General features: G+C 39.7%; 4 protein-coding genes across 4 annotated transcripts; 1 reads left to right on the forward strand and 3 right to left on the reverse strand.

Annotated features, from left to right (window-relative positions):
* Positions 1-13055: 13055 nt before the first annotated feature.
* krt98 (keratin 98) lies at positions 13056-18306 on the forward strand. Its single transcript, XM_030772055.1, has 7 exons — positions 13056-13394; positions 13668-13750; positions 14034-14190; positions 15404-15565; positions 15916-16041; positions 17301-17518; positions 18189-18306. Exons 1-7 carry the CDS (start codon positions 13056-13058, stop codon positions 18304-18306), a joined length of 1203 nt encoding a protein of 400 aa, XP_030627915.1.
* Positions 18307-19865: 1559 nt separating this feature from the next.
* Positions 19866-22901, reverse strand: LOC115810727 (keratin, type I cytoskeletal 50 kDa-like). Its single transcript, XM_030772725.1, has 6 exons — positions 22533-22901; positions 21930-22012; positions 21545-21701; positions 20977-21138; positions 20633-20758; positions 19866-20090 (listed from the first exon to the last, which is right to left on the reverse strand). Exons 1-6 carry the CDS (start codon positions 22896-22898, stop codon positions 19866-19868), a joined length of 1119 nt encoding a protein of 372 aa, XP_030628585.1. The 5' UTR covers positions 22899-22901.
* Positions 22902-29462: 6561 nt separating this feature from the next.
* Positions 29463-34257, reverse strand: krt99 (keratin 99). Its single transcript, XM_030772056.1, has 9 exons — positions 33997-34257; positions 33622-33750; positions 32981-33063; positions 32703-32859; positions 32047-32208; positions 30746-30871; positions 30358-30578; positions 29794-29858; positions 29463-29572 (listed from the first exon to the last, which is right to left on the reverse strand). Exons 1-9 carry the CDS (start codon positions 34255-34257, stop codon positions 29463-29465), a joined length of 1314 nt encoding a protein of 437 aa, XP_030627916.1.
* Positions 34258-41691: 7434 nt separating this feature from the next.
* On the reverse strand, positions 41692-51222 carry hap1 (huntingtin associated protein 1). Its single transcript, XM_030770809.1, has 14 exons — positions 51090-51222; positions 47821-47897; positions 47559-47675; positions 47215-47312; positions 47003-47111; positions 46694-46772; positions 46424-46554; positions 46128-46202; positions 45696-45910; positions 45264-45467; positions 44797-45134; positions 44496-44690; positions 44048-44147; positions 41692-42235 (listed from the first exon to the last, which is right to left on the reverse strand). Exons 1-14 carry the CDS (start codon positions 51220-51222, stop codon positions 41851-41853), a joined length of 2256 nt encoding a protein of 751 aa, XP_030626669.1. The 3' UTR covers positions 41692-41850.
* Positions 51223-52563: the final 1341 nt, after the last annotated feature.

The raw sequence follows: 52563 nt of genomic DNA on the forward strand, positions 1-52563 counted from the left end.
CAACTATTGATTCAACTTATCAGTGAATTCCAAAGTCTAACGGAGTTAAAGTTCTTGCATATTGAGAGTTAACAAACCGTATCTCGCTGCACCATTGTGCAGACATAACAGAAGTTCATGCTCTATTGGAATTCAAAAACTCTGAGCTTTTGACCATGAAAAGGGTGACCATGCTCCCTTCTTTAGTTTATCAAACCGACACCTTTCCAGAGTTCTTTCGCTTTTCTAGCCTTTAAGTATTATAGTTCCTACTCATTAAAATATTGCTTAGAGCAATTCAAAAGCATCATTCATTCTGTTATGTTATTTGCGCTTTCAATCACCTCGTATATTTCTAAGTGGTTGTCAAGCATGTCAAAGGTGGCCGTTCCGTTTGATTGTTTGAGCTGTATTATACATATGTGACCTGTGTTTCTCTGAGAGGAGTGGGGAGGTTCGCAGCATGAGTGTTTGTTATTTTTTGGCAAAGCGAGCAAACGGTGTTCCTCCAGGGAGGGTGAATGAGGTCAGAGTTGGCTCTCGACCAGCTTCACACCCTCCACAACCACAGCGTGTGTGTATCTAGATAACTCACATTTGGGGAGGTAAATGGAGAAAGGGGAGAGGTGGAAAGGATGACACAGAGAGAGAGAGAGAGACAGGGTGAGAGAAAGAGAGACAGGGAGAGAAAGAGAGAGATTATGGGCAAACATAATACTAAGCTCCTTGGAGTGAACATGGAGAGGAAAGAAAAAAAAGAAAACGTTAGATTAATAATGAACAGGCGGAAAGACAGAAGTACAGGACCCAAAGTATGGAATCTCTTAAATATTAATGGTTTTCATAAAAGAGATGAAAAAAAATCTAATTTTAGGCTATGCCTAATGATCCATTACTCCAATTCACATTGACAAGTTTTAAACAAGCTCACTACACAAACACAATAGATCAGTTCTGACATGCTTAATGTCTGAGACTAGAAACATTGTGGTTTCTTATCTGTGCATGGGCAAACTTTCTAAAAAAAAAAAATTTACCATGTGCTGCTGACTCGATGAGACATGTATGGTGTGCCATACAGACATGTTCTGTTGAATTTGACCTCTTAGGTAAGGTCAGGACCAGGGCACATTGAGCACATGTTTATCAAGGCTGTGTCTGTCGCTGACTGAAAAAGATTGATTTCTGCATATGTTTTGGACACTTACATGTGACACAATTCTTATTTTGCAATCTAAAACCAACTGCAAAAATTATGTCTAAATACTGATTCCTTAGGGATCTCTGATTCTACCCTCCTGACAGAATGAGTTCAATAGCAAAGTGTCCTCAGCTAGACTCAGTTACATATGTCGTTATGTAATTGGTCCAGATGAGAACAATATGGTCTGATTCACTGTGGGAGGTATGGGCAAGGCTCATTTTGATCAGATGTATTTGAAATCCACTTTATTAAGATTTCATCAAGCAATGTAGATTGAAAAATGGAAAAAATATAGATTTTCAGTGTAATTCCCTTTCATACTTTTAGAAAAAAATCTTCCACTAAACCTGCACTTTTTGCTGCATATAAAACTCAAGTGAAGAGCTGATGAATCCAAATAAATCTTGCAGAGTTTCTATGGGACATAAGAGGTGATTTGACCGTGTGATGTCTCTCAAAATTTTGTTAGCTGAGATTTGTGCATGACTCATAAAAAAAACAGCACTCCACCCCTCTCCACAGTCTGTCTCCACAGTGTGAAGGTGTATTAACACCAGAGATGTAAAATGTGATCAGGGTGCATGTGTGGTGGACAGCAGCTACACTGTGGAGGTTGTTTTGTCCAATAGGATTTCACATCCTGAGCATGAGCATGTATCAACTGGGTCTGGACTGAGGTTAAAAAAAAGAAAAAAAAGAGTTGCTATGGAGTCAGTAATTACAGTGCAGCATTTGCAGATCACACCCATATTAAAGGCTCTAAATCATCATTTTATTTTAATATAGTGGTCCTTGATTAAAAGGAATTACTTACGTTTTGACATCTGTAAGCAATGAGTGAAGATTTTGTTTTGTAGGCACTGACCTGAACTGAATCAAAGTTTTGTTGTCATAGATGAGAAACTTCTTCATCACTGGTTGGGACAACACATGAAAAGGTATATAAAGACACACATACATCTTCTTTCAAATGAAAAAAATTCACCCGGGAAAGCAAGTAATTCACATTATAGGTGGTGGAGAGTAGACCAAATGTACCAGTAGTGCACACCCTCCACCTTATTCTGTATAGTGTTTGGCTAGAACCAAATTATTGAGGACAATGCAAAATCAGCATTGCCACCGGTATCATAAACTGTAATCCATTCCCTACGCACTGGAAAAGAGATATAATGGCTTCTAATTATAAAGAATCTAAATGGGTATTTTAAGGTCAGTAATTACAGTGATGCCTTTTATAAATCATATCCAATTTAAACCCTTAAAAGGGTTTTTGCTTCACCACTTTGTTTTAATACACTGGAACTTGATTCCAAGTATTTGTTTACTTTATTGTGTCTGAAAGTGATGAGTAATAAAACTTACAGTTAACAAGGAGTTGTCTCAATAAGAAGGTGTGAACTGGGTGAAGTGTAGGATGAGTGATTACTGCAGTCATTGAGAATTTGACTTTGTGTTCGGAGTATTTGATTGTCTTTATCTTCTCAGATATATTCTGTTCAGTTTTGTGAAGAGCACTCACTTGTTTATCTTTCACAAAGGTTTTTTTTTTTATTATTATATCATCCAACTTTTTTATATCCTTCATAGATAAATTACCCTTCAAAACATAAAGGTGTTTTGTATCCACCTTAAGAGATATAAGTCCTCAGGAGCTCCTGGTGTCTCTTCACCATCTTGTCAGGGAACCCTGTATCCTGATGGAATCATCAAGGTTCAGTCATCAGTAAGAGTAAAGGTGCCCCACAGAAGTGTCCAGAACTCAAAACTGGTGTAATCCATTTGTGTTTCCCACAAGTGTTAAGAGATACATAATGCTTATTTCTGTGACAGAAAACTTGCATCATTATTATGCATAGTTAGACATTAAATATTAATGCATTAACACAACTGCTCCATATTTCAGTTCAAAGTCCCAAATTCATTTCACACATCTTGTCTGAAAACAGGCCCATTCTCATAAGCCTTCTGTTGCAACAGAAGGAAAACCATAATGCTTGTACATAAGGGATGACGCTGATCTCTGATGATGGAAGAGTCCTGCAGAGCTACCAGTTCCAAAGCAAATATCACGATGATGAGAAAGCATCCCGAGAAACAAAAAACAAGCAAAACAAATACAGAAATTCAAAAGTAAACCTGTCTCATAGCACACAGTGTGCTCTGGCCCTTCTTCTGTTTTCCAAATCTCGTTCACCTGGCTCTTAATAACCATATCTGTGAAATGACTACACGTCTACATGTCATACTGTCTGAATGTCATACTGTCTTACCAGTCTACGCTCAAGCATGTCTATGTTACTATTCTTTAATGTGTCAACAAACAAGTGCCATGGTAGCAAGGAGCTGGTGGATGTTTTTTGCTGGGTGTGTCTTCCTCCTTTTGATAGGCTATCTAGTACTATTGTTCAGGTCAGGATGTGTCAGACTCTTGCCTGTGGCAGTGCTGTTAACTTAAAATGAGGCATCAGACGCACTTTTCAGCTTGCGGTCTCTCATAAGTGTCTGTTCCCATGCTGTCAGATAAATTGATGAGTGACACCTTGGCGCTGCCATCTTGTTACCTCATATTTCGAAACCAACAGGTATCAGGTATGCTACTGGTAAGAGGAGTTATTGTTTTTAAGTATCCCTGTGTTCAACAGTAATACATCACCAGCATTGCACACACAAGAAAATGTGAAAATAGTGAAACAGGCTTATTGAGTTTTTTGCTGTCATTCAGTGATATATTTGTTTCAGATGATATCAGTACTTGAGTTTGTGGAAACAAAAAGCCAACTGTGTGATCAACATCATTTTAGTCATTTCATTTGTCCATTAAAGAGTCTTGAGGAATAATGTATACAGAGACAAGGTGCTCATTACTATGGGGACACGTTCCTAGAGGATATTCACAATAAAATCTTGGCCTGAGTTTTCTGCACTGCAAACACTGTTGAACTCAGTTTGCTTAAATAGCATGATTACATGAATTTCCTTAAACCACTTGAGATTGAAAACCAAGTTATTTGAATACTCTCTGCTCTTTAGTTTTGAGTGAGTAGGCCTACAACAAGTATCATTGTTGTTACTTTCTGAATTAAGTTGCAAAAAATCAAAAATTTGTGAGAAAGGGACATAAAGCCAGAGAGATAGCTATTCTACATTACACTTCACTTTTAAACTTGGCTCACCTTACCAAATAACAAGTGACATGGGTTGAGAAGAGACATGGGTTAGAAGTCAAGCATAGACTTTTACTAACTAATGAAATAATGTATAATGAATGTCTTTAACGATGAAAAGTGCAGTGAAAGTACTGAAGGAATACACTTGTAAATTCCCATCTCTGTTTTCACTCTGTTTCTGCTTCACCTACCCCTGTCTGTTCCATTTTCACTTCACATACTTTAGCTTTTGCACACTTTTAATCAAGCCTCACACAGTGGACATAAACAACATTCTCATTGCTCAAGAGGGCCCAACATCTGGAACCAGCTGTTCTTCTTGCACTGGCTCTCTCAAATGAACTAGCAGCGAGGGGGAGGCATTGGGAGAGATTACCAGCACCATGACTGCAATGGCTGCCTACACTGACTACAGTCGCTCACCCAAGCCTGATCATGTCCTTATTCAGGTGGTAGAGTTTCAGCGGAGCCTCGTAGCAACATCTGCCTTCTTATTCCCCCATCTTACTCAGGGGCTTGTTAGACTGGATATTCTCATCAATACCTACTATTGTTACTCATAAATCAATAAACAAAAGGGCTAAGGAATCAACCAATGAGTTAAATGAGGTGTGGCTGTGTTTGGCTAGAACCAAAACGTCGTGTCTTGTGGGTCCCTGAATCGAAGTTCAGAAAATTCCAAAAAAAAAAAAAAAACTTCAGCGAAGTTATTTATTACAAGTATTATCTAAACTTTTTTTTCTCATGCCGTTACAGACGATGCAGTGTGACTGCAAATAATATGTTAAAGCTGGTAATGGTAGCTGTTCCGTAGGAAAATCAAACCAACATCATGAGGGGCTGCTGATTCAGTGAAATGCTTGGTAGTTGTTAACTTGCCAGCCACTGCCCGTGCAAAGTTCTGCTGAGGCAAAGAGTTTAAGAGATTCAGACAACTATGACCTCATTGTTTTAAACACGATAAAGCAGCATTGCATTATCTTCTGCAAGCCAAGGCATGTGTAAATCCGAAATTATTTCAAAATACCAGACCTTTTTCTCATCCTTGAAACCGTGGCATATTTAAAGCGAGACAAGAACAATAATTTAAACAAGAACAAATTCATTCATTCATTCATTCATTCATTCATTCATTCATTCATTCATTCATTCATTCAGTCAGTCATTTTTTAAGCCATTTATCCTAATTAGGGTCATGGGGGGTGCTGGAACCTATCCCAGCATTCATTGGGTGAAAGGCAGGGAAACACCCTGGACAGGTTGCCAGTCCATTGCAGATAAGAACAAATTATCTGATATATTTAATGTACATCCTGAAAAAGAAGAAGAAGAAGACAAGGAAGAAGAAGAAGAAGACAACTATTTGACTGTAAATAATTTGCCTGTTCAACTACTTAAGTTACTTACAACTTACTTTCTAACTTACTGATGATCTGTAAATGACACACAGTCAAGCTGGCAGAGTACTGTCTAGATTAATATGTATATGGGATTGTGGCAATAAGTGTAGACAAGTGATTCCAACTGTTTTTAGTATCTGAATACATGTAATTTATACTGTTAAGTTTTACCATGTATATGTACTTTGAAGAAAATTAAACTATAAAGATTTTTTTCCACATGGATCCACTTCAAATGGTTGGATCCAGTTTGAGACTAGTCCTGGGTTATAAAGGATTTTCAAGTGATAATACCCATAAAAAGTGAAATTTATTTCATGACTGGCCAGCCTGGAAATCTTCCCAACTGCAGTTTCTTCAGGACAATGATGTGCCAGTTCAGGTTTGGGTTGTTTATGTTGGGATGGTACTTTTCAGAACACTCATACTTACATACTAAGGTGAAATCAGATTATTGGCAAACACTGTTATTATACTGTTTACAAAGTCTTTAGTCTGTAGATTGCCTTTGGCTGTCTCCCAAATACACGGTGTAAAAGCCAGATCTTCACACTCTCATCTGACGTTTTGAAATGTCATTGTTCCATAATGGTGATGAATCCTTAGTGCTCCTTAGTGTTTCTTTAATGCAACTGTTGGTAACACTTTATTTTACAGACAACTAATTGCCAGGTATTAACTAGGAAATGAGATGGTATCAAAATACAGCTATTAGTAAAGTGCCAAAAAAAAAAACCTGGATAGGAAGTACTAAATAATTTTCTGGTAAGTATATAGAAACCTACAAGGAAGCTAGGGCAGCCATGGTCTAAAGGTTAGCAAACCGGGCTTGTGACTGGAGGGTTGCCGGTTTGATTCCCAGGCCCACGACATCTATGACTGTGTGCCCTTGAGCAAAGCACTTAACCCTAATGCTGCTCAGTGTCTGTTGTGTGTTCACTACTGGTGTGTTGGAGAGACAAATTCACTGTTCACAGTGTGTGTGTGCAATCACGGAGACTTTAATGGCAACAAAGTATAGTTATTCAGAAGAAATGTATAGTAAGTACTAAGTCATTATCTAGGAAGTACATAGAAACCTACTAGGAAACTAGATGGCAAAAAAATATAGTTATTTGGAAAGTAACCATTACAGATGAATAGTAAGTACTAAGTTATTATCTAGGAAGTACATGGAAACCTACTAGGAAACTAGATGGTTAGGGTTAGGATCAGGGTTAACTCTTTTAAGTTGTGTAAACTTAAAATGTCCTTAAAAATTCTACTGACTCAAAAAGTTTTGAGTTGTTATAACACGTAATCCAATTTTCAGTTACATAAACTGACAATTTTTGACTAATTTCAAATCACTTTTGGATTAAGTAATACAAACTCCAGATTATTAAGTCACTATAAGTTAAAATTTTGGAGATCCAACGTCCGACATCAGCGCCACGGTGCTTTAAGGGGCGCCTCCGATTACATTCAACCTAGCGAATTTTCTACAGCAACTGAAAAGAGTTTTTAAAAAAGAGAAAAGTCACTACACTCGTCATTATAATTACTCTGCATTCGGTGCAGTGCTTGGATAACAAGCCAATGGTGCAATGCTACCATCTGTGAGTGAAATCATGACTGAAGGCCTCTAAGTTAGAATCTCGCTAGTATAGTCTAATACAGTATCATGACAACTCTTGGTTGGGTGTGGTGAGTTGGCATTTTATCTGCAGAAAATCTTGCTTTCGGGAGCAGTTCATGTCTGATGCAGCAGGAGAACAAGGACTCTTATAATCACTCCTGACATTGACATTCTGTTTCTGGGTCAGGGCCTCATAAGAGTAAAACATGGAATAGGAAGTGATTTAACTTGAAGCTCTGTTCACTTAATCTTAGTTTTCAATTAAATATAACATTACTAGTACATATTACTAAAATATTTAAGCTGATATAGGTTAAGAGAAATTTAAATTTATCAGAGAAAAAAACAAAAAAATGACTTGACTGAAAATACATTTAAGTTTAATTAAAAAAAATGTTACAGGTACTTACAATTTCTTAGGTAATAAGTCACAACAAAATTTTTGAGTACTCTGAACTTATTTGGTTTTACAGTGTGGTAACTGCTTGGCTGTAAAATAAAGCGTTGCCTTGTTATCTTTTATTCACATGATTCAGAGTTTGCAAATGTATTCTGCCTCAGTTAGATATATTTCATTAAAAATTAACCAAATTTCAAGATATCCTGCACTTTATTAAGAAAACAGTCAAAAATATAAATGGTGAGACCAAGGTGAAAGTACGCATTTTTGCAGATATACCTGTAACCAGATTTTTGATTCAAATTAAATATGAGTAATGTGTATGTCCTGCCACACCCTATATTTTGTCAAAGCAACCACTACTGCAGGAGGAGCCTTATTTCTGCTGTTAATATTACTACTACGGCAGTGCACCACCTGGTGGCAAGGTACCTAATTTTCTGTTCACTAATTTTCCATGGCTGACTCTGAAACATCTGCCGAAGTTCTCATGCACACCTAAACTAAATCTAAACTCAGGCATATCTAGTCAACACCTAGCAAACTAATCTACTGAACTGCTCAAACAAGACTACAGGATATATCAGACACACCCTATCTAATTACTCAGACAGCTCCCCTTGTAAAATCTGACACGCCCACTTGACATAGTCAGTTACACCTAACAGTCAATATTTTAACATAACCTATTTCAGAACTTTATAGGCAGAATGACTGGGGCTCCGGCGTAGTGTATATCAGTTTGTTCCGTGTGAAAGAAAAGAGCAGAAAGGAGGTGAATTCATCTGTAAAAATGTGAACATAGAATTCAAAGCCAACATTGCATATATTTTTTTAAACAGTGCTGGGTTGATTGTGAATGATCTGTATAAGTAAAGACTATGGCACTGTGGCCCACCTCATTCACTGAGTTTTCCCTCGTGTGTGTGTGTGTGTGTGTGTGCATGTGTGTGCACTCTCCTTCTCTCCTCCATCGGTTGTGTGCCGTCAGTCATGTTCAGTTTTATGTTTTATGTACCAAGGTTCAGTGGATGATCAAGATGAACCGCCACAAACTTTACTGCTTTCTTCCAGTTTAGAGACACCACCCAATTCACAACTACCATGGAAAAACAGACAGAAAGTCGATTGGTTTATTGAGCTGGATCAGTTTAAAGCCTCATTTTTCTCATGGCTACATGTATATTTTACATAACAATTATTCTAGCGTAATATCTGCTAGGTATAAAAATGAATTGCAAACTTCTATTGCAAAACTAAATGTCTTTAGTTAACCTTGGCATTCTCAAAATGTTCACTGATGTTTACACAAAAACCAGGGCCACAATGCACATGACAGTCTAAAGCAAAAGAAAATCCCAAATTGCTTGAAGACATATTGTTGAGAGTTCTCATACACCATATTTTCATGTGACCTGTGACAAATGAATGGTTCTTAACATTATTGCACACATTTCGGAGTGATTACAACCTCTTTGTAGAAGTTGTTGAACATATGGATAAACAGAAGCATGAACCTGTTGCTCCCACTGAAACATTTTGTGTAGTTCATAACAACAATGTCACTGTGATCGCTGGAGAAGGAAAAGTATTAAAAGAGTATGAGGGGCAGTTCCTGGCCTGAGGGTGGAATGCTGCTCAGCAATGGTTATATCTATCATCCAGAGAACAGAAGCAAACCACAGTGTATTGTTGTGACGCCCTCGCTGCCAATCTCGTCTGGCTCCACTAATCAGCGTCCATCTCACAATATTAATTATTCTATCATTGGACTGATAAACTAGCCATAGCTCACACCTGTTCTGAGTAACCAAGACTCACTGGCTCTGTGTTCTTATGCTTCTTATCTGATACTCTGCCTTGGTGAAGTGTCTCACACTTCCAGTGTGCTGAGCTGTGTATTCCTTGTTCCAGTTTTACTGCCTTGTTCCTGTTTGCCCTCCTTGTTCCTGTTGACCTGTTAGCCTTGATCTTGTTCTTGGTTAACTCTCCTGTTCTTAGTTAGCTCTCCTGTTGTGGTACTAACCACAGCCTGCACATGGATTCTGATTCCTTGTCCTGTAGCTTGTTTATTATATATTGAGATCTGCTTGGACTTGACTTTGATTTTGGACTGTGTCCTGTAATAAAGTTATCCTGCGCTTGTATCTGGCCTCATTTCCTATTTGTAACAATTATATGATTCTTGTGATTCTGTAAATACTACTTCATATAATAATTACCGGTTCATATAATGCTAACTGATGTAACAGTACAATATAGATGTATGAGTACAAAGTCCAGTGCCTAACAATTGGATCTTGCAAGCCATCATGGACAAGTTGAGTTTGTTTATCCACATGTGTATCTTTATATTGCACAAACCATTTTACTTGTTAATGTCATTGGTTTGTTCAGAAGAACTGATTGATTGGCTGTTTAGTCATTAAATAATGAGGACTGTTTCCCACCCTCTATGAAACTATATAACATATGCTGAAGATATCATATTTAATCTTAATATTTGTAAATATTCTTAGGAACTATATTCTAGCCCTCTGCTGCACTGTATTTTTTTTCATCAAAGTATTTTTCCATCAAATGCTTCAACATACAATTTTGCCTCCAGACTTGTTTTATACTGTGGGTCTATATGAGTTTTTGAAAAAAAGGAAGGAAAGAAAGAAAGAAAGAAAGAAAGAAAGAATATGAATGTGAATGTGAATGTGAATATGAGTATGAGTATGAGTATGAGTATGAATGTGAATGTGAATGTGAATGTGAATATGAATATGAATATGAATATGAATATGAATACCTTTATTGTCACTGTACACATACAATGAGATTCAGTGTGCAGTATCAAGCTACACGGAAGGAATCAAAATATAAACATGAAATGTAAATATGTAGAAAATACAGAAATATAAAAAAATATGAATATAAAGTAAAAAAAAAAAAGAGGATAAAAGGGATAGACAGGCAAGTGAAGAGTAAGGCATTTTGCACACTGTGTGTGTGTGTGTGTGTGTGCTTGGATCATGGTCTTGGATGTAGAACTGAGCATAGATCAGCATGTGTATGGAGCTGTGATTTTTAGAGTGGCAGTGCAGTCAGTGGCAGTTTTGTGTAAAAACATTAGCAGCAATGCAGTATGAAGTGTACAAATTAGTGCAAACGTGTCAGTACAGTGCAGTACAGTGGTAGCAGCTTCACTGTATAAAGTATGCAAAGAAAGAAAGAAAGAAATAAAGAAAGAAGGAAATCTTTAAAAAAAGCTTTTCCCATCTTCACCAAACAAGTTCTTTTACAGTTCTTTTAATCGGTTAATCAGTGCTTTTGTCTGTAACTAGTACAAACAGACTGAGAAACACACAAGGACATGATCAGCATAGATAAGGTTTCCAACACAATGACCTTGTCTTGTAGAACAGCATTCTGCTGTCAGGCCTAAGCTCTTTCAGTCGTCTTCACTCAGACGTTATGGCGGTTGATTGGGGACAGAACAAAACAATTAAGAATCATTACATAAACCAGGGACTCATAGATGCAAATTGCACATACAGCCCAATATACCAGACACTTACACCAGTTACATTAACGATCCATCAGTTTCAAGCAATATGTTTAAAGCATTACACACAAACACCTTTTGTGGATCAGACACAGTAAATCACATTCAGGAATATCATCTTCTCAGATTTTTAAAGAAACATTTTTGTCTTTTAAATATTGTGATAAAGGACAACTAATCATCTTTTAAATTCTGCATTTCTTCACATATAGGGTCTTTGTTACAGAGGCTTTTATGTTCATGTTTCCACTTGAAATATATTTTGATTGGCTTTGTGGAAGCATTTAAAAGTTGATATTACAAACTAAGACATGAAATGGTGGATGAGAGAAGCAGAAAACCGCTAAAAGTTTCCTCTCCTACATTATATTCTTTCATATGTGGACTTGTTGGCTACACCAGTGTATTCTTCACCGCATTTAATTGAGAACAAGCTTTTTTTCTTTTTTTTTTTTTAAATCAGTCTATAAAATTTGGTTGTCAAGGAAACAGCACTGACTTTGGACATGTGGCCTATCCTTGGTTTCCTGCTTGAGAACCATTTGGTAGATCTTTGTACTATCTATAGATCTATAGCTGCGAGTCTCTGCAGGGTGGTGGCATATATGCCCAGTATCTAATGACCTTTAACACACTCCTTATCTCTTAAATGTTGGGACTGTATGTGCAATAGAAAACATTGCTGTGAAAAACAGGAGCATCAAATAATGAGAGCAAGCGTGTGGGTGTGGGGGCAGAGACGTTTAGATTGTAATCAGTCTGAAGAACATGTCGTCTAAATGCATACCAAAACACGCACGTCCTTAAACAGTTTGGTGTTGACAGGTCTGTTATTGAAGCACTCTCTCAATGATGATAGGTCTTAACAGCAAAACACGCTGAATTGGTTCAGTGTTACTTAAATATCAACCATATTTTTCACCACTGAAGCTGCATTAGATATGTTAACCTTAACAAATTTTGATGACAAATCTGTGGGTTTTTTTTTTTTTCTTTTTACCCCAAAACATTTGCCACATGAAAGCCCCAACAGTATCTATCATACAGTACAAATGTCTTTGAGGTACAATGAATGACAGCGAAGGAGTTATTGCGAACATGAAGAGAATGTTTTTTCTACTGACAGAAATGCTTAGCATATCAGTCCTGAATAACTTCTGTAACATTACTGACTGAATTTTCTGGCGGTCAATTTGAGCTTGGTCTCTGTGTACCTCTGTTTTGAAATTTCCAAAAAAATGTTATCACAATTGAGAGGTATGAATCAGCTACCAGCATTAGTTAGGTATGACAAATAGAAACACGATGAATGGTAAGGTATTTCTTTCAGATGGGTGTTTCACCTCGGGGTCTTTCAAGATAAATGGATGGTATGATGGTGAAAACGGATGATATGATGGTGAAATCTGTGAGGTGAGCCTTCTTAATGACTGAGTGCAGAACAGCTATTCAAAGAATGCTATAGTTTCAGGTGCACAAAAATCTTGCACTTCGAGTTTCACCTGTAAAGGGCCTTTTTTCCCCCCAACTGAACAAGGAAGGGAGGGGTCTACACCTCACTGTGAAGTCCAGCAGCGGGTCACACCCTCCCTCTACACACATACCATCCCCTGCCTCTCATGGGCAGGTATATAAGGCAGTGTGTGAATGAGCTACAACCATTCATTTGACTGCGTGTCATTGACCATATTCCATCTAAGCTACAGCTCTGACCTACACAAGGAATACATCATGTCTTTCCTCACAAGATCTTATGCCAACAGGGCACTCAGTGTCTATGGAGGGGCAGGAGGCAGTGGCTCCCGCATCTCACCCTCCGTCTCAAGTACAATGTACTCACCTGGCGGATTCAACCTGGCTGATGGACTTGACCTCCATGTGTCAGCCAATGAGAAGGCCACCATGCAGAACCTGAACGACCGTCTGGCTTCCTACTTGGAGAGGGTGCGCACTCTGGAGAAGGCCAATGCCGACCTGGAGAAGAAAATCCGAGAGTGGTACGAGAGCCGTACAGTTGTGGCCCATGATCACTCTCCTTTCATGGACACCATTGAGGATCTGAGGAGACAGGTGAGACAGGGTCACATGACAGTGACACAAAAAAAGGCAGCAGTACTGCTCTGTATGCTGTGACAAAGAGCTTTACCACAACTGAAGATCATATGTTACCAAGTTGCAACCTGAAACCTTCAAACGTGTAAGCTACAAGCTGTTACTCACGTACTGACTAGGCACGTTTCGTACCTTTTTGACTCCGTAACAAATTGCAAGATATGTTTGCAAGCGGCACATCACTAAATTTATGCACGGAAAAGCTAAACAGAGAAAATATGTCTTTTCCAGATCTTTCTTGCCTGCAGACAAAATGCCAAAACTTTGCTGGATATTGATAATGCAAAGCTGGCTGCTGAAGACTTCAAGATGAAGTGAGTAAATGAATGTATATGTGTCATTTTGTGTGTGCGTGTGTTTGTGCATGTGTGTGTGTGTATGTGTGTGTGTGCGTGTGTGTGTGTGTGTGTGTGTGTGTGTGTGCATGCATGCGTGTGCACATTTGTGTGGATGAGGGAATCTATGGAATTACAAGTGGCACTCTGAAGCATTTTCTGGTGTTCTAAACTTGACTAAAGCACTTACCTTTGTCGGTAAACTTGAACTACATGTATGAGAATGAACTGACAGTGTGTTGACCTTGAACTTGATCTGCAGGTCCGAGAACGAAAAGACCATGCGATTAGCGGTGGAGGCAGACATTGCTCACCTGAGGCGTACCTTGGATGATATGAGCATGGCTCGCTCAGACCTGGAGATGCAGTATGAGGGGCTGAAGGAGGAACTGATCTTCCTGAAGAAGAACCATGAGGAGGTACATGCTCCCATCGTCCTTACTTATTTACACGACAGGCTTCATTTACACAAGCCTTTAGCTGGCACACAATTTTTCGCTTGTGGAAGAGTAGTAAGATGGTTAGTATTTGCTCAAGGTATTTTAAACTGACCAATCACTGACTAAGTTGTTAGAACACAGTGTTAAAACAGTGAAGAAAACAACGCTTACATAAACAGAGATTTGTAAATTTCATGTCAGAGGTCTTGTCTGGTTTTTGTACAGAGAGCTACCTCAGAATATTAGAATTGCCTTTACTGTTTAAAAATTGCATATAGTTCGGATGTAACACAACATTAGTCATACTGACAGCCTCCAGAAGGCACCATGTATTTACACTCCAGATATCTCAGTTTGGTGTCAAAAGAGAGTTGCGAGCAAAACGCAGCTCTGCCCTCTCAGAATAGTTTCACATGGGGTCAGGTGTATTTTCACTCTGTGATATTTCTTTGTATACATTCCAACTCGCTTAGCTCACTCAGTGAGAGCTTATGGAATGAGCAGGTTTGTGGTTTTAGCAACTTAAAGGAAATCTTAGTTTCATTCTGTGTTTATTACAGACATCAGAGACTGATTACCTTTAGGTTTGCTTTGACTGCATGCACCGAGCAAGCCCTATAATTACAAAAAGTAATGTTACACACGATATAGGCTATAACATTGCGACATATTTCAAGTGCGCTGACTTAAACTTCGTCTGGTAAATCTGGCTTATCGAAAAAATACCCTAATTGTCGATTTGTCTTGGATCCATGTAAAGGATTAAACGAACACGTAATTTAAAAGATCATCATAAAGCCACATGAACATGGATAGTCATCATCCATGTGGTTTCCACTCTGTAGGAAAAGAAAATATGAGTCACACTGTGTTCCTTCCTTTCTGTCATCCTTCCCTTCATTCTTCTGGGAGTTTACTCTTCCACTGACTTCTACTTAACCGGCTGAACTTTAAATAACACACAAACACACACACGCACATGAACAGGCACACACACACACACACACACACCAAAACAATCCCATGTTTTGAACTCAAGGCTAAAGAGAAAAGCCTATGGTGGGAACAATGGAGAGAGGCCGTGGTGAGCTATATTAGAAGTGCCAAGTGCGCTATCTCATAGTACCTTCAACAACATGCTTCCATGGCATGCCCCAAAAAAAATATTGAACTTTTTCTCCCTAATCTACAGGAAATGGCACTGCAGCGCACACAGCTTGGAGGTCAAGTGAATGTCACTGTGGATGCAGCGCCCTCTGCTGACTTGAACCAGACATTGAAAGAGATCAGGGAGCACTATGAGTCTGTCACTGCCAAGAACAAGAATGACCTGGAGCTATGGTACCAGAGCAAGGTACACTACAGGAACAACACTTTCCCAGCCCCTCTGAATTATGACTACTACTTAAGATACAAAAAAAAGGCAGAAAAAAGCTATAGTTTTTGCTAAGCATTCATTCCAGCCCAGTACCAATACTGCTGATTCACCAGAAGAATAGCACTTGAATTATTCAATATGCTGATACTGAAATAGACAGAATATATCCTAGCAACCTGGTCTCACTGGAGCTCAGTTTATTGCATTCACAAAATATATTCATTAGCTGAGCAATGTGGATAAAAATGTTGTCTGTGGTGACTTGAATGAATCTAGAGGTTAAATTATAAATGACTGAATGCACACAATGCGTTTCGTGTTCTCAGATTTCTACTGTAGAGCAGGAGGTTATCACACAAAATGAAGATCTGCTGGAGGCCAGGACAGAACTTAAACAGCTGAAGAGCACACTCCAGAGCCTGCAGATAGATCTGCAAGCACTCCACAGCATGGTAAACATTCAGTTCACCTACTTCTCTCTTTCTCTCTCTATCCAGTGATGTCTCTCTCTATCCAATGATGATCCACTCCCACTCTCTCTCTCTCTCTCTCTCTCTCTCTGTGTGTTAACAACAGAAGGATGTTTTGCTTATTCAGTTTCAGCACTTAAATACCATTCCAATACTAATTTATGTGCCAAAAGTAAAACATTTCATTCAGTGTAGCCACTCTAGATGGCACCCTAGATACTCACAAGACAAAACTGATTTTTTTTATGAACTTCAGGCACTCCTACTTCTCTCTCTCTCTCTCTCTCTCTCTCCAACTACATCTCTCTGATCCACTTCCTCTCTCTCTCTCTCTCTCTCTCTCTCTCTCTCTCTCTCTCTCTCTTTCAACAATAGACGGATATTTTGCTTATTCAGTTTCACCACTTAAAAGACCATTCCAATACTAATTTATGTGCCAAAAGTAAAACATTTCATTCAGCGTAGCCGCTCTAGATGGCACCCTAGATACTCAAAGGAAAAAACAATTTTTTTAATATGATTTGGCACCAGCATGTTGCAACAGTGTGTTTATTATGGCAAGTTTGTTCTTCACTCCTAAGCTGGGTCTGGCATGAGCACTATGTGAAGCACACAAAGGGGGCAAAAATTATCCTGTGTTAAAAGTTCTCCAACTTTCTACCAGTTAACTCCCAGTTGGCTCACTAAATTTTTCCCTTATAGTTTGCACCAACTTGGAAGAATCACAGGAAATATAATGCACTTTTCCAAACCAAGCAGAACAGAACAACAGTTGCTCTGTTGAAAACATATTACTGGTCTCAATGCACTGTGTCAATTACTTAACATTTCCACTGCGTTCTCCATGGGCTCAAATATAGTAGATTAAGTGCAGTTGGTGGTGAGGTAATGTAAATGTCACAAAGAACATTGATTGTGCTATTAAAAGTCAATTCCACTGAAAAACAGCGGTTTTTACATAACTTTGAAAACCTGGCTATAATCTACATAAAGCTGAAGCCTCTCTCAAGGAATTACTCATTCATTAAGCTAAAAGAGATTCACTGTGTCTTAATGAGCCATGAGATTCTTAATGAGCCAAGAGATTCACTGTGTCTTAATGAGCCAAACCGCCCCCCCGAGATCTGAGATTCTGAAAGCTCCCGTTAGCACTGTGAAGTTTGACGTCACCGGCCATGAAATAAATCTCTTCCAGAAACCAATCTCTTCCCTGATAAAGTATTCCTCGTAATTTTCCACAGAAACTATCACTGGAGGACACCCTGGCAGAGACTCAGGAGCGTTATGCCATCCAGCTGGCAGATCTTCAAAACACAGTGACCAGTCTGGAAACCCAGCTCAGCCAAATCCACGCCAATATCGCCAGCAACAAAGCTGATTACGACCAGCTGCTGGATCTGAAGACTAGACTGGAGATGGAGATTGCTGAGTACAGAAGACTGCTGGATGGAGATGATAGGTATGGTTAAAAGGGGAGGGAGAGATTGTAGTGTCTTAAAATTCACTATATGCGGTTGCAATGGGAATAGCACTCGCTGGGTTTGAAGAGATACTCAGGCATCAACTTGAGCTCCATTTTGACATTACGTATATTTCTGGATTTTCATTATGTGTATCAGTGGATTTTGATAGGATCCCATTAGCACAGTTGAAAACCTGGTGTTAAAACCCAGTAATTTCATCTTTAGCTCTGTTGGATTTTGTCTGTACTGATGTGCTTCACAATTAAGTAACTTTCAATCCTCCCTCTCTTTATTTTACAGTGATCCCCAAGGTAAGCCTGTTTGTAATCTTTTTTTTGCTTGTATGAGCAAAGAGACAGACAGTTGTTAAACCACTTTAAAATGTCTAACATACCCATATTTGCGATTGAAACACAAGTATCTCTCTTAACTCTGAGCATCTTTTAAAAAGCTATACCTAGATATAATAGAGACTCTTCTCACTTGTAGACCCAATAAAAATAAACGAATTTTAATATTTTACAAGTTTCAGAAGACAGAATTTAGTTAATGGGTCTTAAAGAACCACTGCTTTGAAAAATCTTTATTAAAAATCTGCACTTTAATTCTGAAGCACTGATAATCAGTATGCATTTTATGGGCCATACTAATACAGTTGTTTCTCTTTTCTTCCTCAACAGTGGTGAAAAAAGTGATTACAGTGGTGGAGACCATTGTAGATGGCAAAGTGGTGGAGACTAGCAAAACCGTTGACATCGATGTCCAAAGTGATAACGATGACTAAATCATAGCAGTCTTCAATAAGGCTGAACAACTTTCACCTATTTTGGGTCATCTTACAATTTTCTTGCCCATTTTAAACTCTGAATCCTTCACAAGATGTTGCTTGATCTAATGTGTCGCAATGAAGAGAAAATGTGAAAAAATATTGCTTCATCTTAGAGAAACTGATTAAATATACAGACCTTTTACAAGGTTAGGTTGTACTAATGTGAAAAGATGTGGAAATTTCCAAAACAATCAAACAAGTATCCAGTAAAATAAACATTACACTGTTTTCCAAAAGTCCTCCATCCCATATTTGTTTCTCTTACCCGCTACATGGGTGGTGCTGACATGACATGTGGCTGATGCTAGCAGTAGCAGTAGGTGTTCAATAAAACAACAACACACAGGATACATGTAAACCAGGAAATTAATTATATATTTGAAGGAGACAAGCTGTCTGCACTTGTTTACAGGATATACAGTAGAATCAGTGGTATGTTACAGTGCTTGCAACATTCTGCTTGCCAGTGGACTTTTAAACACCACTCCCTACTCAAGATTAAAGAAATTAAGAGATCCTGTGGCAATCAGATTTCATCTCTCACTTCACAGTATTTACTGATTTTGAGGGAGGTCCTATTTCCCCTCAGATCTCCACTTTAATTACTCATGTAATTCAAAGTTGTTTCCAGTCTGTATTAACTGGGGGACAATCCCTGTATCTGACCAGTGCAATTTGTCATAAGTACTCCGTCAGTTTGGATGGTAGTGGTGTGCACAGATGTTTTAGAATACATAGATACCAGTGGTTGTCACCACCTGCTATATTTGTTTGATGTAACTGGTCACAGCTACAAAAGCTGTAGTTAAAATGTGAAACGATGGTGTGTGTGTGTGGGGGGGGGTTAGTTTAGCATAACTCAAAAACCTCCTGCATGACTTTTTAACACCACAAAAGAAACACAGACATTGTATAAGAGGCGCTGTTTTTTATTTCACTTTTTGGGGACAGATGTCAGTGCTCGGTGCAGGTATCATTGCTGTGATGTGCATTAAACACGTTTGCCTTAAGTCATCTTGGAGGACACCACCTTCCCATCGACCACCTCCTCCACAATGGTCTTCACTGTCACAGTGCTGGACTTTCCACTGCTCGTACTGATGCTGTTGATAAAAAGACAGGACAATTTATTGTTTTAGTATTAACAGAATTCTTGAACTATGGGTTACTCTCAGACCAGTAGGTTAGGAATAACTGCTGTACACTCTCTTTCTCTTCAGCCCTATCTTTCTCCTCCTGTAGCACCTCCACTTTTCTATCTTCACTCATCTGTTCTGGTCCCTTTCACTCATTCCCCCCTTCAGATCCTTTTCAATATTTCCATCTTCCTGCCGCTAGTCTTGACATTCTTCCCATCTCCCGTCTTTCTCTCCCTTATTCATGTTTCTTCCTCTTTTTTGCTCTATTTCTCTCTCACCCGCCGACCTAACTGTCCTGCGGTAATCCAAACTTTGACAGTCTTCGTTAGATTCTCCATCTCTTTGCTCATTTCCCCTGCTCTTGCTTTCGATCTCCTACCTGCCAGCCTCTCCGTCCAGCAGCCTTCTGTACTCAGCAATCTCCATCTCCAGTCTGGTTTTGAGATCGAGAAGGATCTGATACTCTTGGCTCTGTCTCTCCAAGTCGCTACGCAGCTGCTGCAGCTGCTCCTCCATCCCGTTCACCTGAGCCTGCAGCCCGGCCAGCTGCATAGCATAGCGATTCTCAGTCTCTGCCAAGGTGCCTTCTAGAGATGCTTTCTGTGTGGGAAATATAATTCTGGGTCACTTTCAAAATCAGTCAGTTCAGAAAACGTTTTGGAATACAGTCACGATTATAGCTAAGGCTACCACTCCCTGTGGTTACTTGTCACCTGATAAATTGATTTCCATGTAACATACTGATCTGAGCTCATAAAAACCCGTGGAGGGCGGAAGAATGACAGAGGAGGGAATGTGATGGGAGGAGGTAAGATAGAGTGGAGGGAGTTGGGAGCTGTAAATGTTCTTAGATCAAAGAGTACACAGGAAAACCATACCAGGTGTTTCCTGAGCCAATACTGTTGTGAATCACACTGTAATCAAAACTAACCTTGTATCTTTCTCTATGGTGAAATCCTTGATTGATGGACAAACATGCAGGCCCACGCATGCATGCACACGGACACACACACACACACATGCACACACATACACACCTACACACACATTCACTAATAACATAGACATTGATCTCAAGTAAAATGAACTGATACTACGTCTACACATCTTTGCAGTGGTTATTTGCAGAGGTATCTACTCACCATACTGAGCTGAGATTGTAGTTCAATTTCCAAGCCTTGCAGTGTACGTCTGAGCTCGGTAATTTCTGACTTAGATGTTTGCAGACTCTCTGTACTGGATGCCACCTCCTTTGACAGGGTCTCAGTCTGCAGAGAAGTACATGGGCTCAAGGCTTTGTATATTGAAAATCATACTCATGTATTGACTGTGCAAATTAATGAAACTTAATTAATAAACATGCATCTGCTACACACAGAGGCTCTTTGGCCAAAGACTTAACAATATCACAATGATGACTTACTCTCCAAGTTGGCATATGTCTAATATTGACATGTTTTCTTTGGTTTCCAGCTCACTGATTTACCTTGGTTTGGAACCAGGCCTCCAAATCTCGTTGGTTTTTGGCAGCGACAGCCTCGTACTGCTCACGGATCTCAGCCATGACGCGAGACAGGTCTTCTTGAGGCGCTGCGTCAACCTCCACGTGTACCTGGCCTGTCATCTGTGAGCGCATGGCTGCCAGTTCCTGACAGAGAGAATCAAACACTTCATGACACAAATATATGAAAGACTACATCTTCTCTGAGATCTATCTATCTATCTATCTATCTATCTATCTATCTATCTATCTATCTATCTATCTATCTATCTATCTATCTATCTATCTATGTGTGTGTGTGTGTGTGTGTGTTTCCTGCCAAAATCCTGTTCAGATCTGTTCAGTCAGGCTATTGCATCAATTGTCTTTCAGAATTCAGACTCTGTGTTTAACAAGTCAGGGACGAAGGGCGTTACCCTCAGACTTCTGCAGCATTAAATGATTCTTCTTTGATAGTGACAATGACTGTTCACAAATCACTTATTTTACCACTTACAGAATTATTGATATCAGTTGTTTACCAGATCAGGCAAACTGTCTATATAGAACCCACCTCTTCGTGGTTCTTCTTGAGGAAGATGAGCTCTTCTCTAAGACCCTCAATCTGCATCTCCAGGTCAGATCTGGCTAATGTCAGCTCATCCAGAAGCTTCTTCAGCCCAGCGATATCTGCCTCCACTGACTGGCGCAAAGCCAGTTCATTCTCATACCTGAACAGCACGCACACGGTCAAACGTGACAAAGTACAGGTAGAGAAATGTACTGCATTAAGATATCGGGGCCTGCAAGAGTGAATTACAACTTTCTTTTTTTCCTTTTTTTTTTTTTGACCTTTTTCTGCCCTGAGGAATGCAGCCAGACTAAAGTACAGTTTTTCTTGTTTCGGGTTCTTGAGTGACATGTAACCTTTTAACCGTCTAGAATTTCTAGGGTCTTACTTAGTTCTGAAGTCGTCTGCGGCTAGTTTAGCGTTGTCAATGCTGAGGTAGATTCCTCCATTGACTCGTGTGGCGTCCTGGATCTGTAGAAAATGAAAGAACATGAAAGAGTTATCAGACCAAGGTCAGAGTTGTTCTTTTTTTTTTTTTTCCAAACAGTGTGCACTTTTTAGAGCCACACCCTCATCATCCTTAGAGTGAGCCACAGCACTTTGTCGGATTAATCATTAACAGTAAAGGGAGAAGTGGGTTACTGGAAATATTATCTGAAACGCATTATGTGCAATGCATTTTGAATGATTTTTACACATGAACAATACATTTTTCCTGCACAGGTTGGGACATACATGTTTCACTGGGTGGGTTTCATTCAAACAATCTATTTTTCTCTTACTTGTTGCCATTTACCCAAAAAATAATAGCTGCATCTTTTCATCAAAAAATTAAAACAAACAAATCCTATGCTCTGACCCTGAACGTGGCTCAAGGCAGCTTTACTTTTATGCAAGGGGTGGTTCATGATGCAGGTTCGACCGGATGTGAAATGCCGTACTAGACTGATTGCATGTTATTCTAAATCTCTGCAGTATGCAATAACAGTACCTTGCCCTGCAGGTCGCTGATGATAGCCTCATAGGCGGAGTAGTCCCGGGCTGCAGGGCCTGCCTTGCTCTCCAGGAACTGACGGATCTTCAGCTCTAGGTCAGCATTGGCCTTTTCCAGAGAGCGCACCTTGTCCAAGTAGGAGGCCAGACGGTCATTCAGGTTCTGCATGGTGGCTTTTTCATTGAGGTCTACGTCACCCCCACCAAACGCACCACCAAGACCAAGACCATAGCCACCTCCACCACCAGCACTGAAGGACCTTGAAGCAGTCGAGATCTTCACCCCAGAGCCCCCTGCTCCTCCGTAGACGCTGCCCGCGCGCATGGCGGTGATACGGCCACCACCACCACCTCCGCCCATCATGGAAAAGCGAGAGACCCCACCCATGGAGGGTCCGCGGAAGGAGCCCCCCGAGGAGACGAAGCTACGGTTACTGAAGCTGGAATTCATGGCTGACGGGAGGATGGCTCTGTCCTGGCTGGAGGAGAGAGAGACTGTGGATCAAGACCTTGCTGGAGCTTTATAAAGTGTTGAGACAAGGAGAAGAGGGGTGGAGGAGAGGAGGGGGATAGAGGAGAGAACACCTCACACTCCACCCAGTCTTTGCCCTGCGGCAAACGACCTGCCAGGAAAAGTTCCACTCAGAGAGAGCCGAGATATCTGAAAGAGCACACACACCCACCCACTCACACACACACACACACACAAACACACACATGCACACACACACACACACACACACACAAACACGCGCATGCACACACATACACCCACACACACACGCACACACACACACGCACACACGCACACACACACGCATAGACTTTCTGATGTGACAGCATGATGCACATAAAAAAAATTTATAGGCATGAATACCTGCATGTTTGCATGCAAACGAACAAATGAACAAAAAGGGAAACTTGAAACATGCATACTCATGTCTCTCTCTCTCTCTCTCTCTCTCTCACTCTCTCTCTCTCTCTTTCTCTCTCTCTCACACACACACACACACAGTCACAGATGACAGATGTTATGAACAAACTCAGTTGTGGCATCATGACATCTGACTATGAGGACAAACATGTAAAAATGTCTTGACATTGACAGATAAATATCAGCGTTTGACAAAGACAGCAGTGTTTTTTCTGGTAGTTATGTTTCCATGACAACTCCACACTGGACTTGATCAACACTCGTAAACACTCATAAACAAATTCAAACTCAAGCAGTAAAGTTGGCTCTCTCATTTGAAACCAAGCCAGCATTTCTACGAACAAATCTCTCTTTGTCTCATGTTAAGGGAAAGAAAGATTTCACCTCAAGTGCTCCATACCAAAATTTGAATTACCCATTTTATACCATCGAGTGCAATGCTTTGGTTGGGTGCATCTGGTTCTTTTTGCATGAGCCTGTGCACTGCTGTAAGCCCTTTTCAGATTCCTAAGCCATAATTTAATATGTCCTCTTATCTCCTTTATTGTGTTCTGAATGTAATCACCTAAAAGATAACTTAAGTTGAATCATTAAACTTATTGAAACAAGCATTATCTTCAAGTGGTAGAATAACAGGTCTGAACAGGAGAGAGAACAGTTTGTGCACCATTATATTTAATGGATTGAATCAAGAATTTTTTGTGTACAGAAAATGAACATTCAGTTAAAGTAGATGCTATACTCTCCTCTCAGGTAGAGAGAGGGAGCGAGAGAGAGAGAGACAGAGAGAGAGAGACAGAGACAGAGACATAGGTATTCATAGCATACTGCAGAAACAAAGCTGGAGCCTTGCCCAGGTGAGTTTCCACACATGTTTTCTCACATACCAATGGCTGCTTGTGGGTTTTCTTAACCTCATTGCTGTCATCATTCATTTATTTCCTTTTTAGGCCTTTTCAGGTTGTTTTTCAAGTCCGAACATACATTTCAGAGTCTTGTGCTATTACTATCTATAGTAAAGAAATTAATAACATTGGGGTTTTTTTTTTTTCCATAAATGCATTTACATACCTCACATCTGCTATCAGTAATACACATGTGGGTATATGAGATATCTGTATCAGGATGTGATTCTTAATGTAATTTTAAGCAAGGCACATTTGCTCTAAAACATCTGAGTTGTACAACTGTATCACAAAACTACAATAGACTATACATGCATGGAAAAAACCCCAGAGCTAACCAAAGAGCTGTCTTGCTGGTTTCTTTCATGATGTACAAATTGCATATTCATTCTTTACGTGCATGCTAGTCCACGTAATGTTATGTGGGAGAGAATGCGTTTGATGTGGTTGTCAGAGGAGTGATAATAATTGTTATTATAGTACATGAATATTTACAATAAGCAGTAATGGAAAATCACTGCATCCCCATTACTAAGGTAAGGGCACGGATACTGAAACCAAAATATAGAAAATAGATCTGAAGATCCACATCTCAACCATTCCCTAACTGAATGAACATTGTACTTCATATAGGCACATACATATCCATGACTCGAGCTATGAAAATGGGCCTCCACTGATTTCAAAACAACAGATATGGCGCAGTAGGTTGTTTACAAGATACACACACACACACACACACCCACTGGAGGGGTCAGCCCTCTGCCTTGTCAGTGGCACTGACAAAGGCGGAAAATGTGAGTCTGCTCGTCCATTCCCTAAAAGCCGTGTATTTTCCTTCTAATACCTGTGCATAATAGCCACTTTGTTACAGCGCACTCCAATTGTACACAGCGTACTCCAACAAGTACTGTGAATGACTCACTGACGAGCAAATATATGGCCCAAGCGCCGTTTAACAATCCTAGATTGTATTTACATAGTAATTACATTGGACAATAGTGTAGTCGCCGAGTTAAATGTGTGGCAGGTAGCGGACCATTTTCCTTCAGATTTGTTGAGATTGACTGTACAACTGAAGTTAAGGCAGACCGTCATTTAGGTATACTACAGAAAGACTGTGCAACAGTTAATCAGTTTCTTTATCCTTTCTATTACTGGCGTTAGCCCCTCTCATCAGTTTTCATGTCGCATCTTTGTCATATTCCAAAGCAAACAAGACCCACCTTTCCAATCCAGTCTTTTCAGTTTATGTTGACTGTGACATGACCGGCTTAATAAAGTATTCATACGTTTTTCTGTACTAGTATTAAACCATATTTTGTGACTTGATTGTAGCTTAATGACTTGATCAATCATCCCACCATCTGATATGACACAATAATTTTGTTATTGATTGGGATCATATGCTGGCCAGTCTGAGCTGACGAGATCCTCAAGTGGTTGACAAAGGATACTATTGTTTTTAAGGTATGATGGATCCACCCGAAACTAGAATCTTCTCAACAGGCATTCTGTCATCCTAAACTAAAACTGGTCTTTCAAGACATGCTATAAGTCACTGTGACAATTCACTGTTACATGCAGGATGTTACTGTTATTTAAACATGGGGTGAATATTTTTAGCGTTTGCACAATGTTTGAGCAAATGTCTCAACGTGCAAGATAAACATTGTGTGTACTGTACATTGCATGTACCTGTTAGCTTCAGGTCCATATTTAATAATCACCCTAAGACTTATTTTGATGACATAAGTATATTTCATAGTACTTCGTTATTAGTGGGCTATGTGTTTGTGCCATCTTCACAAATTTCCCAGTGAAAATATTTAATTGCTATTTATACAGTTGCTACTCACGCTCACATAAAACCGTAATGCAATATTATCAACCATTCATTATTTGGAAATCCACATAAAATATACACTTTAACAGATAATGAAAATTTACAGGAAAAGAAAACGTACAGAAAGCCAGAGAAAAACATGTTTGGTAAATTTCCACTTAAAACTCTGTGGCCTTTGAATTTCAGAAAACAGAGACGATGTTTGACACGCTACTACAGGTCTCAGGCAGGAAGTATCACAGGATAGTATCACAGTTCAGGCCTTCAAAGTCTCACAATCCAAAACCCCACACAATCTTTACATGTGACAGTCAAAGACAATACATGCCAAAGATGTGTTTGTTACACTTGTTAGAAACACTGAGTGTAGATCATCTTTGAGTCTAGAATTTCAAAGAGCATGTATTGATCAACTGCCTCAAACTTTCAGAGTAAAAAAAATAACAACAACAAAAAAATCTCCCTGTCAGCTTTGAATATGTCATAATTAATCCTCTACTCTAGTATTGTTTGGATAGCAAAGTCACCTCAAACAGCCTCTTTTGAGAGATCATTCATCTCAATTTTCTTATGGTGACTTATACCCCTTCCAGATATTCATTCTGCATGTCTCATGGCACCCGGTCAGAAACAGCCTCACCCAAACACACCTGTGGTTCCAGCTCCGCCCACCGTCAGTCCTGCCTCTCTATACCAAGGGTTTCAGCAGTTACACCAGGGATCTCTGGTAACTCCCCTACATGTGTGAACAGCTATTTTTGTGACTCATTGTCAGATCATTCCCTTGCGACTTTTTTTGCCCAGTTCATGTCGCTTCATGTCGAGCCAGCAATGCCCTGTAAGTTACTATCACAGCAAATCTAGATCATTTGCAAGTAGTAAAATAGCATTGCTCCCACTCTTGACAAACCAGCAGTTTCTTCCAAACTACTTGGTTATTGTATTATTTCTTTAAAATAATAATAATAGCAATAATAGAATAATAATAATAACAGCAGTGGAAGTAGAGTAGTCATTTTTGCTGTAAATGTCACACATGCTGTTTCTATAATGCCAGTGTATCTTATAATTGTACTTTTTTTTATCCTTTGTAATTATGTTCTTTTTAATTCAAAGTTTACTTGCTCAAAGTGAATCAAAGTAAAAGACATGCACATATATGGATGTTCGTGTACAATAAACAAAATTAATTTTAGTGACTGTCTTTCAGTAGCTGCCAGTAGCATTCAGTAGTATTAGCATTAAATTAGCTGAACACAAAGAAACAAACTGACATAAAAAAAACATATGTGTGTTTGTAATGTTTTTGTAATTAAACTAAACGAATTAGATTAATTTGAACTTGAGTTCTCAAAAATAAAAGTTAGTGTTCTTTTCATTCATGTATTTATTACTTGCGGAAAGAATTTTAGAATTGCCTGGATTGAACCCATGTCTCACCGCCTTTTAAATCAAATTTATGATCTGACGCCTTTTATGGTTGTTTGTGATTCAGAATTTTCTGTAATTGCACAACTTCTGTGACTAAGCTCTGAGAACAAAAACTACATGTTATAAGAGCCTTAGGCAGAAGTGAAGGCATGTGTAAACAATTCTTTGTATTAAATGGGTGGATCTGCTTTGAATGTGGCATCTCTTTCATATAGCGGAGTAATACTATACAGTCAGTGATGTGTGCATTTGTAGTTTTAAACTCTAAAATTGCTTTTCAATTCTGGCAAAATATCTGTTAAAGCAAACCAGGAAACATTCTTTTTGATGAGAACATATGACAAAATTTCTTTGGTTTCAGAGTAATTTGATTGGTTATGGAGCACCTGAATGCCTCTTTAACAGTTCTGTAGGAGAAAGATTATATTAAGATCATTATTATATTAAAACATAAAGACCTGGAGTTCTGTTGCATTGGTCAGTGAAGTCTCAGTATCATAAGAATTTAGGATTCCAGAGTGCAGTTGCTCTGAAGCTCACTGTATATGCGCATAACTCCACAGTACAAATGGCATTTATCAATTTGAAGTCTGGAACTGAACTACCTGAAGTCTGAAACACTATTTAACCTTTAATCTGGACCTCCACAAATTAAATTTCCAAAAGCTGCAAAAGTGTGCTAGATCTGAGGTGAAGCGGTGTTGCCACCTGCTGGCAGTTCTCACTAACTGCATGTGGATCCTCTAACACAAGGCCCCATATAAGGGCCTTAGGAATTCATTAACTTATACATCAGTCTTCATTAGAAATCTCTTTCCATAAGTACCAAGAAACATCAGACTAAGAGCTGACACGTAAAAAAGCCCTTCGTGCCAGTGAGTCATAAAACCAAAGACAGATGAAAGGAGAGTCTAAGGTCCCAAAAACGCCTTTGCCAAACAATCTGCCAGCGCACAGTTTAACGCTCAGACCTGATGGAGGCAGAGATAATCTCTCACAAATGCTTTCACACGACTGCTGCAGCCTGTGTAACCGCTTCAGAGTTCAGTGGTGTTTCATTTGTGTAATCTTCTATTCATTAGCATGCTTCATTGGAATTGGAAAATAAACACAATGATGAATCTTATACACCTCCATAAATCATGGAGAAAATTGCTGATAATAATGTAGGTTCCCGTTCACATCTTCATTTCAGTGCTTTGCTTTAATGTATCTGGAAAGTACAGAATGTTTTGGGGGGGGTTTTTGGCTTTGTGAGTTGTGCGTAAATCACAAATGAAGTTGAGACACTGACGCTGTCAAGTTTTTTTGTTTTTTTTTTACACAGTGATGTTACCTCATTGAACTAAAGCCTCTTCATGACGCGGCACAGTAAACACTATGACACTGATATTTTAGTGTGTGAAGAGTATGACACCCCGTGGCAGGTTTCGGCAAAATGAAACATAAAAAACTTTTCTTCTGTAACACTAATGAAATCCCTTTAATTCATTGCTTCTACAGCCCTGATATTTCATTGACTACATAAATGATGGCAAACATTCTCTGCATGTACACAATCTTAAGAAATATGACTGAAAAATATCAATGGATTGAATTAGATTTAATGGATTTAAAATTCACAAAGCTCCAGTGATGTATTCCAATCACATTTATATTGCAAACTTGAATAGAACTGATCACACGCCATACAATAAAAAAAAAAAACCCATCAGATAAAATAATGATTTTTGAAAGGCCGAAATATCTTTTAAGATGTTAAAAGAAGAATGTCACAGAGGTGATCATTGTACTGTTACAGTGTTCTTGGTTCTACCCTGACACTTCCTGAATCTTCTCATCTACAGAAGTGGACACAACTTTTCCATCCACCAGCTCCTCCACAATCACTTTCACCCGTCTCTGGATGTGAGGGTTGTACTCTGTACACAGACAAACATTACAACAGTTAACACTCACTGATTACATTGATTGAAATGTACCAATCCGTTTGAAGTTTGCTGCGATGAGGGTTACGAGTCTCGGGTTTTGACTGAGTAATTAGGGCGTGGACTGTAGGAGGTCATTTGAACGGGCTAACTGATGCATGGGCCGATGAACAAAAGCGTGAACAGAGTGAACGCATAAACTTCTCGCCACTCACCATCCTCTTCCTCGACTTCCTCCGTTTGACTGACAGTCTCTGTCACAGTCTTGGATGTATGGGTCCTGGACAAAATGGCGATAATAAAAATAACCGTCATCCACAGCTGAAGCATGTGACAAGTCCTTCAGGAGGTTAAATATATTTTTTGCTGAACAGTCTGATTTGATCAACTCCCTCTTGAAAATTGTTTCTGCAGTGATGACACTCAACAACTTTACAGAGTTTAAGTACCCGTATCCTATTAGAATACATTTCCTTCTTTACCTAATATTGTATTATAATATTAAGTAAAGAAGGAAAATGCCTAATTTTATTGCAGTATATTCCTCCTTAATCAATGGCTAAACCCTCCATTAAACATGTCCACTCTTAATTACTTTCTATAGCAATTAGGGTTAGCATTGGGAAATGTTAATGCTTTAGCCAGTACAACAATTGTTTGCTGCACATGTGTTTACATGGCAAAATGCAAATGCATGCACACCCATTTCATCATATCGCTTGTTCAAGTTGTCTAAACTAAATATCATAATCTCCCTGTTCCAGACTGCTTACACTGACGCAGACCACTCTCCATCCAACAGTCTCCTGTACTCGGCAATCTCCATCTCCAGTCTCATTTTAATATCAAGCAGCAGCTGGTACTCAGTAGCCTGCTGCTGCATGCTGGATTTCACCTGCTGCAGCTCCCCCTGCAGGCGGTCTATCAGCAACTGCAGCTCACTGAGCTTCATCCCATACCGGCCATCCACCTCTGCTAAACTCTGCTCCAGGCATTGTTTCTGTGTGAGAGAGAAGTTGAGTGTGAAAGAGAGGAATGTAAGACTTGTTTACTACTTGGTCCCTCTACTTCTTAACTTTACATTCAGCAGTATCCAATAGTCAGATAAGGAAAGAGAAGAGAAAGAGAGAGAGAGAGAGAGAGAGAGAGAGAGAGAAAGAGAGAGACCTGTTTTAGAAGTGCCTGCAGTTCTATCTCCAGGTTCTGGAAGGTTCTCTTGAGGTCAGTCAGCTCTGTCTGTGAAGTTTTGATCTCTGTGCTGCTAGTCGTCATCTGGCTCTGCAGGACTTCCACCTTTAACAAATGCAACACCACAGTCCATCAGCACAGCAACACTGCACTCAATCAGCACAACTACACCACACTCAATCAGCACAACAACACCACACTCAATCAACACAGCAACACAAACACTCAATCAACACAGCAACACAAACACTCAATCAGCACTCACACAGCAACACTGCACTCAATCAGCACAGCTACACAAACACTCAATCAGCACTACTACACCACACTCAGTCAGCACAGCAATACCACACTCAATCAACACCGCTACACAAACACTCAATCAGCACAGCTACACAAACACTCAATTAACACAGCTACACAAACACTCAGTCAGCACAACTACACCACACTCAGTCAGCACAGCAACACCACACTCAATCAACACAGCTACACAAACACTCAATCAACACAACTACACACTCAGTCAACACAGCTACACAACACTCAGTCAGCACAGCTATACCACACTCAATCAGCACAGCTACACAAACACTCAGTCAGCACAACAACAACACACTCAATCAGCATAACATTCTGAAATGCCATTTCATATGAAACAAAAACTTGCATTCCATATGAAATTCAAGCAAAATTTAGACATAAGACTTGAAATGATAAGACTAGAAATGATCCATGCTCTCAAAAAATTAGTTTTTTATACTCTTATTTTTTCTATTCTTCTCATTTGAGTGTCAAAAGGATGTTTAGGGTAGGTGTACATTATAGCTGTGTTAACACTCTTCTATAGTAACAGTCTTACACTTCACATAATACCAAGATTTGCCTTTATTCCATGGAAGACAAAATGTGTTGAAATATAACAGAGTTTATTTTTGCTTGTCATTCTAGTCTTCGTCATAATAAAAGGCCATATCCTGTCTATGACATAATACAATGCTGTATTTTACCTTGTCATCCATCGCAATCAATTTATTAAACTGTTGCCACAAAAAAGGGATTAAGGATAATACCACAAACAGTTAAATATATTTTATTATTTATTTTCAAGCAGAATCCGGTGACATAATAGCAACACCCAAACATATTGTTATTCCAAGGGTAAACTATTTTTCTAAAATAAGAATCAATGTAAAATGTTAGATTAAAGGTAGCTTTGGAACATAATCCTGTAAAATTTATGTGTAGGTGTGAGCTCAGAACCTGTCCCACTAGCTTACCTTAGACTGAAACCATTGTTCTGCCTCTCTGCGATTCTTCTGGACAAGGGTTTCATATTGCTCCCGCATCTCCTGGAGAACCTTACTGAGGTCCACTGAGCTCACACAGTCCATTTCAACATTCACAGAGCCGCTTTGCTGTTCTTTTACCATGAGCATGTCCTGTCGGGAAGAGGACAAAACAACAAACATGAAATCTAAATGAAAAAGACTCTAGAGAAAATTTGATCCGATTGAAAAAGTGGGAAGCACTACATGACAAAAAGACTAAGTTGTAGGTATTAGGAAATGAGGAGATGTGTTTGAGATGAAGGGTTAAAATGTAGGGTGAGATATTGAATGGGTGAGGTGTACTTCAAACACATCTGAGATGAAAGACATGACTATGCAATGATGAAGGGTTTAATTGTAAAGTTTAACTAGTAAACACTCACAGATCTTACTTGTGAGCACTATGAAATATTAGTAAATAATAATAATACTGAAATACTCCAAAATGACCATCAGATGAAGCTTATCTGTAAATTTGGCTTTTACTGAATCATTTTTAACCCGTAAATGAAGGACTACGTAAAAACTGAGAACCATATGTAAAATAAATCATATGTTCCCCAAAAACAAACCAAACCATTCAGCAGACAAAGCTTCGGCATTACCTCTTCACGGTTCTTTTTCAGGAGGAGCAACTCATCCTTGAGCCCAGTGACCTGAATCTCAAGATCTCCACAGGCCACGTTTATTTCATTCAGAACCCCTTTAAGTCCGGTCAAGTCAGCCTCCGCTGCCAAACGCTGGTTCTTCTCCGTTTCATATCTGAGCAAAGAAGGCATTAACACTCCTCATTACTCATGGATCTGTAAACAACAGGTCGACGATTATACCTATTGCCCTCTGTCATAGGAATAGAAGAACAGACGTTTAAACCTGTACTCACTTCATTTGGAAGTCACTGGCTGCAAGTTTAGCGTTGTCCACTTTCAAACTGATCTGAGCATTCTCCAAGATACGTGCCATGATCTTTGAGAGAAAAAAAAAAATTACAGTATGTTACGGGAAAAGTGTGTGTTTCTTTAGACAACATTTGGCTGAACTGTGCTCGGGAAAAGTAAAAAAAAAATAGGATTGTGATAATTCTTAAACATGCTACAGATCAAGTCTTAGTTTCTGCTCCAAAGTTCTGTCAGCAGTTCTATTACAATGAAACAAAGGAAACAGTGTGAGATTTCCTGGCTATAAACTATGCTTCAAAACTAATTATCTAATTTAACAAATTCAACATTTTTTAAGTAGGTACAAATCAAGGGGGGGGGGGGGGGGGGATATGTCCAGTCAGAATATCAACAAAGCTGTCTGAGTTTACATTACCACCACAGAGATAATTATGATCTCACAAACCATGAACTGAATCAAAACAAACAGAGTCTGTGATAATAACCAAGATGGACTCTGTCAACTTAAATATATCCCTGGGCAGGAAAACAACACAGTAGGTGATATAGGTAATAGGTAATATACTCTACTATTAATTAGAGATGCCTGGTTGTATGTGTGACGTCAGAGGTCCAAAGACAGTACCTGTTTGCGGAGGTCAGCGATGGTGCTATGGAAGACACTCAAGTCTTTTCCATGGACAGGAGCCCTGGTCTCATAAAACTCCTTAATTTGCAACTCCAGCTTCTGATTAGCACTCTCTAAGGAACGTACCTGAGGACATAGGAAGTTACACAGAACATAAATTCACTTATGTACAGCTGTACAAGTTTTATGTTTACTTGATCACTTACTTTATCTTTCTTTATTTTGCATAATTAGACATTCTCTGAGAATAATGGCAAAATATTCAAAATGTTCTCTATCACATAAAACAGAATGGTTATGCAGCATCAGAGCTGTCATGTGTTGCTGTTTAGTTAAATTTTTCAATCTGTTCAAAAATTATTGATCTTTTACCCTCTCAAGGTAGGATGCCAAGCGGTCATTAAGGTTCTGCATCATCACTTTCTCATTGGCATGCAGGCTGAACTCTGCGCCGGGCAAAGCAAAGTTGGAAGTCGAAAATGAGTTGGAGATGCAAGTGCCATACCCCCCTGCTCCTCCATACTTACTCCCCAAGGACAAAGACATAGCCGAATTCCCTGCTACGATGGGTGCCGTCCCACCAGTAAGACTAAGGGTGCTCAAGCCAGCTCCGCTCTGGGAGCTGAATGCCATGCTGCGCTTGACTGTCACGGACATTTGGAAAAAGCCTGAATGCGTTTGCGCTCGCAACAACTTCTCTCTCTCTCTCTCTGAGACCGTCTTTTATACTTGCAAGAAAAAATGTTAAAGGTTATACCACATGACACACAGCACCAACAAACATTTCAGTTGTAATCCATGTTGAAGCCTGCATAGAAAAAAAAAATTCCACGGAATCTTGGCACGCAGTTGCCTTCAACAATACAGGGCAGGGACAAATGATTGAAGCACGTTATGACAGTGTCAACAATATTCAAGGGAACTGTATCTTAAAGATTTTCACTTATACTACTTATAAGAGGATAAGAGGACCTCAGACTGTTGAAACAAAATGAGCTTGAGAAGTTGAAAAGTGACAATACTAATCTAATAAAATTCCTTCTGTGGTGAAATAAGGGAAAAAACCATCCCTGGTGGGTATTTTCCAGTGTTCTTCAGTGTATTTTAAAGTGGGATTTAGATGATAAATGGTACTTCAGCTTGCTCAGGCAAACCAACAGACATAACCTCAGGACTATTTTCTGAGGCGAAAACCATCAGTGCTGCATTTGATAAATGAGCTGACAGAAAACCCATCTTTTAAGTGACACAATGGCTAAATAGATGTCAGCGCATCTCTGTCATCACCCCTTTATTGTCACTCTCAGACGTCGGCAAATACTGGAACTCCTTCAATGTGAACTCACCTACAAATGCTCAGTGTCCTATAGCATATGTATGAAAAAGCCACTGACTTCTACAATTCGGCTTTTCTGGTGAGTGATCATATGAATAGACTGGTTTTAAGTGGAACACTTAAAGAAAACTTACTTGCTCTTTTCCCCATGGCTGTCATAGTGTGCGTGCAAACAGGTCACGCACCCCTCCCATTAAGTTTATATGTGTGGCGTTCTTGTCGTTTTTGATTGAAAACATGTTTGTTCTGTTGCACTGTACACAAAAGGGTCACAAATGGGAGTGGATGGCTCTCCTATGCTCCTTCTGAAATCCAAATGAGTCACATTTTTCAAGGTTTCACATCAACCATAGTCGAATTGCAAATGTAATGTTCTCAGGAATACAAACATCCAAAAATCCAAACTTCTGAAAACACAGTGGATTCAAAACATTATTCATTCATTCATTCATTCATAATTTTATGTAGACTGTTTCCAGTCTACGTAAAAATGAAATGAAAACAGGAATACTTTGACCTTTAAGAAAATCCTCTTTATTATTCTAAAGAATGTAGAGTGGATCCGAGTTCGATAAGTGCAGCGAGTATGCCACTGATGGAATTTGGGTGAGGTTTTCCTAGAAAGATTTTTCACTACAACACATTGCACACCCTCTGGTCTCTCATGAGGACCTGGGATTTTTTGTTGTTGTTGTTGTTGTTGTTCAGTAGCCAAGGTCATTATGATTAAACAACTCTAACCTGATTCTGTGCATCAGACGCCTTTACCTCTGCAGTGCTCTGAAGCGCTTGTGGGAGAGAATTCTCAGCCTGGGCCAGATATGACTGAGATCCTAGCCACACTGTTCACCTGCTTAAAAAAAGACAATCAAAGTTTTCAGAGTCTGATGCAGCGTAAGTTTATTGTAAGAGCTCCAAGAAGCATACAACAAACTGAGCCGGTCCCAGCGAGTGGCTGAAGCCATGTTCGCAAAGCGCTAATCTTTATAGTAATTTCTTATCAATTTCAGACACTGAGTGTGCGCTGTCTCAGCCTCTTTCGGTCGGGGTGCACCCACTGGTCACGCCTTGCAAATTCCCAGACAATTCTGTAATGCACCAAGGTTTCTGTTGAGCCCATATTTTTGATTAAGGTCATCAGAATCTGTCACCAATATTTATCGCTCTCCTCCTTGCTAAAATTAATAAAGAACACGAAGAAGGCACACACCATGCAACCTTGAATGTCTGATCATCTGCACAGTCTGCTCAAAGACGAACTCAAATTACCTTTTCTATTCCTCCATTCACAGAAAACACTTTTTTTTTTTATAAAAGAAGAACTTCACACATTTACTTTAATACAAATGATTATATAGTTATGAATTCTTAATACAAAATGATTATTAATACAAAATGATTAGGTGGATTAAGTCACACAAAAATGGCTATGTAACTATTACAATGTTTTTCATAAAACAAATAAACCAACATTTTTTTCTCCAACACGCTCTTCACAGCTTGATGCTGTAATCATTAAACTGACGTCATGAGAAAAAATGCTCTCCTTCCTCAGCCACAGTCACAGAAACAAGAGTCACTCAAACAACACTCAAGAAAAAAACTGACCGGCTACATCAGGATTTGTCATTGCCAAGTTACTGAAGCATGACTGAAACGTTTTCAACAAGTAGGGAGGGGAAGGAGTGCTCTTTCTATTGGATCATAAGTTCAAATTCAGTACGGTATACATTTATACAAATATAAGAACTCACTGAGGGTTTTTAAGAATGTATTTATCTGTTCTGTTCTTCATACAACTTTGGATGCACAGATAAATGATATGGTGTGATATGGTAATAATATGATAGGAGAATATTGATGAAATGATGAAATCTGTCAGCATTCTTTTGTGTGAACATGGCGACTCGGAGAAACTCATTTGTTCTATGCACGGTATTGAAGACTGTGTGACATTAAAGACACCCACTCTGTCTATTCTATACTCTAAAAAGGACTTTAAGGCTTTTGCTGTAAACCTTGACTGTTGCTACTCCTACAGTGTCGTGTATGATGCTGTCACGCCCAACTTTTCATGCCCTGCATGCCACAGCATCCTCAAGTTATGCGACGGAAAAGAAACAATGAAAGATGACAGTGCTTTTTTTTTTCATCAAATAAACCTGGCATGCCCCATGTACTACTGCATATTTAGACAGTCAATTCAGAGACAACAAGTCCCAAAAGTAGTTTTATGTATATGTATATGCATACTGTATATTATAGCATATATTATATGCATACTATATAATATCATGACTTCAGTTTACATCACAAGATTCCAGTTTAGTAGAATACCACATTAAAACCACATAATTTTTGTTTCGACCATTCCTATGACTTCATGGTAACTGGATTTCAGAAAGCGCATTTATGATTATGCAAAAAGTAGCATTGTAAAGGAGGCGTGTTTAGGAAAAGGTCAGACCAACCTGTTAAGTTAGTGGAGTATTGAAAACCATTTAAAACCACATTATCATTTTACCACTCTGTGGCTTAAGAGGATCAGGCGTCAGGTGTGTCAGGGTGAGAACATTTGTATGGGAAAATAATCGCCTGATAGATGGAAAATCCACTCAGGCATTTTAAATATCACTATTGATATCTTCTTATCATAGTGCATACAAGTTGCTACAGGTTGAATATTCAACACAGAACTGATTCAAATCACCAAATAGCCTATATTCTCAGTCATGGAGAATATTGACATCTACTGTGAGTTAGCAATGTACAAAAAAGATCCATATTTAAATAAGGAAAACGTTTTGGATGTTCGTTGATAAATTCTTTGCAAAGGTCACCATTATCAAAATACATTACATTACATATGGGCTATATGTTCCTGTTGCAAATGTATTTACATTAAATATAGTATTTGTATTTGGATGGAGGTTCCCTCAATAGAAACGTGAACAGAAATCATTTTAAGTTTTGAAAATGAGTTTTGAGGTCCAAAATGACAATATTGTCATTTTACATTTTCAATGCATTTGTATATTAGTGTAAAGACAAATGACTAGACCCTGTCGTATATTGTTAATTATTTGCTATATTTCTAAAACTAATTAGTGTTGTACATCAACTGACAAATGTCCACCGTTGTTTCACCTCACTACCGCATGACATCATTCCAAACCAGCAGCCACTATAAATACACGTGAACACTGATGTATGGGAAGACTGTTAAGCTCTGGGAAAATCTTTAGGTAAACAGCTTTAATGTTCTGTTGCGGATGAGATTCTTTCTCCATTTTAGATAAAAAGACGAGCTTTGCGTCACTAAGTCCGTCTAACTACTCAGCTCCTCTGAGTCGTTTAGGCTTAAGGAAATGGACTGTATCGATTCCTTGATGGGAGTGCATAACTTTTAGGTCGTCATGACTGCATAACATACGCAAAGTATGTTTCGCAGTCAACCAATTTCTACAATCAGACCGCTGTTCCTGGTAGATCTGCCAAAAGTTTAATAGACATATTTTAATTATTATCTTCTCCAGGACTTCGTTTATAAAGCAGTATAGTACTTTGCCGTGTGAGAGAAGATAGAAGGCCATTCACTGAGTTATACTTTCGTGTCTCCAAATGTCAGGTGTTCGATTTTTCATCAATTGATCCTGGTTATTCAGCCTCTCCGTGATTCCTTTTTGACTTATTGTGTATTGATTTCACCAAGAACTTGTTGAGCGCCTTATAAAAGGAGTTGAGAATGGTACGAAATGTTAGAGAGGTAAAACTGATGAAAAATAGCAGGCTACTTTTTATTTCAGTTTGCTAGCGGAACATTCAGGTAAGATTAACATTCATGTTCACGAAATCTTTTGGAAATGTGTTTGGACCTAAGTAAACGACTAAACAGCAGTACATGATATACGTTTTGTTTTTTTTTACTTCTCATTTCCAGGTATGGCCGTCAAATGTATCGCGTTTGCACTCGTGGTGACACTTATGATGATGGTATGTATTGCTTCGCCGTTATCCCTGTCAGAAAGTGGATCCCAAGAGGAACATGGACAATGGACCCACCGGGAGAGAAGAGGCACAATTCGAGACCCTGCTGATATATTCGCACACCAGGAGACAGATGTGCAGGCCCCCGGATCACGGTTAGAGCGTATGGCGCACTCAACGGACGAGCAACGGGAGTTAAAACAGATTTTACAAGCACTGTCTGGTGAGTATCACATCAGTAATGTCATAGGGCATTACCAAGAATTCTGCTGTATATTCTCTCACTATTTGGTATTCAACGCAACACTATATTTTAAACAGAGATTATCAGTCGGGACTGCATCACGGATTACCAGGGCTGGATAGACTTCGGACGACGCAGCGCAGACTAAATTCTCCTTTAATTTATCCTGTTCATGCGGCTTGATGTCAATGCAACCTAGTTATTTCATTTTTAATAAATGTATATGTATTGCATCTGAACTCGCCTGAGTGTTCATTCATTCAATCATGAATGTTCTTCTTTGTAGCAGTAGACTGATGACTAACGAAGACATAACTGTTAACTTTAGACAGTGTATGTTTCTATTTAAACCTAAACACATTTTCTGGAATTTCGCAGGAGGTCAGTGCCAACTTATTTTTCAAAATAACGCAAACGAGGCTTAGAATTTGTTGACAGAGATCCTGGACTGGTAGTTCATGATTTCATAAACTTTTAAACACAGAACAAATAGTACTAGCGAGTTACTGTCGCAGAACGTTGTTATCCTAAAAACCATTTTCTTGGTTTATATATACAATAGAAATTTTTGAATAATACATTATTGGTCACTTTTTTTGTTTCTTTGTTTTGCTAACCTTTGTAATGTAAGGCCTGTAAACATGATAAGTTCTAAAACAGAGGTTGCTTACTTTTTGAACACAGTTCCATAGCTTGTTTTCAAATTAAATACACTGAGACATTTATTCACATATACAGTTTACACATAGTGCACATATTTAAACTGACAGATGAACAGTTACAGTGAATTCTTAAACAGTTATTTATTACGGCTGTCCCAAAAAATCACTTATCCACACATAATTCCATTGTTTGCATGTAACTTATCTTATAAATACATTAAGATTATTATCATCAGTGTCATTTCCTCCCAGTCACAGACCCAGTGTACACTACTAATTGGCTCGCTGACACTGAAGTCTGCACTTGATCCCAAAAAGATCCAGTCATCCTGAATTTGGATTGTGGGCTCTTTTTACTCTCTTCCTCATTTTAGTTTTACTGATGTCGTTGAGTCTCGGATAAGAGCACTGGTGGATCTCGCAAGGTTCCATTTCACGACAAACCATTTTACCCCTGCACATTCTTCCCAGATACACACATTAATCTTCACAAATCTTCATTTCCAGTGTCTCCTTAACTACGCTTTGCTAATATACTAAATTCTAAGTAGTAGCACTTGTGAACTTGTCAAAGTCATTACTTTCTACTCAGTTCAAGTCTGTTATTCTGGACAATTTAACATAAACATAGCTTTGACTAGTCACATACATTCCACACAATGCAAAATAAGATTACTTTGGGTGTTTTGAATAAAAACATTAGACTTGCTGTTAAAATGTGTTTGGTAACACTTAAGACCAGGGTGGTAAAATGATTGTATTTAAAGACAATGTCCTAGGAGCCTAACACACATATCACAGTGGCCCTACTAATATGACTGCTTCACAGCCGCTGGTTTCTAATACATGCACAATGCTGAGCCTGCAGATCGTTATAATACAGCATTATGAATGTAATTTTGGTGTGAGTATACACAATACAGACCTTGAAGACTGTCAGCAGGTTGACAAAGCTTTTGATAACATTGTGTGTATGATGTTGTGTGGTGTCATACAGGTGTATGAAGGTTATAATATAGCGCTTTGTGACTCAGTGTATTTTAATTTCGTACCAGAGTGAGTTATACAGTAGTAAGTGGTGATGGTATTATAAATGTAAAGTCTGTTCTGTTCAGTGACTCAGATAGTTGATCAGAAAATCTGTGAAGTGTTGTAATGTCTTGCGTCTGTGTAGGACAGCGTGGTAGGGTTTCGATTGTGTCTATGTTAATATACAGTACTTTTACTTTATAGACAACTTTTTACAAATGACAACACAGTCAGTGCATTCTAGTGCATCTCAGAGATTCAGAGGGGCATAAATACCCATTATGGGTAGGGTATTGGAAATCTAAGTTAAACACTGTCAACTGATGCAAACTGACAGAAGATGCCAAGAGGCAATAATTCAAGGGATAAATTCTTAGCTGCTGGGCTTCATTTGGACCAATCAGGGCAAAGCAGAAGTCACTGTTTTGATAAATAATCCTCTACAGACACAGTCTTAACAACATACCTTTGTAGCAGAGTTACTGCTGGTCTAATATTGGATATGCCAGTGCATTTTTCTATTAGTGCCACATGTAAGTTCTACACTCTATCAAGACACAGGTGACTGTGGTTGGTGTCAATGAACATAACAGCAGATCTTTAAAAAACAATGAAAGATTCCCTTTTACAGAGTGCAAACACTCCAATAATACTGGTATAAAAACATTAATGATGATTTTGATTGTTTTAACACTAAAATATCCCACAGATGGACGGCATCCGATTGTTATGTTACAGAGAAATCATGGTAACTCTCCTCAAATATAAAATGTCAGCATCTCACATTAAAGAACAACAGCTTTGAGCATGGCCATTGCCTCATCCACTGCTTCAGAAACTACAGCAATGCAAAGTCAATATGGCTCTGTGGATTGAAGAAGGCTGCCACTCATGAATATGGAACTTGGAGAACTGATCCCAAATAAAAGACATGAAGAAAGGATGATTCTTGTGAAAAGGTCCAACTCTCAGAGTTTTGTTGGAGATTCTGAATCTTTCCTCTGCCTGTCTGGTTTTACAAACCCTCTGGCAACCACTCTGTTTAGGCCAAGACTCCGTAGCTTCTCAACCAAGTTGAAGCTGAAAATGTTTCTTTGCAGTTCTTCTCCTGCACCTCCACTGTTCTTCTGCTCCATGGGAGCACTGACGGAGGTGGACCTGAGGTTGGGTTGGGTGTTTGGTTGAGTTGATGCAGAGATTCCTTGCTCCTTGAGGAGACGGAGGAGGCCCAGGGAAGAGGGAGGCTTAGCAGTGGTGTGGACGTGGTCAGTGGATGAATAACCATGCTGGGGGTCCAATGATGTCCTCACATGCTCACAGCTCCCACGAGTGGACAGGCTGTGAGGGTCAAGGCTGCAGAAACACACCCGAAAAAGACCATGACTCAACGAGAAACTTCTATCACACTCTAAAAAAGAACTACTATGAATTTTTCAAATGTTGTATCAGGGTGAAATTTCTCCTGAACAGACATGCAACAACCGTCTGATCCATGTGTTAGTTTGAGATCTTAGATCATTCTGTTGTAGTGAAAAGAGAGGACTAAAAAAGCAGGGTTGAAAGAGGATTTGGGAGTTAGTTCAGCTGACAGGCCAATGCAAAAGTGAAATTTATACACTGTGGGACACCATAGAGAACTGAGGAAGATTGATAACATAGCTGTAAAAAGAAGGAAGAATTTTCATGCAGTGTTGAACTTCAGCTCATGCTAACACTACAAATCTCAGTCTCTTGATGCTGTTGCCTACAGTGCATTATGAGCAGAAAGTTGAAACCACAAAAGGTTAAGCGTTGGACATTGTCGTGCGGTTAAATCCTACTGCTGGAGGGGCTTTAGAATGTGGTTAGAGAGTTCAAGACAAATGATGGAAAGGCAACAGTCTCATAAGAATGCCTTTGAATTTTTCTGCCTCTACTGTTCTCTGGCAATTCCTTGCAGTTCTTACTTTGCTGAGGTATGCTGTTTTATAGCTGTAGAAAGAGCCTAGACCAGCCTTTCCTGCCACTGGGAGAGAGACAATGAAGAGAAGATGAGGGTGGAGGTAAAAAACAAGGGAAAGAGGGATGAAGAAACCTCAGTGTTACCTCAGGTATCATCTAATGTGGCCAGTATGGTTGGCTGGTTGGTTTAGAAGTTTATGGATATGGAGCAATGTTTATTAAAGAGCATAGGTAAGTGGCAATAGGCAAACGAAGGTAAACTGTCACTTATCTGTCAGAGACTAAACAAAACTTCTAAATGTTTCTTACATAAATAAAAAGGGACATGGTTGGAAGCATCTACAAGTGTGTAGATTCTCCTTCATATTTTGAAATAGTATTTTCAGTCCAGATACTAATCCAAAGGTACTTTTGTATATGCAAATACTTTACTATTACTAATCAGAGATTTAGTTCACTAAACACTGCACAAATGAATCTTCATGTATTCCATCAGGATGAGGTCAACAAGAATGCAACCAATTATTGTGAGCCATTTGGCATTGGTTTTCCGGGGCATCGCTGAATAATTAATTCTGACTAATTATGGTGCCTTTTTGGTGCTGACTAATATAACTGATTAATTCATAGATTCACACCCAGTCCAGTACCCTGAGTGCGATGTAGCCAAGCAGTTCAGTTATATTACATCATGTCATTTACCCAATGACACCTAGTATCAAACATTCATCATTACAAGATAAAAACATGCTTTTATTTATGCTCAGCATGTGGTCATAAATGAAACAAATCTGTTTGCTAAGGCACTGAAACTAGTCCTACAATTTGGGGTGAAATTTAAAATTTTTTGACAATCCTTATTTTTCCTCTGCATACAAATGAACAATTTTACACACTGTGTTATGGACAATTATCTAATTATTTGATAAGCAGTCATGTAATAAGCTAATCAGGGTTTTCATTCCCTTGGGTTGGCTTGTTTTATAAAAATGACTTTCTTACTTTACTTTGTCCCTTATTTTGTCTTGGGGGCAATATTTCAAATGTAAATTAGGAGAACTTAAATTAGAGTGTAGCTGAGGACAAAACACGGTGGTATGCAATAGAACATTACAAAGGACACAACCTTTCATTAATGAAAAAGTGACACCGTGGAATGATGATCTGGGTGGCGGGGATTTGGAGTAACAGAGGTGAAAGATGAGAGATGGTTGGATGTCTTACCTGGTGGAGAAAGAGGCAAGGAGGGATGGGTGGAGGATCCGACAGGTAGTGATTGTATGTGTGGGTGGGGTCTGGGGTAGGTTGGGACCAGATGGAGTGACTGGGTTATGAAAGGAGAGACACAGACTAAACACAACTACACAAAATGGATATATACATCATAGCACAAAATGGAAACCACAGTCAGACCACATATAAGGGATGAGCAAGGTAATGAATCATGGATGGTGCACATCACACTGCTTCAGCCTAAAACTAGAGCTAATCTCTAACACCATCACTCAGGTACGAATCTGAAAGGACTTGCAGATTTTTAGCAATAAGGTAATAACCGCATGTTGTTATACTACTTAAATGTGTTTGGCCCTTTTGCTCAAAGGATGAAGCAGTTGGAATCATGGGGTGATTTTTATAAACTGGTGCTGTAAGCCACTTCTTGAGTTCTTACCCATGGTGCCATGTGCTGAAATGGCAAGTCTGGACAGGTCAGGTTCGTCCTCCTCGAGGTCGTTGAGGCTATAGACATGCTGAAAATCAATGTCGAGCTCTCTGAAATCTTTGGTGAGGACGCCTGGCCGTGGATGCAGAATACCACCCAGGTTTGGCTTGGCCAACTGCTGCCAGTGGTGTAAGGTCACAGAGCCTAAGAAGAGACAATGAAATGAAAGTGAGAGAAAGAAAGAGACATACGTAGGCAAGCTAAATTGTTCTAAATACAAAGCCTGGAGGCCATTTTACAAATTCCTTACCCTCCAGTGGTTTGACAATCTGTAGACGGTCTGGCAGAAAGGAGCGGGATCCAGAGGAGCTGGAGGAATGATGGGAACTGCCAGAGTAATTGGTTCCAGTGGAGGCAAGGCTGTCATTCGGCGTTAGGAAGCCGGCAGAACCGCCTGCGCTGCCACTGCCACTGCCGCTGCCGCTGCCGCTGCTGGCCAAGGCTTGGAGCTTGCGTTCGCGCTCCACGTCGAAGAACGGGCGGTCTGAGTCATGGCACGCCTGACGGGCAGAGAGAGAACGCAAAGCTGCCTCTAGATCCTGCCCACCTGGCGTTCCTGGCTGGCCCAAGCGCTTAGACTCTGTGCCACTGTCACTGAGAAGAAGAATGAGAGCATGAGCGTGACAGTATTCTAATGTGAATGGATGAGAAATAAAAGGTTTTTTTCCTATTACTCATATCTACGTTCACAAAACAGCGTACAACATAGGTGCTTACCTAGGCTCATCAGTAGGAGCAGGGCTGGTGGAAGGTTTATCATACAGGTTAAAGCCAGTGCTGTCAGAGCCGTAATAGCTGGTTCGTGGGGTGCTGGTATGGCTGGAGTGCACAGAGCCAGGAACCAGCGGCGAGTGACACCGAGAACGAAGCCGAGCCTGATTAGCCGCCTTCACTGTCTCAAAGACGCGCCATGGGTGGTTCCTACAGTAACCGCAGAAGATAATTAGCTTTCAGTGGCTTACATGGCAGATATTCAATTTAGAGAGATTTAAAGACATACAGTAAAACCACTTAATCACCTAATCATTTTATTACAACCCAACATCTATCTGTTGACATCTACATTCCTCCTTAATCAATTCAAATATATTACAAAAAACAGCGAACATGATCTGAGATTCACAGACAGAAATATTTGTGGTGACTCACTTGTACTCAGAAGGGGCGGGACTATCCAGGCCCTTGCGCATCGTGCCTTCGATCTCCGCTGCAAGGGAGTCCATGGGGAAGACTGCTGCCAGGGTGCTGCTGTAGCGCTGAACTGTGCTGTTGGGCACACTCTTATTGCGCAGGTTTTTAATGTCTTCTCTGGCCTCGCGTAGCATGTCCTCACACTCAGAGTACCTCTCCTGCATATCCCTGAGCTGCAGACAGGGGGAGCAAGAGAGCACAATTAAATATATGTGCACATATATTGAGTCTTCCAGAGAGTCATACTGACTAAACTGAAAAAGTCACTGATTTGATAAAGCAGGAGAAAGGCTGATAATATGGAGACCTAAACAGCAGCTAAAACAGTTTTTGCTGTTATTATAGTAGTACTGAACTGGAGATGTGAACAAAGGAGAGGGAGGGTCATACCTCAGATCTCAGTTGTGATTGGCTGTCCCGTGAGGCATTCAGATGTTGGGTTAGTTCCTCATTCTCAGTGGACAGCTGAGTAGAAATAAACAACTCATAAATATTGCAATGATTTATATTTGTGTGTGTGTTTGTGTGTGTGTGCGTGTGTGTGTGTACGTGTGTGTGCGTGTGAGTGTGCACGTGTGTGCGCGCGCGCGTGTGTGTGTGTGTGTGCATGTGTGTGTGCGCGTGTGTGTGCGCGTGTGTGTGCGCGTGTGTGTGTGCGTGTGTGTGTGTGTGTGTGTGTGTCTCACCATTTTACAGCGCTGTTGCAGGTCAACTATCTGGCTCAGCAATGAGCTGATCTCCTCCTGTTGCCTGACAGAATCTTCCACCCTGCGCGCCAACTCTTCAGACAGCTCCACTACCTGCTTATTCACCGATGCTACACCAAAGAAAAGGGAAAAGAGAGACAGAGGCAGAGGGCAAGAGGAGGAGGGACTTTCAGTTAAAAGAAGAAATATGAAATACGAGTATGAAGTGGAAAAAGCTTCAGAGGCTCATGTAAAAGGTGGATGACTTACAGAGCTCCTCCACACACACCATCATTAGCTGCTGTTCCTGTTCCTCATAGCTGGTGGTCTCTGAGGTCAGTTCATGGGCCTGTGAGTGCAGACGATGACATTAGAACATACACAGCTTCGCTCCTAATAATAATAATTTTTTTTTCGCATTACATCTCAGATTTCGAGGAGTTATATAAATAATGTATGTTAAGGTCTTTAACCAGTGATACAATGTGGGTGGTGGATGAATGTCATCTATGTAGTCTTTGTGTGTGTGTGTGTGCGTGTGTGTGTGTGTGTGTGTGTGTGTGTATGAGAGACACTAGCCTCTGTCCGTAGCTTGAGGTTCTCCTCCTCTAGACCCTTCAGTTTCTGATGCAGGAAATCATAGTTGATGTAGTTACTGAGGGAAGTGGATGACTCATTGCGTTTCATTCTGAAATACACAAGCATAAAGAAATACATGCTCAACTGCCTGTCATTCAACACACAAACAACTCATTTTTGACTTCTCTGAGTGAGAATACTGTCACACTCACGATGAGCGTGTTTCTGTGACTCCTTCGAGCTCCTCCGTGCTGGCGTACAGGTGGAGTAAATCATCTCTCATGGAAAGCTCGTGACGTAGCTGGGCAATCTGGAGGAGTCATAAAGAGTTCATACAGGTATGTTTATTAGGCCCCATCATCATATAGCACAAATACAGCATCAAGTTTTACAGTCAGTGTGGAGAAATAGAGTAACTACTGAAGCAATGTCTCTGAAGATAATATGAACGATTCATCAAGGATATCACTGTTTATGTTATTTGAAACCACAAGAAACCTAAGCTTGTCTTTTGTAATACACAGTTTCCTAAGCTATGGAGTCATTCAAGATTTACCTCTTCCTTTGCCATCTCTAGCTGCTCGTCCAACAGCTCATTCCGTTCAGTCAAAGCTTTGTTCTGCTTGAGTAAAGACTGGCCTATTCTGGCCGCCAGCTCCAGGTCACGCTCTTTCTGCACAGACAAAAATCGCTGTTAGAAGTGTCGCTACATGATACAGAAATGTTCATCCTCAGAGGCCAGAAATGACAAACAGAAGGAATCCATCAAATAAATCAAATATGTAACGCATCAAATAAACAAGATATAAACCACTTACTTCCTCTAAAAGATGAGTGACAGCCTCAATGTCATGGTATGTCTTAGTGACCTGGCCAACTCTCTCTGAACACAACACTGCAGAGAGAAAGAGATAGAGAGGATTGAGTTTTAACACATTTTAATCCCCAAACAAACAAAACAAAGAAAGAGAGAGATAAAGAGTGACTTAATACACCTATGATATTGATATAGGTTCTGACGCTGAGTCTCTCTTGGTGTTGTCTACCCTTAATTGATCACGCTATTATGCTGATTCCATTTGAAGAGCAACAACACTTATATTACGCACTAGATAATGACATGATCTCTTTGCTCTCATAAAGTGGACTGACCCAAACCATTAACACCTGAGTGGGGACAGTCTCTCTATTCTAAAAGCTGAGCCTCTTATCTTGATCCTCATTAAGCAGATCACTGTCTCATTTTCTGTCACACGTAAAAATACATCTCTGAGCTGGATCAGAACTGAAGTTGACAAACAAGACCTCGATGAACTCTCTCAATGAAAAACCAGAAGAGGTCTGAACCGGGAATATGTCTTTCCTGGTGTATTGACGAATGGCAATATAACGTCTTAATTCTTTGAGATTCCAAGTAAGAATCGTTCTTTTTAGCGAGTACACTTGTATCACAATGAGTGTTTGCAAACTGAATTTCTGTTTACAAGCATAACTGTTGGCAGACATGTGCTCAGGCACGTACACACACACACACACACACACACACACACACACACACACACATTATACAGTGCCAAGTCCTCCATTTTACTTACATTACTCTGAGTAAGCTGTGCCAAGTGTGTGTGTGTGTGTGTTCACGTGCACCTTTTAGCTAATTATTAGCTCGTGGGCTTATGATTCACTGCTCAGGCTTATAATTCACAGGAAAATAAAACAAGGCAAGACAGTATAAATCTCCCGTCCTGATGCAGCAAATTTTTAGCAATCATCAAATGGATTCCGGAATTGCTGACTGCAAGACCTTGGCCGGGTCATCATGTAAAATACAACCTACGGTTATAATGGGACATTTACCCTGGTGCTGAGATGCAGTGTGTTCAGACAGAGAAAGAGAGAGAGGGGATGAGAGAGAGAGAGAGGAATGAGAGAAGGCTTAAAGGTAAAAACCCAGAAGGGGATACCTCTCTCAGTGTGACTTAAACATCCATCACATATTCAGCATTCTCAGATTCTTAGATCCTTAGATTCCATACAAACGTATAGTTGGTGTCACCGACTAATTGTTAGTGTTTTAGGAGTCAAAATACATTTATGGATCTGTTCTGGTAGAAAACATCAATGATGAAAATCGCATGCAGTCATGCAACTCTTCTGAAGAAATTCTATAACCCCAAAAGAAATCACATATCTGTAATTTGAATAGATGTCAGCTGAATAAATCTAACCAATGGGATAAACCTGGAAGAAGCTGGATTTCCTGACTGTTACTATGTCCAATGAGAGAAATTTCAAATTAAGTTTCATAGACTTGACAAGAATGCAAAACTAACTCCTGTCCTATTTCCAATAACAAGATTAACCCCTCACTGTGCTTAAATTTAGCCCACAAAAATGTGCTTCTCATTCCCAGTACAGTAAGGTGACGAACTGGTTTTAAGGGTATCGGTTATGAAGGATTGCATAGGATCTGCTATTAAAAGTAATGGACTTCCGAATGAACTGACCAGAAGCAAACCTGAGGTTTAAAAATGTGCTGGAGCTAACACCCATATCCCTCTTCCATGATGAAATGAATATTTAAAGAGGCAATCAAATAATCAAACAATAATAACGCTCAGTTATTGTTCTGCAGAAAACAGAATTTAATAAGGTAAAACAAAAGAGTAAAAAAACAAACAAACAATAACAAAACCAAATTGTGAGGTGGAGTGCCAGAAACTCCCCTCACAGAAATGTGCGCTCAATAATACCGTTAGCATTAGCATAAACCTAGCACATCAGACTGCTGCTTCAGTGACCCTGCAGGATTAGCGTTTGCGTCCTCATTCAGATTTTCCAAAGCACGACCGTGCCTCTTGGGCGCTCTGCCAACCAGATGACCAGCGCTACTGCCAACTGCTGTTCTGAGATCAGCTTGGGCGCGATATACGTCACAAAGAGCTTTACACGTCAGACATTGGGCATCTGATCCTGGCTCTGGCACTGTGATTGGATTGAAAGTCTAAAAGAAAGCTAGTATTCATTGTACTCTACATATTAGGAAAACATATGAGAGGTAAAAAATGAATGAAACTGACCATAAACTTAAACAAAATTGCAGATTAACACCAATTCCAGCATTTTAGTGCTAAGCAAAGGAGAATGAAATACAACAACAGAACAGCCACTCAGATCTTGGCTGTCATCCACCTTTATTGTGTTCAATTTTTTAAATAAATAAACTTCCCACTTCCTAAATATTGACTGTCATACAGTCTAGGCACAAATATGAACTAAGACAGACACACACATGTGCACACACATTGACATACACAAACAGACACACAAGCACACACACCGACACACACAATTTACATTTTACCGAACTACACCCTGATAGCATTCTTGGAGTGTGTGAGTTATAGATAAATTTGGTCTCCAGGTCAAGGCAATGTGAATGTAAACACACATTATTTGATACGATTAATCTGCAGTCTGAGTAACAGCCAGCAGTCAAATGCTCAAAATGTCATCTGCCTACTGACAGATTGAAATTACACATAATAAAGGATTTCCGTTTTCAGTGAGCCAGCCGCTCTTACGCAGCCTGTGATGGATCACACTGAGTACCAGACACTGCGGTGAACTGAGTCTGGTGCCCGTGCTCCAGTGACCTTCACAGAGATAACCCGGAGACACACAGCTGTGGGGCTCATCGAGCATTTGGTAAACGTGAGAATCATGTCCAAGGACGGATGAGAAGTCCTACAAGAAGACCAACTGAATCCATCTGCAGTAGTACGTTCTAGAAAACGACAGCCGAACGACACACGCATACAAACAAGCACTCCAAGCTGATGCTGAGATGCAGCAGAGACAAGGCAAAATCATGCCCCCAAATATGCCCGCAGTGCTGCCAGGTTTCAGGTTAACAATGAACAACAAATAGCTAAATTTCCTGGGGATGTGAAATGTAGTGTGCAGGCTTACAGACAGAGCATAGAGAAAACAAAGCCTCAATCTTTCCTAAGCCGTGTGATATTTGCTCTCTGAGCTGTCTCTAGTCCTTCCTTATTACTGCCTACAATTGATTTACATTCTTTACCTTGCATCAGTTCTCTGCACAGTCCCTCTGTGATCTCCAACTCTTTCTCCTCCACCTCATCCTCTTCCTCATCCTGACTTGCAAAGCTCTCTCTTTCACTCTCTTCTGTCCCCGAACTGCTCCACACTTCCATTGTTCCTTCCTCCATTCCTGCACTTCTTTATCTCTCTCCGTATTCTCTATGAGCTGTTCTTTGTGGTTTCTTCTCTCTGCAGCCTGCGGTGTTGCAGTGTCTTTGTACTGTAGTTCCACAGCCTTTGTAGTCTTAGAGACTCATGCGGGCTTGAATGCCTGCACAGTGCTGTTTTTTTTTTGTGTGTGTGTGAACACCTGTCTACTCTCTGACTCAGTCGAGTTAATGAGAAATCCACACAGGCTCTGTACTGCCTGTTGTCTCATCCTCACGCTGCTTATACTCACCTGGCTAGTCTCTGCCCAGGGAGACGATAAGACCAATCAAAGGAGGGGGGGAGGGGGAGACTTCAGTATGACCATAAAAATTGAATAAGGATTTTTTTTTTCTTAATGTATTCCCTCAATGTCTTTCTATGCTCAAATATAATTTCAGAGAAGACTGTTTTTTTGTATACCGCATTTTAAAGATCGGTGCTTTGATGAACAAACCCCCCCTCCTCTCCCACTTCAGAAGCAGATGGTACGCTCCAGTATGATGAGGGTATGGTCCATCTGAAGACGTAATTCTGCAGCAGAGGAGCAGCTTCCCTTTGCCAACCCCAAAGGATAAAAACACATGGGCGTGTGTGTGTGTGTGTGTGTGTGTGTGTATGTACGTGTGTGCGTGTGTGTACGTGAGTGTGTGAGAATGAGTACACATTTGATCAACAGTCCATATTTGCCTATCATTTTTGTGTATGCATGCTGTACGTGTTATACGGGTGAATGATACACTGGAGGTACTTGTACAAAATTAAAATAAATACACATGATAGTCATTATCTCAAGACAACCATGATTGAAATTTAACTCAAGCTTCAGCATATTTCTGTGTCTTGGCTTTAATTACTATAACCAATTTTATTCCTACAACAGATCAAATAATTATTTTCAAAAAATATTCACCTGAGCTGAACATGAAGTTTTGCTTTCATTGAAAGGCCACTATTTTGCACATGGTCTGTCAATGAAAGCATGTGAAGCCTATAGCAATGAAATGAAGAGTCAATAATCAGCTCAAAGATCAAATATGATAAGGGAGAATAGTTTTGACTCCTTTACAGTGAGTTCGGATGTGAATAACAACACATTCAGCAGTGAATTTCAACACATAAAAACAGTGCTGAGATTGCTTCAAATGAATTACCAAACAACATGCATAAAAGACTGTTTCTAAAATGGATTCCAGCTTTGACAAGGATAGTTATAGTATATGTTACATAGATATTTTTTATACTTATTTTTTGCTCACAAATTCAGATGCTTTATTGCCTTTATTGATATTTCACTGACGTGTTTC

Source organism: Chanos chanos, chromosome 4 (genome assembly GCF_902362185.1).
Source record: "Chanos chanos chromosome 4, fChaCha1.1, whole genome shotgun sequence".
In the NCBI taxonomy this organism is placed as follows: domain Eukaryota; kingdom Metazoa; phylum Chordata; class Actinopteri; order Gonorynchiformes; family Chanidae; genus Chanos; species Chanos chanos.

Bases quoted from the DNA above. Each gene is read 5' to 3' on its own strand.
- LOC115810727 (XM_030772725.1), bottom strand. From the start codon at position 22,898: ATGATGGGCGGAGGTGGTGGTGGTGGCCGTATCACCGCCATGCGCGCG. The intron at 21,702-21,929 runs GTAAGACCCTAG...CGTGCTGTTCAG, and splicing joins GCAGACGACTTCAGAACTAA to GTATGAGAATGAACTGGCTT. The intron at 21,139-21,544 runs GTGGGTTCTATA...TCTCTCTGTCAG, and splicing joins TCAAGAAGAACCACGAAGAG to GAACTGGCAGCCATGCGCTC.
- krt99 (XM_030772056.1), bottom strand. From the start codon at position 34,257: ATGGCATTCAGCTCCCAGAGCGGAGCTGGCTTGAGCACCCTTAGTCTT. The intron at 33,751-33,996 runs GTAAAAGATCAA...CTATGTCCTCAG, and splicing joins TGGCATCCTACCTTGAGAGG to GTACGTTCCTTAGAGAGTGC. The intron at 32,860-32,980 runs GTGAGTACAGGT...TTCTTTGCTCAG, and splicing joins GCCAGTGACTTCCAAATGAA to ATATGAAACGGAGAAGAACC.
- hap1 (XM_030770809.1), bottom strand. From the start codon at position 51,222: ATGGAAGTGTGGAGCAGTTCGGGGACAGAAGAGAGTGAAAGAGAGAGC. The intron at 47,898-51,089 runs GTAAAGAATGTA...TTCTCTCTGCAG, and splicing joins GTGCAGAGAACTGATGCAAG to TGTTGTGTTCAGAGAGAGTT. The intron at 47,676-47,820 runs GTAAGTGGTTTA...TTGTCTGTGCAG, and splicing joins TCACTCATCTTTTAGAGGAA to AAAGAGCGTGACCTGGAGCT.
- krt98 (XM_030772055.1), top strand. From the start codon at position 13,056: ATGTCTTTCCTCACAAGATCTTATGCCAACAGGGCACTCAGTGTCTAT. The intron at 13,395-13,667 runs GTGAGACAGGGT...TGTCTTTTCCAG, and splicing joins TTGAGGATCTGAGGAGACAG to ATCTTTCTTGCCTGCAGACA. The intron at 17,519-18,188 runs GTATGGTTAAAA...GTTGTTTCTCTT, and splicing joins CTGCTGGATGGAGATGATAG to TTCTTCCTCAACAGTGGTGA.